This window comes from Homo sapiens, chromosome 10 (assembly GCF_000001405.40).
Source record: "Homo sapiens chromosome 10, GRCh38.p14 Primary Assembly".
Taxonomy (NCBI): Eukaryota; Metazoa; Chordata; class Mammalia; order Primates; family Hominidae; genus Homo; species Homo sapiens.
Window position 1 is genome coordinate 33,570,330 of NC_000010.11, and position 72,089 is coordinate 33,642,418.

The window sequence follows — 72,089 nt, forward strand, 5'->3', positions numbered from 1 at the left end:
GTTTAGACTTCTACACAGCACTTGAGAGCCTTGCTACAATGCAGATTCTCATGGCAGTGTGGGCAGTGGGGACCAGGATTCTACTTTGTAACAAGCCCTCTGGGGGACTCTGATTTAGACACTAATTAGCCAGGACAGTAAGAATTGGGTCAGCCAAAAGTAGGGATTAAAAGTCTTTGGGTCCTTAGAAACTTGTATTATATGGGTGGCTTAAAGGTCCGTGCCAATGGCTTAAAATCAAGAAAAGGAACTTCTCAGATCTCATTCAGGAGCCAAGAATCGGAGCTCAACTCATTCTGAGCAGGGTGGTGGCAACATGAGTACGTTGCACAGTAAAGAAGCAGAGTGGGTGACCAGGAGCTGTGTCTGCAGAAGAAATTAGGAACCAGGCACTAAGAGGAAGGGAAAGTTCACCAGAACAACTTCCACCAGCATGATGAGCTCAGCATTTAAGCCAGAGAAGTATGTTAGGGGAGAAGGCAAATATTCCTGCTGAGCCAATTTGTGATCAAATTGTATCTTACCTGAGATATAGAATATTTATTTCTACAAGTTAGCAGTCACTCTTTGGGAAAGTGTTACTTTATGTACATTAGATTCTTAACCAATTTCCTTAGGAAAATTCCCAACTTTGTTCTTCATTGTGTTCTAAAGAATGTATGTGAACTCTTATTTCTTTTTTGTGTGTTTGCTTATTTGAGACAGTGTCTTGTTCTGTCACCCAGGCTGGAGTGCAGTAGCACAATCTTGGCTCACTGCAGCCTCAACCTCCCAGGCCCAAGTGATCCTCTCACTTCATCCCCCTGAGTAGCTGGGACCACAGGCATGCGTCACCTCATCCAGCTAATTTTTTTAATTTTTTGTAGAGATGGGGTATCACTATGTTGCCCAGGCTGGTCTCCATCTCTTTGGGCTCAAGTGATCTTCCCACCTCTGCCTCCCAACGTGCTGGGATTACAGGTGTTAGCCACCAACCTGACCTAAACTCTTATTTTTTTTTCTTTTCTTTTTTTTTTATTATTATACTTTAAGTTTTAGGGTACATGTGCACAATGTGCAGGTTAGTTACATATGTATACATGTGCCATGCTGGTGCGCTGCACCCACTAACTCGTCATCTAGCATTAGGTATATCTCCCAATGCTATCCCTCCCCCCTCCCCCCACCCCACAACAGGCCCCAGAGTGTGATGTTCCCCTTCCTAAACTCTTATTTTTAAAGGGGAAAGGGATATGTCCAAATCTAGATAGAGCTAACTGTAGAGAAGAGTTCTAGAGGTCAGGTTCAGAGGGAGCTACAGTCCAAAAGGAGTGAGCAGGAACCTGTGATCATGGGCAGTCAGGAGAGAAACAGCTGCAGGAGAGAGTTGGGGCCACTGCTCCCCTCACCCCTGCTCTTTGCCTCTAAAGCTGAGCCACCTCCCTGCAAGAAAAGCTTGGAATTTCCCTCTGCTTGAGTCATAGCCTAAGACTGGGATTCCCAAATTGAACTTCAAACTGGTGCTCACATATGAGGTATGTCCTGCAGAGGTATGAGGTGTGGCTTGGGATTTCATCATCATGTCTCAGACCAAAGAGTAAGCGAAAGGTAGAACCATGGCAGAGTCAGTGCTCCAGCAAATGATGGGCAGTTGTTTTTTGCTCTGTTCTATTTGGTGTTTTATGTCCTGAGTTTTTAGGACAGATTTTAATTCATAAGTAGTGTCTAGGTAGAGCACGAGTTTTGAGGAGCATCTCATTCTCCACCTTTCCCTAGGTCTACCTCAAATAACATACTGTGGCTCCAGTTCTCCCTCTGGCCTCTCTGTGGGTTGTCTCTACCTCTCCTCAGAAAAGTGTCAGCACGTCCTGGCCAACCAGCATCCTGGATGATCTGCTGTAGTATCAGCAGCCCCAGTCTAAGGAGAGGGCTGCTTGAGGTGGACAGGCCACACAAAGCAGTGTAACCATGCCTAGCCCTTGAGCTACAAGGATCAGGGGCTTTCTTGCCTAGCCTTCATCTCTCTTCTTCATCCTCTCTCTAGGGCCCTTTATCTTCCTCACTCCCCATTCAACTATTTTACAAAAGACAGAACACTTATACACTGTTGGTGGAAATATAAATTAGTACAGCCTCTATGGAAAAGAGCATAGAGATCTTTCAAAGAACTAAAAGCAGATCTACCCTGCGATCCAGCAATCCCATTACTGGGTATCTACCCAAAGGAAAATAAGTCATTATATTAAAAAGACATCTGCACTTCTATGTTTCTCACAGCACAATTCACAATTGCAAAGATATAGAATCAACCTAAGTACCCATCAACCGATAAGTGGATTTTAAAAATGTGTTACACCATGGAATGTCTCTCTCTCTCTCTCTCTCTCTCTCCCTATATATATATATATATGTATATATATATACACACACACACACACACACACACAAACACACACACAATGGAATACCACTGAGCCATAAAAAAGAATGAAATAATGCCTTTTGCGGCAACATGGATAGAATGGGAGGCTATTATCCTAAGTGAAGTAAATCAGGAATAGAAAACTAAACACTGCATGTTCTCACTTATAAATGGAAGCTAAGCATAGGGCACACACAGGCATACAGAGTGGCATAATGAACACTGGAGACGCAGAAGTGGGGAAGGTGGGAGGAGTGTGAAGGATTAAAAAAATCACCTATTGGGTACAATGTACACTATTCAGGTGATGAGTACAATAGAAGCTGAGACTTCACACTATACAGTTCATCCATGTAAACAAAAACCACTTGTACCCTTAAAGCTACTGATTCTTTTTAAAAGAAAAGACAAGACAGGAGAGGGTAAATACAATTGCTCTGAGAGTATTTGTACAAAAAAAATTATATAGAGACCTACATACAAACAGGTTGTATAATCATCCTGACCCTGAAAGGCTCTGTTCAAATAATTTATAAAGATTTAAGTCAAAGAAGTTAACACCTAAGACCCAATAGGATATCCAGAATGAGAATATTCCATTATTAAACCCATATTTATCAAATTGCTAACAGGCACTGAATACTATAGTTTATAGGAAGACTAAACAGCTTACAGACATACAGGTATCCTCAAAGTTAGTTTCTTAATTGCTGTTTCTAGTTATGCTAAGGTTTTCTGCATTCTATGTACTTGGTTACTTAGAGAGACAAGGCCCTTAGTTATGATGAAGAATATGAATTAAAGCATAAATCAGACACCCCAAGGAGCTTGCCTGGTTTGCCAAATACAGATATCATGCATATAAAGGTTGAGCTATAGAATGTGTTTTATTGTGATTATTGTCAAAAAAAATCCTCATTAACCAGAATAGAATATATGTTTCCTAATAATCACAACACAATGCATAACATTTATTGAGCAATTACTAAGAGAAAGGCGGTGCTAATTGCTTTAGCTGCATGATATAATTCACTCCTCACAAGATACTTGCTGCAGAGGTGGAAACAGGACGGGAACTACTTGAATGTCTGTCAATTCCACTAGAAAGAATGAAGTAAAACCAATCAATTTCCAGTTTTGCATAACCCCATTGTTTCACCAGAATGAGATTCTGATTAGCCAAGCCTAGGGGTATATTCCTGTTCTTTGACTATGCTCTGATGGGGAGAAGGATCTGGTAGGAGCCTCCAGGGACACAGTTGTCTTCCTAGCAAGAGAGCCATGCTGCTGATCTGTTTCACAAAAGCTTCTCCCAGAGTAAAAAGGTAACTTCCTTGCAGCAACTCAGAGCACCATTGAAAAGGCAAAATGCTGGGTGCTTAGGAAAAATGCGAAACACACCCAGAGAGGTTAAATAAGTTATTATCCAAGTTCATATAACTACAAAATGTTCATCTGTAGACAAGAAGACAGGATGCCTCAAGCTCGGTGTATGTTCTGTTACAACTTGAACTACTGTGCAGAAACCAAAAGACACACACACAAGGTCAATGTGTTTTAAGATGTGAGCTGGGCTGGGCGCGGTGGCTCATGCCTGTAATCCCAGCGCTTTGGGAGGCTGAGGTGGGCGGATCACCTGAGCTCAGGAGTTCAAGACCAGCCTGATCAACATGATGAAACCCCGTCTCTACTAAAAATACAAAATTAGCCAGGCATGGTGGCGCACACCTGTAATCCCAGGGACTTGGGAGGCTGAGGCAGGAGAATCGCTTGAATCCAGGAGGTGGAGGTTGCAGTGAGCTGCGATTGCACCATTGCACTCCAGCCTGGGCAACAAGAACCAGACTCCATCTCAAAAAAAAAAAGAGACGTGAACTGATCAATTTCATCCTTCCTTCTCCCCATTAAGCCAGAAAGTACTTCAGAGAAGCCAGGGCTTCAAAATGACAAACTTGTGTCAAGAGAATATTAATTAAATAAATAACAAATGGTAAAGACTTTAACAGACTCATACAGGTCTGGTTTTAAACGCCCCCCTTCTGCTACATAGAACCTGTGAGGGCTGAATTATACTATGCAGCCAAAGCAACTAGCTTGGTGCTTTTCCCTTAGTAATTGCTCAATAAATGTTATGCATTATAATGTGATTATTAGGAAACATATTCTATTTTGATGGATGAGTTTTTCTTTTGAAAATATAGTAATTGAAGATAACATTTCAATTGAGGCAATTGAAGATAAAGACTCCAGAATAAGGAAATATTTCTTAAAATTTCTTAAACAGATGACATCAGCACTCACCATAAAACAAAACCATAATAAATTGAAATACATAAAAAAAGTAAGAACTTTTGTTTATTAAAGAAATCAAGAATGGGAAGGAAAGCCAAGAGTGGGGGAAGATATTTGCAATACATATAAATGCCAAAGGACTCTTATCCAGCATCTACAAAGAACACCTCATCTATTGCTTGCTGTAGGACAAGTTATCCCAACATTTAGGGGCTTAAACAACAAATATGTATTATCTCACAGTTTCTATGGGTCAGACACCTGAGCATGACTTAGTTGAGTACCTATGACTTAGAGTCTCCCATGAGATTGGAGTTGAGCTGTCAGCGGGGGCTCTGGTCATCTCAAGACCTCACTCGGAGAGGAGCTGCTGTGGGCAGGAACCAGGTGCTTTCTGGCTCTTGGCTGGAGACATCAGTTTCTTGCCATGTGGCCCACTCCATAGGTCAGCTCACAAGGCAGTTGGCTTCTCCTAGAGCAAAGGCTCCAAGATAGACAGACAGATAGATAGATAGATAGATAGATAGATAGATAGATAGATAGACAGACAGATAGGTGATAGATAATAGGTAGACAGATAATAGATGATAGACAGAGAGATGATAGATAATAGATAGATGATTGATAATAGATGATTGATTGATAAAGATAGCTAGACAGACAGAGAACCAGCAAGATGGAAGTCACCATCTTCTTGTAACTGGATGTCAGAAGTGATGTCTTTCTCATCTTTGCTGTATTCTACTCATCAGAAGTGAATCATAGTTGGGCATGGTGGCTCACCCCTATAATCCCAGCACTTTGGGAGGCCAAGGGCAGATTGCTTGAGGTCATGAGTTTGAGACCAGCCTGGCCAACATGGTGAAACCCCATCTCACTAAAAATACAAAAATTAGCTGCGTGTGGTGGTGGGCGCCTGTAATCCCAGCTAAGCGGGAGGCTGAGGCACGAGAATTGCTTAAACTGGACGTGGGTTGGGGCACAGAGGCTGCAGTGAGCTGAGCTCACACCACTCACTCGAGCCTGGGCAACACAGCAAGACTCCATCTCAAAAAAAAAAAAGAAAGAAAAGAAAAGAAAAGAAAGAAGTGAGTCATTAGATTTGGTCCACACTCAAGGGAGAGGTACACAAGGGTGGGAACACAGCAGGGGATGGTCCCTGGAGGACGTTTTAGAGGCTTCCTACCACATTCTCACAAATCAATGAGAAGAAACAAACAGCACAATAGAAAAACGGACAAATAATTCAGCCCACACTTTATGAAATAAAATATCGCAATTGTCAATAAACAGAGGAAATAGTACTCATTAGTCATGGCAGAAATAAAAATGAAAACCAAGATGAAATACTTCCACATAACCAACAGACTAGCTAACAATAAAAAGGCAGAACATACACCAAGTGTGGGCAAGGATGTGGGACAACTGGAAGTCTCATACACAGCTGGTGGGAGTATAAATTTGTATGATCACCTTATAAAACAATTTGGCAGTATTTATTAAAGCTAAACACATATATTTTATGACCCAGCACTTCCATACCTAGAAAAATGCCTAACAAAATTGCATGTTTGTGTACACTCAAAAGATGTGTGTAAGAAGATTCATAGCAGCTTTACTTATAATAACCAAAAACCTGAAAACCTCCCAAATGTCTGTCAACAATAGAATAGATGAATAAATTGCAAATAATCATGCAATCAATTACAATAAAGCAACAAAAAGCGATAAACTACTGCTATATGTTAATAATATGAATGGATCTCATGAAATAACATTAAATAAAGAAATGAGCCAGAAAAATACACATCCTGTACAATTGTATTTATATAAAACTCAGAAACTGGCCAAACGAATCCATGATGAGGGGAGTGTGGAAAGTGGTCTGTTTTTGTAGGACTCAATGACTGCGAGGGATCAAGGTGGAAGGGACTAGGGACCTGGTAATGTCCTGTTTTCTTGATACAGTGATACGGGCCATTAACTTTGTGAAAATTCAATGGCTATATACACTTATGATTAATGCACTCTTCTGTATGCATATATTTCAATAAAATTTTTCCTAAAAAAAACTTTTTGACAAACTTTCTGCTGTGCTATTCAGAATGGCACCTGTGAATAAACTTACTAATAAATAAATTTATTTAAAACTGAAAATATATCCATTGATGCTAGGTCCTAAGTTCTAGTTCTTAAGGCCCTAAGTATTAAGATTTATCTTTTAACTGAATTCTTGGAAAGAAAAAATTCACCGACTTTTTTTTTAACCTTTTGGTTTCTCTTCTCCCCCAAAGGAGCATTAGAAATGTTCTCCACTTTGGGCCAGGCACGGTGACTCACGTCTGTAATCCCAGCACTTTGGGAGGCTGAGGTTGGTGGATCACCTGAGGTCAGGAGTTCGAGACCAGCCTGGCCAGCATGGTGAAACCCTGTCTCTACTAAAAACACAAAAATTAGTTGGGTGTGGGTGTGCGTGCCTGTAGTCCTAGCACTCAGGAGGCTGAGGCAGGAGAATTGCTCAAACCCAGGAGACAGAGGTTGCAGTGAGCTGAGATTGCGCTCCAGCCTGGACAACAGAGTGAGACTCCATCTCAAAAAAAAAAAAAGTTCTCCACTTTGGAGGACACCAAAAGTTGATGTGTCGTTCCCATCTTCAATGAGCTCACAGATTCCTTTGCTAAAACATCTCAGTCTTAATATGAGAGAAAAGGTTTATAAAAGATTTAGATGTTTTATTTTCTCCATTGACATTTATTACGTACAAATTATTTGACACCCAATAGTTTGTAGCTCTTTATCCAGGACCCATGTTCTCAAATCTGCAGAATCAGGACACCGGTGTTTTGCATGGTGGTATCATGAGATATCACTGTGTGTGTATGCGTGTAGATGTGTGTGTATATATGTATGTGTACATGTGTGTATGTGTGAATACATGTGTGTATGTGCATGTGTGTGTGTGTGTGTGTGTGTGTTGATGGGGTTCAGAAGAAACTGGTGCTGGGAGGGTTTTATGGAAACAGGTACAGGTGGGGAATAAGACAAGGAGACCCAGAAAAGGAGAGATTTAGGAGAGAAGGAAGACTTGAGAGATTTCTTAGCCATATGTTGAAATTTCAAATACACTATCATGTTGATACTCACATGCAAAACACATGTCCTGATTCTGCAGGTTTGGGAATATGGGTCCTGGATAAGGAGCTACAAACTATTCGGTGTCACATAACTTGTAGGTAATAAATATTAATGTAGAAAATAAAACATCTACATATTTCATAAACCTTTTTTTTCTGTGAAAAAGTGAGAGGGGCATAAAAGGACTATGGCAGCAAGAAGTATAACCAAAATGTGGCCACAAGCATCATTTTTATGGCTTCATAGAACCTTGGGTTTGAAACAGATCTTTTTTTTTTTTTTTTTTTTTGAGTTGCAGTCTTGCTCTGTCGCCCAGACTGGAGTGCATTGGCACAATCTCGGCTCACTGCAACCTCCGCCTCCCAGGTTCAAGCGATTCTCCTGCCTCAGCCTCCTGAGTAGCTGAAATGATAGGCACGTGCCACCACGACCGGCTAATTTTTGTATTTTTGGTAGAGATGAGGTTTCACCATGTTGGTCAGGCTAGTCTCAAACGTGTGACCTCATGATCCACCCACCTCGGTCACCCAAAGTGCTGGGATTACAGGCATGAGCCACCGCACCCGGCCCTGAAATGGATCTTAAGAGTCATGTAATCTTACTCCAAAGTTGAATCTTAAATTCCTCTTTCATAAACTTCTGAAAGGGAGGTTTTAGTGAAGAAACAATGAGAGTAATTGACAGCATAGATTCATACATGTGTGATAGGACACTTGGTCCCTCAAGAGTACCTAATTTAACCATTTGCATCCACTCTCTTTTTTCTCTAACATGGTATTAGACTGGTTTTTCCATGAGATTTGAGGGTCCATATTGTTTTATAACCTCAGCACTGAAGAACTGTAAACAAATGTGCATGCATACTGAATAGCTGTATTCGGTACCTTTAGGAGCAGTAAATCTTGTGGTTTTAAGCACTTTAAGTTATAGCTACTGAACAGCAAACACCCCATTGGCCATGCCAGGGAAGCTAGTGCTCTTCAAGAAAGCAAACTTTGAAAAGGTCTTCTTACTCTATACCACCACCAACTCTCCGCTAACCTCCAAGCCTCCTTTTCATACTAAATGTGTATCCCTGTCTCTGAAGCCATGGTGACACACAAATGATGAGAGTTGCTAAGTGGATATCTTCACCTTTGTTCTTCTTTTTCCAACTTCACTGAAAACTCTGCTTCAATATGAAAGCTTTCTACATGCATCCAACATAGAAATCTGAAAAAAAAAAGAAAAAAGAAAAAACAAAAACCTACTCTTTCTTTGTGCATCACTTAAAGATCTATGTAAATGCCTCCTAGTGAGGAATACCTACTTTTGTTTAAGATTTGAAATCATTAGTTTTAAATTAGAATTAAAGTTTGACATCAAGCAGTAGGCATTGATGGTAGAAAATTGATCAGTCTCAGGAAACTACTAAATGGTGGATTAAATACATACATGGTACAGAGTATATCCTGTGTACTGTCTAGTACATTAAATGTATGTTTCTTGGGCATTGCACATAGATATTTAAAAACAATGATTTTCTCATAAACTCTCCTGTACCAAGGACTTGCTTTCTTCAAAGGCGAAAAACAGATGCATGAGTGCCGTATTTGAATGCAAACCTCATAGACTAGTAGACTGTGATGGAGTCACAGTGTCATATCCAGTTGGATGGACCTTTTCTAATAGTTTCCATTTTTATCAAAAGCAAAATGAAAGCTATTTTCAATGCAGAAGCAAATTCTAAACAACACCCACCAGAATTAGCGAAGCAACATTTCATCAGAAAATCACCTGCAGAATTTAGAATGCAATTTAGAATTACTAATTAGTGTGTTAAATGGATATATTCAGAAAGTGTGGAGGGGATGAGTCAACACTTCTGAAAGAACCTTAATTTCAGAATTTCCTGAGTGAGTGCCCCAAATTATAAGCCTACCCACACATTAGTACATGGGTTAGAGAAGTCGGCTCACCCAGACATTTGTTGTGTGCATAATTTTAAAAAGAATAAATACTACTTTGGAAACTGCTCTGGTTCATTTTGCCAAAAGTAACACCCTTTCTGGGCACAATGCCACTAGATACTCACCCTGCTTTCTTTGTGTCTGCGGGACCCTAAAACATTGTTTGCAATTTTATCAAAGGATTCATTGGATCAGAGGAAAATCAGAGAGAACGTATTGTCCATTAAAATGTAGAAAGGTGGGTCTAAGATGCCTTAGAAGAAAGTAAGCTTTTATCATAACACATTGTTTACCTTTTCGTTATTTTAAACTTGAATCCTATTATTTCACCATCTCTACTGTCACCCAGCCATCATTTCTTATCAACTCTTAACTGGGCTGTTGCAGTGTCTCCTTCCATGGCCTCCTGGTCTTCAACCTGGCTCAATACAGCCCAGTTTCCATTCAACAGCCAGCATGAGCTTTCTAGAGCTGCCTGGACAGCTGAGGCTCTGCAAGTGGGAGAGGTGATCGCATACCCAGAGGAGGTGCCCATCCCTATGAGGACAAACCTCCAGCCCCTCCAAGACGGGAAGAGCCAATAGAGTCAACTCACTGCTAAAGCATCTGTTGGTCCCCTGGGGAACCGTGCCATGGTAAGGGCTCAGTGCTGGTGTCTGTTGCTGACAAGCTGGGCATTCCCTCCAAAACAGCAGTAGTGAAACAGACCTTGGTGAGTGAAGCACATGCTGCTGGGCTCATTGGTAACCTCTGTCTTTGCCACCAAGGCCATGATGCTCATGGGCCTATCATGGCAGCTCTGGGTGGCTGGTGATAAAGCTGACAAATGTCAACCAGTCAAGTCGTTTTATCTACGTGGTTACTCAGTGCCATTTCCATGGTGGGTGGATGCTTTCTGGGCATTCATACACGATACCAACATCTTCATGCTTTGTGCCAACTCCCATTTTCTTATGCACATGTCCCTCCTCCAGAACCCCTTGTCCCAATCATTTAGCGCACTTCCTTCTATGCCACCATCCAGAGATCTGAATGTATTCTCACTTCTGGCAATTTCAGGTGTGCTGCTGAAAGGTTTGCCCATTGGGAGAACATTTTTTTTCCACCATCCAATCACCCATGAATGTGGCTATAATGCAACTCCTGTTCATTTTTGGCTTGCCCCCACATACTGAACCAAGTCATCTATAGACCAACTTTGAAACTTTCTCTTTTCTTTCTTTCTTACTTTTCTTTTTTTTTGATAGAGTCTCACTCTGTCGCCAGGCTGGAGTTCAGTGGCACGATCTCAGCTTACTGCAACCTCTGCCTACAGGGTTGAAGTGATTCTCCTGACTCAGCTTCCCAAGTAGCTGGGACTGCAGGTGCACGCCACCACACCCAGCTGATTTTTGTATTTTTAGTATTTTTGTATTTTAGTATTTTGTATTTTAGTATTTTAGTATTTTGTATTTTTACCACGTTGGCCAGGATGGTCTCCATCGCTTGACCTCGTGATCCGCCGGCCTCGGCCTCCCAAAGTCCTGGGATTACAAGCGTGAGCCACCGCGCCCAGCTGAAACTTTCTCTTTTCTTAAGAGACAGAGTCTCTCTCTGTGGCCCAGACTAAAGTGCAGAAGTGCAATCATAGCTCACTGCAGCCTCCAACTCCTGGGCTCAGGCAATCTTCCCTCCTCAGCCTCCTGAGTAGCTAGGACTGTAGATATGCACCACCATGCCCAGTTTATTAAAAAAAAATTTTTTTTGTAGAGATCGGGTCTTGCTATGTTGCTCAGGCTGGTCATCAACCTTGAACGTTTAAACATTTTCCTCCTCCTCGAGCTGGTCATAGGGAGTAAGTGCACTAGTGCAACTGCAGTGAGTGACATGGGGGTTTGGGCTACCTGCTCGTGCAACTGACATGTGCCTGCTGGCCTTGCTCTAATTTGATCCCAGATGCTCCATTTTCATCTTAGAGTGGACTTTCTGAGCTCATTGGCTTTAGGACTTGGAAGGTTTAACAGAACGCAGTTCATAAATGGAAGTTCTAAACACATGGTCACCCGCTGTCCCATAGCTAAGTGTTCCAATGCTATCAGGGCCCAGTGATGCACAGGGACTGATTCCCAAGGCATGTCACTCTCTGCTGAGGATGACCTGGCTTCACTTCAGAATCACAGGGGCCTGTGTTGTGAATCTTCTACTGGAGCTTGTCATAAGTTTCATACTGCATCATGCCTTCCCCACTGTCACTTCCCAAACCATAGGATCTGCCTGATCAGATGATCCCAACAGCAGGGCTGATTGCTTCATGGCCCGGACCTGAAGCAGTGCTCTTTCCCACTCTGAGTGCTGTGCAAACTGGCAGCCTTTTTTGTTACCTGGTACATGGGCTGGATCAGTTTTCCCAGGTTGGAATATGTGGCCACCAGATTCTAAAGTGGCTCACTAGGTACCACACTTCTTTTCCTGCGTGAAGAATTCAAGATGTCGAAATGTGCATTTTTTTTAAAGTATATCCCAGCATGACCCTGATCAGAGGACCCCCTAAAACCTTCACTGAATTGTCCAGTGATCTTCGTAGGGTTCTCTCCCACCCTCTAGAGCACAGGTGACTTTCCAAGGCCTCCAGGGCACTGCTGTTTCTTGCTCATCCTGTCCAAGCAGCATGATGTTGATAAGATGGTTGGTGTGACTGGGGAATGGTCCATACCTCTTCACACTGTGTTATGACAGAGCAGGAGGACTAATATAGCCCTCGGGAAAAACTATAAGTGAACATTGTCCTTTTCACATCAACATGAAGTGTTTCTCATTCTTTTTCTCTTCTTCTCTTCTCTTCTTCCTCTTCTTGTTTTTTTTTTTTGTTTTGTTTTTGATTTTTTTGTGACAGGGTGTCACTCTGGAGTGCAGTGGCTCAATCATACCTCACTGCAGCCTCAACCTCCTGGACTCAAGCAATCCTCTCACCTCAGCCTCCCCATTAGCTGGGACTACAGGTGGGTGCCACAACTCCCGGCTATTTTTTTTGTAAATTTTTTGTAGAGACAGGGTCCCACTATGTTGTCCAGGCTGGTCTCGAACTCCTGGGCTCCAGCAATCCTCCCAACTCAACCTCCCAAAGTGTTGGGATTACAGGCATGAACCACTGCACTCAGCCTCTGATACTTTTTCCTAATTGAAGTGAAGAAGAATACACTTTGCCAGCTGATGACTTTATCCCATGTAGCTGAGATTAATCTGCTTTTTCAGTAACACCAGAATTGGCAAGCAACTTCCAGGATGGCTATAGCTTGGTTAAGCCTGTGGTGCTCTTAAGTCATTCCCCAGGACCAATATGGTTTCTCCAGGGACCAGCCTGGCAAATTAAACTGAGAAATGACAGAAACCAATGCTCCTACATCTTTCAGGTCACTAATCTCTGTCATCTGCTCAGAGTATCAGTGAATTCCATTTGGCCTTCTTAATTATAAAAAAATCTTACTCTACAGACCAGGGACACAATGTGGGATTACTCCAATAGTCAAAGGCATCGATTCCACTTATATGCTTAGGAATTGGAAAATGGCAACAGGCAAGTCCGTGGACCTAGGGGCCCACTGTGAGCTGAACTTTAGCCAGGACCGTGGTTATTACTACCTAGTTCCTGCGGGCCCCATGCTGACCAAGAGCCACAATGATATCTTGGGTCTCTGAGTACCAATGTCGACTCAGACTCTGTAGCCAATTAGTTCTTGAAGTATCTGCTTTTTCCTCCCTTTCCACAGGGTATGGTCACCTAAATAAATGGCTATAGGTCACTTTGCAGAAGAACTAGAGAAGTGTCACAGGATCTACTTGTCATGATGTTACAGGATCCTGTAGGACCTGGCTACCTCTTAGTCAAAGGGCTCCAGGTCTGAAAATTGGCTCCGGCATGGGGACCAACCACCAAATGGTAACTTGTTACTGGGGCAACTGCTTTCAGACTTTGACTCCTCCATTCTAACTTTGTTCTTCTTTTTAAATTAGAGATATCAAGTGGCACCTTGGTTGGCTGCTGTCAGGGGCAGTGTTCAGCAAACTACAGTCAGATCCAGCCCATCGTGAGTTTTTGTAAATAATGTTTTATTGGAACACATTCATGCTTATTAGGCTCTTCATTCTTTCCCTTGCTGTCTATGAAGGAAGCTTAGACATCTCTCCTTTGCTGAGGCTTGCCCATCATTTTTTCCTGGCTTGTAGGAGCCACTCCCATCAAATTAGTTTGTCCTATCCCCTGGGGCTTTGCTAGGGTGATAAAAACTATATCCTGAGAAAATGCTCCCAAATCAATGAATTCTTGGTTATCCAGCTTAACATTCTAGCTTCCTCAACCAAAAACCCTCAAGTCTAACCCCAGGAGTATTTCCATGGTACTGCCAGTACATATCGGATAGTTGTCTCCTTTCTTTTTTCTTTTTCAACAGGGTGTCACTCTATCGCCCAGGCTGGAGTGCAGTGGCATGATCAGGACTCACTGCAGCCTCTACTTCCTGACAGAGCAGGAGTATTGCCATCTTGGACAAGCACTGTCATTTTTAAATTCACCTGAATCAAAAACCGCCTAAATCCAAAGGCATCAGCCTAATAGCTAAGGTCAGCATGACCATAAACCACAAACAACATCTCTGACCAGAAGCATTCCAAACTCCTCCCCAACCAGAAACATGCTAGCCCTAAGATAACTCACCTCTGGCTGGGAAGATGCCAGCCCTGAGATAACCCACTTCCTGCTGGAAAGATGTCAGCCCCAAGATAACCTTCCCTCCACCCAGAGACATTCCAACCCCGTCATAAACATCTTCCCCACACAGAAACATTCCAAGCTTGTAATAAGCCCCTCACCCTAAAACCAATATATACTCTTAGTCTGTAAGAGAAAGCGCTCCTGACCAAAATTGTCCAGAAGCCCCTCTCGGGTTTTTCTCTAAAAGAAACCTGTCTTTGACGGTTAAGCTGCATTCTGTGTTTCTTTCCTCTTTCTTTAACTCTTACACTTCCCAGGCTCAAATGATCCTCCTGCCTCAACCCCCAAGTAGCTGCACCATCATGCCCAGCTAATTTTTTTGAATTTCAGTAGAGATGAGATCTCCCTATGTTGCCCAGGATTATCTCAAACTCCTGAGCTCAAGGGATCCTCCTGCCTCAGCCTCTCAAATTGCTGCAATTACAGGCATGAGCCACCATGCCCCACCACGTCTTATTTCTTTCTGTGTAGATCTCTTTCTTGCCTTACAGGGCACACGCTGACTATATATGTGTTATCTTAGAATTTCACTCTATCAGTCTGGGAGCAGGAATGGAGATAGAGACAGGTCTCAAGGGCTGTGTCTGTGTCTTTTGGTGAGGAAGATTCTGCAGCATCTTTCAGTATGGTCAAAGTGCTAGCTCTTACTAGGGAAAGATGGGCCACCCATCCATGCCCAGAGGATGGGGGTGGGAATGTTGTAGATTCAGCATCACTAAGGACATCTCTCCAGATTTCCTGCTTAAAGGAGTGTTTAATATCTCTGGTGCTCTGAGATCCTCATAATTAGGTCTTGAGCTTGCCTTTTATTGTGCCTGCCCTTCAGCTATAGGTGGTAAAGAGTTCTTTATATGCAACCACCATTACCACTGCAGTCTCTATGTTTCCCACACTTAGCTATTAAGTGCATAATAATGGCTCTCAGTCTCTCATTCCCCACTAACATGCAGTCAATGCACTTAGCCTTAGCCAGCCAATTGTGCTATATACATATATATATATATATATATTTTTTTTTTTTTTTTTTTGAGACAGAGTCTTGCTCTGTTGCCAGTCTTGAGTACAGTGGTGCGAACTTGGCTCACTGCAATTTCCACCTCCCGGGCTCCAGCAATTCCCCTGCCTCAGCCTCCTGAGTAGCTGAGATTACAGGCGCACACCACCACACCAGCTAATTTTGTGTATTTTAGTAGGGACAGGGTTTCACCATGTTGGCCAGGATGGTCTCGATCTCCTGACCTTGTAATCCACCCACCTTGGCCTCCCAAAGTGCTGGGATTACAGGCGTGAGCCACTGTACCTGGCCCAATTGCACTATACTTATAAGAAGTTTCCCTCATATTTCCAAATGCAGATATCATCACACCCATCGCAGCATTTGCCCTGACAGGAACATTTTCAAGGCCCCCCTACCAGTGAAATATTAGCAGTTGGACTGCATCTTGTTACCAGGACCATACACGTGCTTCTGACCTGCCAAGTAGGTGAGTTAATTTTACAACTCCACCTTGCTGTCTGTTTTCTCAAACCACTCTTGGTACCACTTGTGTTAACCCAGATCCTCTGAGAAGCTGACATTGACAGGAGTAATATTCAAGGATTTTATTAAGGAAGATGCTTTTGAAAAGAAAATGAGGGTGAGAGCTGGAAAAGGCTGGGAAAGATGTCAGGCTAGGAGGCAAGTGTGAATCTAAGTGAAGATGAGAGGGAGAGAATGTTGGGTGGAACTGTCCTAGACTGTCATGCAGTCTAAGGAAGCTTCAACAAAGCCAGCAGGGATTCCTTGAGTTTACATTGCCAAAAGAGGAGTTTAATGTCTCCCAGAAATGAATCTGCTTTTGTAGCCCTGCCACGCTCAGTCCTTGACAAGGGAGCAGTCTTGACCAAGTAAGGTGTGGCCCCGGCCAAAATAAAGCAATGTATCTCAAAGCATAGCATCTGGGGCACTGGTTGCACTCCTTATAGTGGGAGCTCTGCAAGCCACAATTTTATGGCTACCATAGAAAGTCAATGTAAGTTCAATCAAAGTCCTATGTGAAATTTTTTTTTTAATTGACAAGCTAATTCTGAAATGTAAACAGAAAAGTAAAGGACCTAGCATACCTAAAATGATTCAGAAAAGGAACAAAGCTGAAGGACTTAGACAACCTAATTTCAAGACTACAGCAATCACATATAAGGTCATGCATTGCTTAACGATGAGGATATGTTCAGAAATATGTAGGTGATTTTGTTGTTGATTTTGTATGTGTGAACATCATAGAGTGCACTTATCAAACCTAGACAGTAGAGCCTCTTATATACCTGGGCTATAAGGTCTAGCTTATTGCTCTTAGACTACAAACCTGTTCATCATGTTACTGTACTGGATACTGTAGGCAATGGGAACACAATGGTAAGTATTTGTTTATCTACATATACCTAAACATAAAAGAAAGTATAGTAAAAACATGGTATTATAATCTTATGGGACCACCATCCAGTATGCAGTCTGTCATTGGCAAAAATGACATACAGTGCATAACTGTACACATAAATTAATGAAATCAGCCTAACAGTACAGAATCCAGGAATAGACCCCTGTCTACATGGCCTATCGCAGGGGTGTCCAAACTTTTGGCTTCCCTGGGCCACACTGGCAGAATGTGGCAGAATTGTCTTGGGTCCCACATAAAATACACTAATTCTAATGATAACTGATGAGCTAAAAAAAAAATTGCATAATGTTTATGAATTTTTATTGGGCTACATTCAAAGCCATCCTGGGCTGCATGCAGCCCATGGGCCATGGCTTGAACAAGTGTGATCTGTTGGTTTTCAAAACAGTGCAAAGATCACTCAATAGGGAGAGAGATTCTTTTCAACAAATGATGCTGGAACAATTGGATATCGAGGTGCAAAAAATGAACTTTGATTCTTACCTCACACTACATACAAAAATTAACTCAAAATGGATCATAGATCTAAATAACAAATCAAAACTATAAAATTTCCAGATGAGGATATGGAAATTTTGTTTTCTTGTTACCTTGGGTTAGGCAAAGATTTCTAAGAACATAAAAATCACGAAGGAAAATTTTGATAAATTAAACTTAACTGAAATTTAAGCAGCTGGGCTCAGTGGCTCATGCCTGTAATACCAACACTTTGGGAGGCTGAGGCGGACAGATCGCTTGAGCTCAAGAGATTAAGAGCAGCCTGGGCAACATGGTGAAACCTCCTCTCTAAAAAAAGTTAAAAAAAAAATTAGCTGGCACACACCTGTAGTCCCAGCTACTTGGGAGGCTGAGGTGGAAGGATCACTTGAGCCCAGGAGGCAGAGTTTTCAGTGAGCCGAGATTGCACCACTGCACTCCAGCCTGGGTGACAGAGCCAGACCCTGTCTGGGAAAAAAAAAAAAAAAAGAAAAAGAAAGAAATTTAAAACTTTTGCTTTTGAAAATACACTGCGAAGACAATGAAAAGAAAATTCACAGGCAGGGAGAAAATATTTGCAAAACATATATCCAGAATATATGCATAATAGATAAAGAACTCTTACGGATCAATAATATGAAGACCACAGCCCAATTTCATTTTTTTTAAAAAAAAAGAAGGGCAAAAATTTTGAACTGATATTTCACCAAAGAAAATATATGAATGGCAAATAACATGAAAATATGTTTGATATTGATAGCCATTGGGAAATACTAATTAGAACCACAATAAAATCCTACTACATATGCACTAGAATATCTAAAATTAAAAAGTCTAACAATACCAAGTATTGCCAAGGATGTGAAGCCACTGGAATGCTTGTGTATTGCTAGTAAATGCAAAATGGTGCAACCACTTTGGAAAACAATTTGGCTGTTTCATATAAAGTTAAACATACAGGTGCCATTTAATCCAGCAATCTCACACCTAGGCATTTACCCAAAATAAAGGAAAATATATATTCACACAGACTAGTGAATTCATGTTCATAGCAGCTTTATTTATAGTAGCCCCAAATTAGAATCAACCTAAATTTTGGCATATCTGCATAGTCACACAATGGAATTACTTCTCAGCAATAAAAAGGAATGAACTACCAATATACCCAACAACACAGATAAATCTCACAACAATTATTCTAACTGAAAGAGTTCGGACACAAAAGACTATATGATTTTATTGATGTGAAATTCTAGAAAGGACAAAACTAGAGTAGCAGATCAGTGGTTCCCAGGGCCTGGAGCTGGGGGAAGGAGACTGTCAACACATGAGCACTGGGAAATGGGGGGATGATGGAAATGTTCTGTATATCATGAGGGTGGTGGTATAGGTGTTAAAGAAAGAGGAAAGAACACAGAAAGCAGCTCAACAGTCAAAGACAGGTTTATTTTGGGGAATAAACCTGAGAGGGGCTTCTGGCCAATTTCCGTCAGGAGCACTATCTCTTACAGACTAACAGTATATATTGGTTTTAGGGTGACGGGGCTTATCACAAGCTTGGAATGTTTCTGTGTTGGGCAGAAGTTTTTGACAGGGTTGGAATGTCTCTGGGTGGAGGGAAGGTTATCTTGGGGCTGACATCTTTCCGGCCGGAAGGGAGGTTATCTCAGGGTTGGCATGTCTCTGGTAGGGGATGTTATTTGTGGTTTATGGTCATGCTGATCTTAGCCATTAGGCTGATGCCCTTTGGATTTAGGCAGTTTTTGATCAAGGTGAAGCTTAAAATGGCAGTGCTTGTCCAAAATGGTGATGCTCCTGCTCTGACAGGTAGTAGTTACCCAACTTTATGCATTTGTCAAAACTCATTGAATTTTATACTTCAAATTGGTGAATTTTGTTGTATATATATTATACACCAATAGACTAATTTTTTTAAGTAACAGAAAATAAAATAATGATGGAGACATAAAATGGAACTTGTAGTAATAATCTTAAGGTTATTAAATAATTTTATTTAAAATTGACTTGTATTTAATGGACTGTGCTTTTGTTTCTCAGGTTTCTAAGTGCTATCTTGAAAACAGAAGTCTAATAATTTACAAAATTGACTTCTCAGTTCCAGGATGAAGTAAGAATTTTCTTCTGTGCATAAAGTGGACATCATTTGAAACAGCAACAATATTGTCATAGTAGACCCAACAAAGACTTTCACTGGACTGTCTCTCATACTGACCCATTACACAGGTCCATAATTCAGTGAAGCTATTTGGGGATAGTCATTACAATTCTACATAAATCATCAGTTCTTTACCAAGCTGCCATAATCCATGGTTAGATTTTAGAGCATCTGAGAACATGGAATACTGTATGATCTCCAATTATTTTTTGCTAAATATGACTTCTCTCAATAAGGCTTTTGACAAACATTTTGGGAATTAGCTCGTGGTTGCCTTTCTTGGCACGGACAGTGCTAGAAACTACTCAATGGTGCACATGACCACAGACCCCTAAAATCTTGAACTGATCATTGAGCTGGAGGTAGAAATAACCTATTTGTGGAGGTCAAGGTCTCTAACAAGGGAGGAGTCGGCTACCTTTACCTTTTACCATTCGTTCTCCTTTCGTATTTTCAATAGGAGAAATACAGAGAAGTTAATGGCATTGAGCGGTTCCATTGTCTACTGCCTTTCAGAGATTGAGAAGCTTGAGCCAGTTGTATGTTTTTTTGAGATTCAAATGTATTAAATAAGAAAGATATGCCAAAACAAGTCTCTAAATATTGTGATAAATTTAAGTGTTAATAATTAATAACTTATTATGAATCAATAATTCATAAATCTACTGTATATTTACCTTCATTTGGAGATAAGTCAAAAGACTACATTTGAAGCCCCTTTTGTGCATGATGTCCTGGGGAAACGTCCCTCTTGCAGCCACTCACCCCACCCCAAATAGGTTCTATTCTTCTAGGGTAAACTATTTAATTGGGGTCCGCAAAGTCCTATGAAAAGAGAATGAATAATTATTTCTATATGCCAAGAACGCTTTTAAATGCATTACTTGTATTAACTCATTCACTTTTTACAAGCGTTGTGAGAATAGGATTAATACTATGAGATAAATCCTATTAGGTGAGGAAATGAAGATAGAATAGTTAGTAACTTGCCCACTATCATGGCTGGTAAGTGGCAGAGCTGACTCCAAAGTCTGTGCTCTTAACTGTCATGTTGGAGGTTGGATCATGTAAAAGTAGCCAATTGTCAATCATGTGTGACTAACAAAATTGGCAATTTCATATGGTTCAACTTGATGTAATGCTCAGATTGGCTGAAGCTATGTTTTTATGAGCATGAATATATGGGGCACATTTGTTTCTATTGCCAGTCGAGAATACATATCAACCTTTTATCTCAATTTGACAAATCCAGTATTTATTTCTGAATTCTTTTTGCTCCAGGGCAAAGACATTTTAAAATTCATGTCTGCTTTGAGAAGGGGTGGGGGGCACAGCTAGCTAATCAGAGCTTAACAAAAGGAGGGACTTTCTAATGACTAGAGCTGTCAAAGCTGGGCTGATGGTCACTATGGACAGTGGTGGGAGCTTCTGTCCTGGGAGGTGCCCTCAGAGATGGGATATGCTATTACTCAATAAGTCTACCAACGGTTCCTGCCTCATTAGAACTCAGCCAGTGCAGGAGTTAGACATCCATCAGACTCCTGCATGCCCAGAATGTGTCAAGCTTGCCCTGCTGGACTTTTTACTATGGGTACTCTGTTTTTCTTCCTAGATGTCAACATTTAGAAATCATAGTGTTACCAGATGGTCCTTGCTCCTGGAGCTCCCAAGATGGTGGTGGGCCGCTTCCACAATGGCGGTGGGCCGTTTCCAAGATGGTGGCAAGCCTCCTGATCTCTGACCTGGGGTTCTTGGCCTCACGGATTCCAAGGAATGGAATCTTGGTCCATGCAGTGAGTGTTATAGCTCTATTAGAAGCTGTGGGTCACAGAAGAGAACCGTGGAACCCAGTGACTGTGTTCAGCTCAATTAGGACGAACCTGCGCACTTAGCAGTGCAGGAACAATGGAAAGCTTTTAGCTCAATCAGGACCAGCAATGTGTGCCTCGCTGGATCAGGAGCACAGCGGACACCCTGCTGGATCCAGAGGGATGGAAGTCAGTGGCAGGTCTGCGATGGCGGCAGACAGCAGTGGTGGACGGTGAACGAAAGCTCAGTTCAAGCCGTAACAAACAGGGACCAGAAGAGTGGGCAGTTGCAAGATTTAATAGAGTGAAAACAGAGCTCCCATACAAAGGGAGGGGACCCAAAGAGGGTAGCTGTTGCTGGCTCCAATGCCTGGGTTTATATCCCAATCATTGTCCCTCCCACTGTGCTTTCAGGCAATAGATGATTGGCTATTTCTTTACCTCCTGTTTTTGTCTAATTAGCATTTTAGTGAGCTCTCTTTACTACCTGATTGGTCGAGTGTGAGCTAAGTTGCAAGCCCCGTGTTTAAAGGTGATGCGGTCACCTTCCCAGCTAGGCTTAGGGATTCTTAGTCGGCCTAGGAAATCCAGCTAGTCCTGTCTCTCAATAGTCAAGGGGATTGTATTGAAAAATGGGGAGGTTTCTTTTGCTCTGGTTGAATATTTTTGTAATTTCATGAAGGATTCAGAGCAAAATAGTGCTCTGTCTTTCAGAAGCACATTGAGGGTCCTTAAATTTCATAGTCTAATTTTACAAGGTCCCTTTCTTGTTTCCATAGGTTACTAGAAACTATTTGTTTCTTTCCTCTGGACAGAGCCCACAGAATTCATAAGATCTTCACCATTGGGATTTAGCAGCCTTGCATTTGCTGGAAATTGACTCTGGAATGGTAACCAGATCAAGACCACTCCCTTTATTTGCTTTTTTTTTTTTTTTTTTTTTTTGAGACAGAGTCACTCAGTTGCCCAGGCAAGAGATATGATCTTGGCTCACTGCAACCTCTGCCTCCTAGGTTCAAACAATTCTCCTGCCTCAGCACTCCCAAGTAGCTGGGATTACAGGTATGCACCACCTCACCTGGCTGAATTTTGCATTTTTGGTAGAGGTGGGGTTTCACCATGTTGGCCAGGCTGGTCTCGAACTCCTTTCCTCAAGTGATCCACCCGCCTCAGCCTCCCAAAGTGCTGGGATTACAGGCATTACCCACCATGCCCGGCACGTTACTTTCATTTTATTGATTTACATTGCTTATCTGTGTAAACCCTGATAACAGAGATATACCCAGACTGCCCCTCAGCAGCCAGCCAAATCTGCAGATCCCCGGCTTTAGCTGGAAGCCAAGGCTACTGCCAAGATTCCATAAATCAGTTCATTTGGCTCAGCCTGACTAGCAGGACCACGAAGATGAACAATGCCTCCAAAAACAAAATCAAACTGTCCTGGAGGCTACACAGAAAGAGATGGAGAATTGTCTCGGTCAATTCTGGGGCAGCATTTTTGCAGAGTAGAATTTTTTTTTTCTTTCAGGATAGCCAATGTCCCGTTTACTGTGAAATTTGGTATGCTGATTACAGCTTGTAATGATCATTCGGCTCAGTAGATCATATCTGACTTTTCCAAAAGCAATTTTATGTGGGTACTAATGTGTTTGTCCCATGCTTATTCTGGTCAGTGGGGCATGCAGTTATAAGGATCAGATGGAAGTAATTTCTTGGATTTCCCTTTGATGTTTCCAAAGGGAGGAAGATTCTCTGTATCCCTCTGGGTGCTCCCTGACAGTGTGGAGAGCCCTGTGACGGCTCGAGGCGGGAGATCCTATTTTCCACCCCCAGTCACTTGACCAGTCCACCAAGAAGCTCTGCATTCTCAGGTTTTTGAGACCTGTCCCAGCCACAAGTCACGAGGCTTACCTCTCAGGAAAGTCACCTCAAGAAGAACATCCAGAAGGCTGTTCTTGGATATCTGGGGCTGAGATAGGGATGCAGTGCCCATCACTGCTTCCCTAGTTCACTCCTATGGGAAGCTGATGCCCCTTCCACCTTTCACTCATCACCTTTTCTCACTGTGCTTATTGATCCTGAACAAAAGCGGCAGCTCAGAAGCTCTCATCCAGCAGAAGTGACTGAGAGCAGGACAGCAGGCCCGTCCACCCTGGCCTTCTCCCACCAGGCAGTCTGCTTGGTTCCTGCTGAGCAGACTTATCCCTAATGGCCGGAAGCGCTCCTCTCTTTGCCCACCAACCCCAGCTCCAAAGCAGATGCAAGTGTCTCCATTTCCCTGGTCTTACTTTACTCCTCTGCCTCCTGGGATCAGAATAATAATTTCTAGTTCTCTGGATTGGCTCTGCTTTGCAATATATGACTCACTCTCTTTTCCTTCAAGCTTTCCCTTAACGTGGTCCACACTCGAGGATGCTGGCTGGGTCTTTATCACAGGAGAATTTTCAGGTATTCAGCAACTGAAGAAAAAAAAAAGACCTATTGAACACTCCTTTCCCTGCTCTCAATCAGGTCACACAGAGTTCTTGAGAGAAGAAAAACAGCAAATGTGAAACTGATGCCAGTCATCTTCTTAGAACAAAGGCCAAGAAGTAGGAGTGATTTTTTTGTGTGTTGGTGCATGCATGTATTTTAGTGGAATGAAAGAAACAGCCATGCCCTCAAACACCTCACTCTTGTGTTTACGCAGCTGGCCCCCACTGGAAGACGCGTCTGAGATTGCATTCCGTGATATTTCACCAATACCTTCAATAACCACGTCTTCTTTTCACCTCCAGATCACATTGGAAACCCATTTACTTTATTCATAAAAGTGTAACATATTCAGCCCTGAGTCTCCAGTTATTATCAGCATTTGCACATGACCGAGCATAGTCACTGAAGCCTCTGCTCTTGCCGTCACACATTTCTGAGCATTTTGAACTGTGATTGTTACTCTTTAACCTGGGGGCTCTTCGACTTTCCTAAAGAGGGGAAATCCAGATGAGAGCACCAGATCTTACGCTGTCATATTAGCTAGATGGAGGAAGCAAGAATAAGTGCAATAACAAGAGCCAGGTGAGATAATTAAAACCATCTTAATCCCTTCACACCGAGAGGCGGATGTCAGCCCATTTCTTTTCCTTTCTCTTTCTTCTTTCTTTTTTTTTTAAACTGTGTAAGCTTTAGTTCTGATTTCATTTCAAACAGCCCTTCCCATCAGTGCTTGTTCTACCGATGTGAATCAGTAGAATGAATTAAGTTTTGCTCAAGGCATTTAGTAGAGTAATAATCTGCTTCTCAGAGGAGGGGAAATGAAGATGAAAAAATTTAGCAAAGAGCATCTACCCTACAATGCCAGGTCGGTAATAAAACATAAAGATGCTTAAAGAAAAGTACTCCCCGACCAAAGCGGGTCTATTAGAAGCAAGTTTTGCCATGATTGCCGAACCCTCCTGGAAAGGGTAAGGAAAAAAAAAATCACTGTCAAAAATCATTTGAGTATAAAAGTGAAATAAAAGTCGCCTTTTTAAAATGTGATATTCAATGTGGACATAGAGTGGAAGGATGCAGTACAGTCATTAAGGGAGACAAATAGAGGATGTGCCCAAGATCCCTGTCATGTGATGGTGTGGAAGACCTACTGTGAACAAAGACCCTGCGAAGCCCAGAAAGCCAGAAGGCAAATCATTCCTTTATCTTTCCTGGCCCTGTGCTGTGGCGGAACAACCAAAATGAGAGTCTATTGGGTTGAGCCCTGGCTTCACCCCCTTGGGGCATTCTGTTTCCCCATTCAGAGAATGAGTGAGAATAGTGAAACCTGCCTCAGCCATCAGAGGCTTGTCCCAACAGTCCAAAGAGATCAAGATTAGGAGTTGTCTTTGCAAAGAGTGAGGAGAGCCAGGTGCGGTGGCGTCTGCCTGGAGTCCCACCTATGGGAGGATCTACTGGGCCCAGGAGTTTGACACTGCAGTGTGTGATAATCACGCCTGTGAATAGCTACTGGGCTATATATAGCCTGGGCAATATAGAGAGACCTCATCTCTCTCTTTAAAAAAATTGCCTGGGTGCAGTGGCTCATGTCTGTGATCCCAGCATTTTGGAAGGGTGAGGTGGGAGGATTGCTCGAGGCAAGGACTTTGAGACCAGCCTGGGCACCATAGCGAGATCTCATCTCTACAAAAAAATTGTAAAAATTAGCCGGGTATAGTAGAGTGTGCCTGGAGTCTCAGCTACTCAAGAGGCTGAGGTGGGAGGATCATTTGAGCCCAGGAGTTTGAGGCTGCAGTGAGCTATGATCACACCCCTGCACTCCAGCCTGGGTGACAGAGAAAGAACTTGCCTCAAACAAACAAACAAACAAACAAACAAACAAAGGATGAACATAGCTCTAATCTAACCTGAAGTTGCACCCAAGCAACTATGATTTTTCAGTATTCTCATTAATTTTGGAAAATGTTTCTGGGCAAACTCTTTAAAAGTGGGAAATATTTAAAATATTTAAAAGTGGGAGATAAAGGAAGATAGAAAACTTCACTCTATTGGAGAGTAATGAGAGGGTGGGGAAAAGAGATTTTGTTCTTGTTTTTGTTCCCAGCAATTTCAGCACACTTTGATCAATTTAGTCTTATGAAAATGAAAATTTCAAAAAGAAGCAGCCAGAGTCATGTTCCTAAGAGCACACTGGTCATGCTATTCCTCTTTGTACAATCCCACAGTGGTGTCCTGATACCTTTAGGAAAAGATTCAATGTCCTTGGAATGGCATTCATGGCTCTCGATGGTGTGCCTTAGTGTGGCTTCCCCATGCCACTTCCCATGCCTGGAGCATCCTGCTCTGCCCCCGTATCCCCCACACCTGCCCACATCCCCTCTGTGGTCTCCACCACCAGGAAGCTGCCACGGACATTCATCAGCAAGAATGAGTGGCCTCCGGGGTGTTCATGCTGGACGGTGAATGTTGACCTTTTCCCCTCTATTTGTGAGCGCTTTCAGAATAGCAAATATATCTTTCTTCTGGCTGTCTTTGGTATCAGAAGCAATGCCTGGAAAATCAGGGGGCACAGAATAAATGTCCTTATAGCTAAAGAAGAAAGGAAAGAAATTAATGTTGATTCTATAACTTACCTACAGTTCTTCAATTTTAATTATATAAATGCCACTTTTATTATTTTTGTCATATTTGTGAACTACCTGTTGTAATAGCACTTGCTTAATTATTTTGCTTTAATTAACAGCTTACTTTTAAAAACTTAAATGTAATTTAAAAGAAAATGTTTTATCACTTTATCATACATTCCATGAAAGGAAGAGCTGTGTTTGTTAAGCACTGAATCCCTAGTACCTTGAACTGAGCCTAGCACAAAACGGGTATCCTACTCTGGTTAAATGACTAACAGGAAAATTAGTACCACTGGCTACTAATACATGGTAACATGAATAATAGATATAAAAAATGAAAGAATACTAACAATACAGTAATTGACCCCAAACCTAAGACTCACCCCTTCTTATGGTTTGGATCTTTGTCTCCGCCCAAATCTCATGTCAAATTGTAATCCCCAGTGTTGGAGGCGAGGCCTGGTGGGAGGTGATTGGATCATGGGGGTGGTCTTTCATAAATAGTTTAGCAACATCTCCTTGGTGCTGTTCTTATGGAAGTGAGTGAGTTCTCATGAGATCTGGTTGTTTAAGATTGTGTAGCACCTCCCCCATCTCTATCCTCCTCCTGCTCCCCCCATGTGAACTGCTTGCTCCCCCTTCACTTTCCACCATGATTGTAAGTTTCCTGGGGCCTCCCCAGAAGCAGAAGCTGCTATGCTTCCTGTACAGCCTGCAGAACCATGAGCCAATTAAATCTCTTTTCTTTATAAATTACCCAGTTTCAAGTATTTCTTTAGAATAGTGCGGGAACTGACTAATACACCTCTCTTTGTTTAAAGGGGATGCCAGGATTACAGCAATGTTAGGAACCTCAGAACTCAAGTGCAAATTTCTCCTTGATTAATTAAAAGGATTGAAAGATAATTGAAATGACTAGCTGCACACTGAGTAGTCTAGTGTCATTTCACACACAGTCATTCCATAATCATCAAGCACCTGTACCACGGGTCTTTCCCTCAGTTTGGGAAACATCATCTATGTTATTCCTTCAAGTTCCTACTCCTCTTCTACAAAAGCTGACCGATAAGGAGTTCTAACCCATCAGGAGACTAAAACTATCTGATACGCTCATTTAAATGGAAGTATAGACCCCAAGAGGATGGTAACTATTAAAAAAAATCCTGGAGCTTCTTATATGTTAGTTTTGTATCATTCCTGCCTCAATTTTTTTCCCCTGTGGTTAACAACACAAGAGCAAAAACCTTGCATATGAAAAATATGTGCTTCTATTCATAATGTATGTCACTTTTTTTTTTTAAAGACAGATAGGGTCTCACTCTGGTTCTCAGGCTGGAGTGCAGTGGTGTGACCTTGGCTCACTGCATCCTCGACCTCTTGGGCTCAAATGATCCTTCCATCTCAGCCTCCCTAGTAGTTGGGACCACAGGCATGTGCCACCATGCCTGTCTAATTTTTGTATTTTTTGTAGAGACAGGGTTTCACCATGTTGTTCAGGCTAGCCTTGAACTACTGGGCTCAAGCAATCCTCCTGTCTTGGCCTCCCAAAGTGCTGGGATTACAGGTGTGAGCCCCCACGCCCTGCTATGTCACCTCTTACCATATTAAAATACAGACACTTGGAGGAAGAATCACTAGATGGGGCGCAGTGGTGAGTGGCTTGTTAAGGAGCCCTGACTGTCCACAGAAATGTCACCTTCCCTTCAAGGTTATATCTTGCTCCTGTTGTTCCTTACGGTGTAATCTAGTGCCTTGAGCACAGGCACGAAAACTTTCTTTTGGCTTTCCTTTATGTAGTTGAAGATGGCAGGACTATGCTAAGTGAAGAAAATAAATATTTGTAATATAAGAATACCATATATGAAGCCTAAAAACATTCCAACACATAGAGCATGTAAAGTAGCTACCCAGGGAGACACAAACTTCTGGTAGAAGGAATCTACCAGAATATAGTAGGAAGTGGGGAGTATTATAGTTACACCAAATGCATATGTCTGTTTACAAAACAACAGAAACAAAAACTTTGGGAAACACTGCTCTATACCCAAAGGACTACCTTTACTTTCTTACACCAGGACAAGGAAAGAGCTCTTTTGCTAAAAAATAAAGCAAAGCAATAATAAGAAAAGCAAATTTAAAAATAGAAACAGAAATCCATTTGCAGTGAGATCTTAAAGCTTATTCTCCCACAGTAACCAGACATGAATTTGGGGTTGCCCTTCTCACATTCCCCCAAACTCCCTCTTGATCAATATTTGCTTTACTCTTCCTCAATGTTTCTCTGTTTATTTTTCCTTTCCAGACAACAGAACTTGTTACAAATGTTGTGTAGAAAGGAGCTACAGTGTGATCCGCACCAGACCTTCTCTAGTCAAGACTGAACCTATGGCTGGGTAGACAAAGTGGCTGCCTAGAAAGTGTATGACTTGAAGGCAGAATGAAAAGGTCCCAACCTGTATTAGTCTATTTTTATACTGGTATAAAGAACTGCCCAAGACTGGGTAATTTATTAAAAAAAAAAAAGATGTTTAATTGATTCACAGTTCAGCATGGCTAGGGAGGCCTCAGGAAACTTACAATCATAGCAGAAGGTGAAGGGAAAGTAAGGCACCTTCTTCACAAGCCGGCAGGAAGGAGAAGTGCTGAGCAAAGGGGGAACAGCCCCTTATAAGACCATCAGATCTTGTGAGAACTCACTCACTATCACGAGAAAAGCATGGGGGAACCACCCCATGATTCAGTGATCTCCACCTGGCCTCACCCTTGACATGTAGAGATTATTACAATTTAGGGTGAGATTTGGGTGGGGACACAGACAACCCATATCACTGCCATTCTCAGATGTATCTCTTCCTTGGTCTCCTTGGAAGCCCTAAATGATGGACTGAATTTCTTTAGACTGAAGTACTGGATGCCCTGTTGAAGTACAGGTAAAAGCTGAGAGAGTGGGTCACTGCCAGGGGATGGTCTGGGCTTTGGTTGTTAAATGCCAAAGCTGCATCTCACCTTAAGCCAACTGCCTGAACTCTCTTTTCATCTTTTCCATAGTTCCTAGGTAGTCACAATTCACTTTTATTCATTCATCCATTAATTCTTTCATTCAGCACATTTATATTGAGGATCATTTACTTAGCATTATGCCCCAAAAATGCATTGTTGAAAAAGACAGATGTTCCTGCCCTTATGGAGATAAAATGGACATTAAACAGCCAATTACACACTAATGCAATCACTATTGATTTACTGATTCAATAATTATATATTAAGCAACTACTCTGTAGTAAGTACTATGCTTGGTGCTGGAAATTTAATAGTTAACAAAAATGTCACATTCTGTGCTTTCATGAAACATGGAACTCATAGTCTAATCAAATATGACATAAGAGAATATAAAATTGTATACGAGGTAAGTGCTACAAAGGAGACACAGCTCTATGAGTATAACAATAAATATAACTACAATAACTTTTAATAGATGTGCAATATAAAAAGAGTAAATTATGACATCGATGACATAAAATGTAAGGGGGGAGTAAAATTGTAGTTTTTATATGTGATCAAAGTTAAGTGGTTATCAGCTTAAAACAAGCTTTTACAAGATTGTTATTTAAGACTCATGGTAATCAGAAAGCAAAAATCTCTAGTAGAAAAACAAAAGATAAAGAGAAAGGAATCTAAGCATACCACTATAAAAAAAAAATCAGGCCAGGCACTGTGACTCACGCCTGTAATCTCAGCACTTTGGGAGGCCAAGGCAGGTCGATCATGAAGTCAGGAAGTTTGAGACCAGCCTGGCCAAGATGGTGAAACCCCATGTCTACTAAAAATACAATAATTAGCCGGGCACAGTGGCAGGCACCTGTGTAAAAAGTAAAGTAGATGTTCCTCTTCAAAGAGACTTTCCTCCCCATCTAATTAGGAATAAATAGTAACTTCTCCTAGAAGCAAAATTTATTCAAAGATCTGTGCTAACATTCTTCAATATCTGCTAGCCGTAATAAAGAAATCAATGTACTTTATGTTCTTAGCTCCCACTATTTAGCCTAAATATTTGCCCTGACAGGCTTATACTGGTTCAAGAAAGCATTAGGTCACAGCCTGTTCTTCCTCATTGTTTGAAGGTGTTTTTACCTTTCTCAGCATTCCACAAGTTACTTGCTCCTTCCTTTGTTCTCCTCTGCCTTTGTCTCTTTTTAAAAATTCTAAGTTGCTAGCCAATCGGGACAAATACAGAATGTGAGGTCCCATTCCAGCCAATGGAAATCGGACACAGCAGTAGGGTGGACGTGTCAGGTTATAAATGACCCTGTCTCCTTTGTTTGGTGTACTCGTCATGGCAAAACCGCTGGCGAGTGTACACTTTCTGCAGAAAGACAAATGGCCTTGCTGAGGAAATTAAATTTATGTTCAAGTCCTATTTCTTTATGGCACCAGGGAACAAGCATTTCTAACAGCCTGTAATCCCAGCTACTCAGGAGGCTGAGGCAGGAGAATCGCTTGAACCGGGAAGGCAGAGGTTGCAGTGAACTGAGATTACACCACCGCACTCCAGCCTGGTGACAAAGTGAGATTCCGTCTCAAAGTAGCAAACAAACAAACAAACAAACAAAAAATTAAATCATAAAGGAGAACTACAGAGAAACAATGGAACAAACTACAAAACAAGCAGAAAACAATCAACAAAATGACAGTGATAAGGCCTTACCTATTGATAATTACTTTAAATATAAATAGATTAAATTATCCAATCATAAAACATAGAAAGACTGAAGAGATTTAAGAAACAAAATTCAGCAATATACTGACTACAGAAGATTCACTTTAGCTTTAAGAATACACATAGGCTGAAAGCTAAAGGAATAGAAAAATACATTCTATGCAAATTGTAACCAAAAGAGAGCAGAGGTGGCCATGCATATATCAGGCAAACTAGACTTTAAGTGAAAAACTGTAAAAGAGATAAAGTCATCATATAATGATCAAAGGGCCAGTTCATCAAGAGGATACAATGATGAATTGTAAATACATATGTACCCAACTTCAGAGCATCTAAATATATAAAACAAATATTAACAGAACTGAAGAGAGAAATAGACAGCAACACGGTAATAGTTGGGGACTTTAATACCACACTTTCAACAATGACTAGATCATTCAGAAAGAAAATCAATAAGGAAACAGTGGACTTGAACAACGCATTAGACCAAATGGATCTGAAAGACATATATAGAACATTCTATCCAACAACAGCAGAGCGCGCATTCTTCTAAACAGCACACAGAATATACTCCAAAATAGAACATATGTTAGGCCACAAAATGAGTCTTAACAAATCGAAGAAGATTGAAGTCATATCAAGTATCCTTTCCAACCACAATAGTATGAAAGTAGAAATCAATAACAGAATGAAGATTGAAAAATTCACAAATATGTGGAAAAGAAACAACACACTCTTGAACAACTAATTAATTAGTCAAAGAAAAAATCAAAAGGGAAATATGAAAATACCTTGAGGTAAACAAAAATGGAAATACAGCATACCAAGATTTATGGGATACAGTAAAAACAGTTCTAAGAGGGAAGCTTATAGCTATAAATGCCTCCATTAAGAGAAAAGAAATGTGGCAAATAAAAATCTTTACAAGGAAGTAGAAAAAGAACAATAAACTAAGTCCGAAGTTAACAGGAGGAAGGAAATAATAAAGATCAGAGCATAAATAAATAAAATGGGGACTAGAAAAACAATAGAAAAGATCAATAAAGTTAACAGTTGGTTTTTTGAAAAGATACATGGAATTGGCTCTCTTAGCTAAACTAACTTAAAGAGATAGAGAAGACTCAAATAAATAAAATTGTAAATGAAAAAGGAGGCATTACACCTGATATCACAAAATGCAAAGGATCATAAAAGACGACCACGAACGATTATATGACAACAAACTGAATAACCTAGAAGAAATGGAATTTCTAGAAACACACAACCGACTGTAGGGGCCAAGGGAAAACTTTCCCTTTGCCCTCTGAAGGTTCACTGAAAATGAACTGAAAAGGGCGGATTAATAAAAGAAAAAGCATACAAATTTATCTATGTGCAAAGAGAGGGAAATCACAAAGTGCAATGAAGTACAGATGGTTCTATACCCTTCTTAGAGGACGGGGAGATAGGGAAGTGTGTAGGAGTAGTAAACGATTTTTAGGGGAATTCAATGGGCTTGAAGAACGTATAATGGCCTAGAAAAAAAGTCTGTTGGGCCCACAGAGCAGACATAATGGTTTGTGAGAAAAGTCTCTCCAGGTGTGTTGACAGACTTCAGTCTTTCTTTCTGCCATATGAGTTCAGTTCATGAAAACTTAAGAAAGGGAGCAGAGGTGATTGTTTTTTTCTTGAATGGGTCCAAACTTCTGGCAGATAAGGGAACTTCACAGAACAACTTCATCCTTTGCTTTGAGAGAGACAAAGAAATGAGAGGCAGGAGAAGGAGGAAGGTCCGAGAGACCTTGAAGCTTCTTCAGTTCATCATGTCAAAGTGCCATATTTTGGGGTATCAGTTTCTGAGCCCCAACAGGGGTAAACATAAAGCTTGCTTTCTCAAACAAGCATTCCAACATCCAACAGCTCTGTTAATTTCCAAGAGTACTGTAAAATATATTTTTTCAACCAAATTATATGAATGATCTGGTTAAAAAAGACTTTACAATAAATACATAATATACTTTTAGTACTAATAAAACCAAGAAAGACTGCTTAAAATAAAGACATAATATGCTTATACTACTATTTTAAAAAAGAAAGACTGCTTACACAAAGGAATTAAATTATACCGAATTTAACAGGACACACACACCCTCACTTCTAAGGTAATATCTGAAAAATATTCTCTGATTAATGAAATTAAAAGGCATAAGCATGATCTGTAAAAAGTAACAGGATTTCAATCCTAATAATTAATATATTAACTAATTCCAGAAGCAGATCAAGTGATACTAAAAAGCTTCTGCATACCAAAGGGAACAAGCAACAAAGTTAAACGGAAGCCTATAGAATGGGAGAAAATGTTTGCAAACCTCACATCTAATAAGGGGTTAATATCCGAAGTATAGGCTGGGTGGGGTGGCTCATGCCTGTAATTCCAGCACTTTGGGAGGCCGAGGAGGGCGGATCACCTGAGGTCAGGAGTTTGAGACCAGCCTGGTGAACATGATGAAACCCTGTCTGTACTAAAAATACAAAAATTAGCTGGGCGTGGTGTTGTGTGCCTGTAATCCCAGCTACTTGGGAGGCTGAGCTAGGAGAATTGCTTGAACCCGGGAGGTGGAGGTTACAGTTAACCAAGACGGTGCCACTAGCCTGGGTGACAGAGTGAGGCTCTGTCTCAAAAAAAAAAAAAAAAAAAAAAAAAAAAAAAAAAATCCAAAGTATACAGGGAACTCCTGCTAGTCAATAGCAATAATCATCATCATCATCATCATATTTTTAAAATGGGCAAAGAGTGGAATAGATATTTCTCAAGAAAAGACATACAAATGGCCCACAGGTAACTGAAAAAGTGCTCAACATCACGAATTATTATACATAAATCAAAATCACAATGAGCTATCACCTCATACCTGTTAGGGTCCTAATTATTGAAAAAGCAAAATATAACAAGTGTTTGGGAGAATATGGGGAAAAGGAACCTTGGTACACTGTTGGTGGGAATGTAAATTGTTACACTCATTAAGGAATACCATAAAGGTTCCTAAAAAAATTGAAAGTAGAACCACCATGTGATCCAGCAATCCCACTTCTAGATATTTATCTAAAAGAATTGAAATCAGTATCTTGAAGTCATAGCTGCACCACCATGTTCACTGCAGCGTTATTCATAACAGCAAAGATTTGGAAACAACCTAGATGTCCACTAACATGCAAATGAATAAAGAAAGTATGATGTATATATGCATGGCACACTATTTAACCTTTGAAAAGAAGGAAATCTTGTCATTTTTAACAACATTGATGGACCTAGGGAACAATTTGCTAAGTGAAATAAGCCAGACACAGAAAGACAAATTCTGTATGATCTCATTTATTCATTTATATGTGGAATCTAAAATAGTCAAACTTTTAGAAGCAGAGAGCGAATGCTGGCTACCAGGAGGGTGGGGAAGGAGAAATCGGGAGGTTATGGCCAAAGGGTACAATGTTATACAGGATAAATAAGTTCTACAGATCTACTATGCAGTATAGTGCCTGTAACTAACAATACTGTATTTTGTACTTACATTTTACTGAAAGGGTAGATGTTACGTTAAGTGTTCATACCACACACATACACACACACACACACATAAAATAATAATAAAGGGAGTGGGCAGGAACTTCAGGAGTTAATGGATTGATGAATATATTTATGAACTTTATGGTGGTTATGGTTTCAGGAGTGTATACTTATCTCCAAACTTGTCAAGTCGTATACATTAAACAAGTATAACTTTCAACCTGTCAATCATATTTCAATAAGGTGATTTTTCTAAAAAGAAGATATTCTCTCATGTTTTCTTCCAGAAGATTCATTATTTAATCATTTATATATAAGTCTATAAATCCACCTCTAATTTGTTTTGGTGTATGTTATGGGTAGAGGTCAGATTTCATTTTTTTCTCCTGGACAGCTATCCAATGGACCTATCACTGCTTACTGGAAAAGACCATTCTTCCATTTAGAGAATTGTAGCAGTGTTAAATTAATCAGGTGACCATATAAAAAGTGGTATGTTTCTGGGCCTCCTTCCACTGATGTATTTATATACCTTTGGTCCATACCATGTGTGTTTTTTTGTTTGTTTGTTTAGACAGGGTCTCACTGTATCACCCAGACTGGAATGCAGTGGCATGGTCATGGCTCACGGCAGCCTCAAACTCCTGGGCTCAAGCAATCCTCCCACCTCAGCCTCCTGAGTTAGCTAGGACAACAGGCATGTGCCACCACATTCAATTAATTTTTTTATATTTTTTGTGGAGACGAGTTCTCACAATGTTGCCCAGGCTGGTCTCAAATTCCTGGGCTCAAGCAACCCTCCCACCTCAATTTCCGAGAATGTTGGGATTATAGGGATGAGCCACCACCCCTGGATCATACTATATCTTAATTACTATAGCTTTGTAGTAATTCATAAACTTGCTGGTGTAAATCCTCCAACTTTGTTTTTCTTCAAGACTCTCATGGCTATTCTAAGTGCTTTGCATTTCCAGATAAAGTTTAGAATATCTTGCCAATTACTAAAATTAAAAAGCTTCCTAGGGCTTTGATTTGGATATCATTGAATCTTTAGATCAAACTGGGAAGAAATAACATCTTTAAAACACTGAGTCTTCCAATTTGTAAAGATGGTAAACCTCTCTATTTAGGTCTTTAACGTCTCTCAGCAATGTTTTGTAGTAAAAACTAAAAAGTGTAGACGCTTTGTATCTTTTTTGGGAGAATTTATTTCTGGTTATTTGATGGGGTTTGTTAGTGCTATTTTAAGTGCTATCATTTACTTTCCATTTCAAATGGTTCATTGTTAATATATAGCAATAAAACAGATTTTTACATATTGACATTATATCCAGGGATATAATAAATTCAGTCTTTAAGTGGAATAAGGATCCTTTTGGATTTTTTACATGCACAAAACATGTCATCTTTATAAAAGATAATTTACTTCTTTCTTTATAATCTTTAAATTTTGTGTCTATTTTTCTGCCCTCCGGACTCACTAGAATATCTAGTGCAATGTTGAATTGAAATGATGATAGTAGACATCCTTACCATTAATGTAGTAAACAATGTTGTTTGATTTCTAATAGCAAATTGACTAAAATTCTAAAATATATATTGTATATTGATTTATTCTATTTACTATGTTTTTGTTTAAGATTTTTGCATCTATGGTCATGAGGGATATTGGCCTATAATCTCCCTCCCTCCCTCCCTACCTCCCTTCCTCCCTCCCTTCTTCCTTCCTTCCTTCCTTCCTTCCTTCTTTCCTTCTCTCATTCTCTCTTTGTTTTTTGCGTCTTGTTAGGTTTTAATATCGAGGCTATGCTGACCTAATATAAATGTTTGGTAGTTGTATTAGTCTGTTTTCATACTGTCATAAAGAAGTACCTTAGACTGAGTAATTTATGAAGAAAAGAGGTTTACTTGACTCACAATTCTGCAGGCTTAACAGGAAGCATGGCTAGGAGGCCTGAGGAAACTTATAATCACGGTGGAAGGGGAAGGGGAAGCAAGCACATCTTACCATGGTAGAGAAGGAGAGAGAGGGAGACCAAGGGAAGTGCTACACTTTTAAACCATGAGATCTTGTGAAAACTTGCTCGCTACCGTGAGAATAGCTTGCGGGAAATCTACCTCCATGATCCAATCACCTCCCAACAGTTCCCTCCCCTGACATGTGGGGATTACAATTCTACATGAGGTTTGGATAGAGACACAGCTCTAAACCATATCAGCAGTATTCGGTTTTTTTTTTCTATTCTCTGGATATGTTTGTTTAAATTTGGTATGGCTTCTTTTCTAAATATTTGTAAAATTTTATCAGTGAAACAACCTGACCTGGAGTTTTCTTTGTGTGAAGGTTTTTAATTACAGACTCGATATGAGACTATTCTGTTTTTTTACATTTCTTCTTCTGTCACTTTTGATGCATTTTCTTAGGAATAGTGTGTTCTACCTAATTTTTTAAAGCTTTGTCATAAAATTATTCATAATATCCCTATATTATTCCTAATGTCTCTAGAAAATGTATTTTTGTCCCTCTTTTCTGTCTTAATATTACTAATTTGTGGGGTTTTCCAGCCATCTTCTAAATTGGCCTTACTAGCAATTTGTTATTTTATTAATGTTTTCAAAGAACTATTTTTAAGGCTTCTACTCATATCTATTTTCTTTGGGTATAATACACGAGTCTTTTTCTAGCTTGTTGGTATAGAAGTTTAGATTTTTAAGCTTTCTTTATTTCCAACAAGTGAATTTAGAACTCAAAAATCTTCTCTGAGCACCTCTTTAGCTGCATCCTGCAAGTTTTCATGTTTTATTAGCTCATTAGCATTCAGTTCAAAATACTCTCTAATTTCCATCATGATTTCTTCATTGCCCATGAGTTATTTAGAAATGTTTTACTTATTTTCTAAACATTTGATGATCTTTACCATATCTCTTATTTATTTTTAATTCATTTTTTCTGAGGTCTAAGACATATAATCTGTATGATATCAATTCTGAGATATTTCAAAGAGCTTTCTTTGTGGCCAAGCATATGATCTCTGCTTGTTTGATCAGTTACAGAAAAAAAAATAGAGTGTTAAAATCTTCAACACCATGATTGAGAATTGGTCTACTTAAAAAATAATTCTATCACTATTAGCTTTATATGTTTTGGAATTTTGTTTTTGGGGAGAAAAGAATTGTTCTATTTTCCTCTTGAATTATCTTTTAATCAGTACCTCAAATAAAATATCTTGTCTTATGCCTTATCGATATGAGTATAGGTACAAGGTTCTGATATGAATATAGGTATAGGTTCTTTTGGTTGATATCAGTACAGTATATTTTTTACCCATCTTTTTTTACTTTTAACCTTTCTATGTCTTTATATTTATACATGCCCTTCAACTTACAATGGGGTTACCTCTCAATAAATTCATCATAGGTTGAAAATATTCCATGTTGAAAATGCAATGAGTACATCTAACCTAACAAACATCATAGTTTAACTTAGCCTATCTTAGATGGGCTCCAAACACTTACTTTGGTCTAGAGTAGGTAAATGTAAAATGGGGCAAAATTGTGTAACACACAGCCTACTGTGGTGAATACTATACACAGATGGGCATTTTGTAGACATGAAGGTGTCAGAGGTATGTGAACCAGAGCAACTCCATCTTAAATAGGAGCTGGGTAAAATAAGGCTGAGACCTACTGGACTGCAATTCCAGACAGTTAAGGCATTGTAAGTCACAGGATAAGACAGGAGGTCAGCACAAGATACAGGTCATAAAGACCTTGCTGATAAAACAGTTTGCAGTAAAGAAGCTGGCTAAAACCCATCAAAACCAAGATGGCCACGAGAGTGACCTCTGGTCAGGCTCACTGCTACACTTCCACCAGTGCCACAAGTGTTTACAAATCACATGGCAATATCAGGAAGTTATGGTCTAAAAAGGGGAGGCATAAAAAAATCCAAGCCTTGTATAGCCTGTTATCAAGAAATAACCATAAAAATGGGCAACCAGCAGCCCTCAGCACTGCTCTGTCTATGGAGTAGCCATTCTTTTATTCCTTTACTTTCTTAATAAACTTGCTTTCACTTTACTCTATAGACTCGCTCTGAATTCTTTCTTCCATGAGATCCAAGAACCCTCTCTTGCAGTCTGGATCGGGACCTCTTTCTTGTAACAAAGGGATGCAAAAATATAAAACACAATATCAAAAAAAAATCCTGGAAACACAGTACACTGTAAAGTATTCATTATTTACCCTTTGTGATTGCACGGCTAACTGGGAGCTGTGGCTTGCTACCTGCCCAGCATCGCAAGAGAGCATCTTATCACCTACTGCTAGCCCAGAAAAAAATTGAAATTCTAAATTGAAGTAAGGTTTCTACCAAATGTACCTCACTTTTGCACCATCCTGAAGTCAAAAAGTCGTAAAGCAAACCAGTGGAAGTAGAGGGACTGTCTGTAAAGTGTTGTGTTACAAAGAGCACATAGTTGCTTTTCTTATTCTGTTTGGCAATCTTTAATATAATTACTGATATAGTTGGACTTCAGTTTACCTTTTTAAAAAGAGTTTGTGTTGTGATATCACTCTGACTGCATGCTGGGTGTGCTCCTCCCTCCCCCTTTTAAGGTGTTAAATGTCAATACATACCATACCAAAGAGAGCAGTCATGGTAATCTAAATGTCTATTATTTACTTAGGTCTATGCAAAGCAAAGGTGTTTCCTTGAGAAAAGAATGGAGTCCAGCAGCAACAGAGGTCTCTGAAGACTGATTGAGGGAAAGACAGAGAGAGCATACAGTCTGGGGGACAAATATTTCTAGAAAAAGACCCTCAGAGTGGGATTTTTAAAAGATGCTAGAGGAGGTCTATTTCAGGCAGTCTTGGGAGATCCAACTAGGCAGGGTAGGGTGCTGTGCATGCAGCTTATTGAGGTGCAGCTAAAGTCAGTGCAGTTCATATTTCCTGGTCCTCACCCAGTAAATTCAAATGAGCATCTACCAGTTTTCACCCTGTGGGTACAACTGAGTAGACCACCAAGTTCATTTGACAGGTATTCAATGGTTTAATCGAAGGGTTTGATTTAATGGCTTAAGTGTGAATTTTCTGGGGATGAATCAATTGTATTTCTCCACAATTTGTACCCTCTGTTTTAATTCTTTTATTCATTCTTTTGTTCATTCTTTTAGGTTAATCAAATATATTTTTAAAGTTTTCCCCTTTCTTTTTAATTATTTAGTGTAATATTATTGTATAATCTGCAGCCTTAACTAATTACAATCCACCTTATTAAAAATTAATATTTGTGTTATGTCTCAAATAATGCAAGAATTGTACAATTCATCTCCATTTACTTTACTTGTCATTAACCAACAAGATATTCTTAATTTTCTTATAAACCATCAATATTATTTGCTATTTACTCCCATATTCACAGTTTCTAGTGTTTTTCATTCTTCTTCCAGTTCTGTGCTTCTATCTTAAATTATTTTCCTTCAGCTCAAAGATCTTTTGAAAATGTTCCTTATAGTTTTAGTCGTCTGGAGAAAAAGGTTCTCAGCCTTTGATTGTCTGAATATGCCTTTGTTTTTGCCTTCAATTTTGATCTTTATTTTATCTCATTTTCTCATAGAATTTTAACTGTGTTTTTGGTTTGTTTGTTTGTTTTGTTTACTTTCAGCACTTTCAATGTGCCATTCTATTGTCTTCTGGCTTTTACAGTTTCTGTTGAAGTCAACCATCAGTCTTATTTTAAGCTCCTACTTTGAAAATAATATTTCTTCTTTCTCAGGCTAATCTCTAAAGATTTTTTGTTTGTTTTTTTTGTTGGTTTTGTTTTTTTTTTTTGTATTTAGAAGTTTTAGTGTGATGTGCCCAGGGGTGGTTTCTTTGTATTTATTCTATCAAGGGCCCACTGAGTTTTGTGACTCTGTTGGTTTGTGTCTTTAATCATCCTAGACAATCTCAGCAATTATCACTTCAAATATTTTTTGAACCTGTTCTCTATCTCCTCCTGGAATTCCATTCAGACATGTTAGATCTTTGTCTGTCTTTCATTTTATTTTATACTTTATCTGTTTTCTTCATTCTTTTTCCTTTTTCTCTGTGCTTCACTTTATTTCTTATTGATCTATCTTTGAGTTCATTAATTTTGCCTTTAAATGTTTCTGGTCTGATTTTAAGGCCATAAATGATATGTTAATTTTGAACACTGTGTTTAATATCTCTAGACCATTCATCTGATTCTCTTTTATGGATTACAGTTCTCTGTTGAAATACTTTATTTTTACCCATTTTTGCACATCTTTCCTATGTTCTCTTTAACATAATAACCAAAATGACTTTGAAGCTCTTGTCTCTATGCCCATGTCTTATTTTCTGTGGGTCTGCTTCTATTGCTTTATATTTTTGCCTGAATATAGATTGCATATTCTTGCATATTCAGTAGTCTGGTAAGTTTTGATAATATGCTAGACAGTGTCCAAAAAAAAGTCATAAAATGTCCAGATGATATTTTTCACCAGTAACAATTTTCTCTTGCTTTCCTGTTAGGTAGGTAAGGCAATTGTCTAATCACCTCAACCGATTCATAGATTGAGCCAAAACAAGACTTGTTAGGAGTCTTGGTATGACAAACTTCATCCTTTGTACAACCCTTATTTTGGGGGATAGGGTGAGTGGCCCTTCTGGGCATTTTTCTCAATTGCCTGATGGATTTTTGTCTTCTCATCCTTGGGACACTGCAGGGAATTCAATTCTGTACTTCAGAAGTTTTGGACTTAGCTCTTTTGCCTCTTGCTACCCCCTGCAATAACCCACCTCTTCAACTCTCCCCACCAGCTCTGAAATCTAGGAAATTTCTTGAAGTGGAGGCAAGTTGGATGTTTGAATCAGGCTAACTCCCTCTGGTAGAACTCTTTTTCCTGAGCCTCCTAAGATTATGGAAGATTTTACTGAGCCTTTGAGAAGAATTTGACATTTTTAAAGTCTTCTATGCTTTTCAGTTATCTAGTGCTGTCTAACAAACCACCCTGAAACTCAGTTGCTTAAAGCAATAATAGCCATTTATTTTGATCACGAATCTGCAATTTGGGAAAGGTTTGATGTGGATGCTTCACTTCTTTGCTGTGGAGCTTTGGCTGGAGTGGTAAGAATCCAGTTCTATGATGGCTTACTCACATGTCTGGCAAGTTGGTACTGGCTGTTGGCTGGGAGCTTAGCTGAAGTTATTGGCTAAGTTTCCTCTCCACATGGGCAGGTCCATGTAGCTGTTTGGATATTCTCACAGCATGACTTTTGGGTTCTAAGAGGCAGGAAATGGAAGATGCCAATCTTTTAAAGCCTAGGCTTAGAATTTGTTTCAGCATCACTTCTGTAGTATTTTATTTGTCAAAGCAGTCACTGAGCCTGCCTAGATTCAAGGGTGAGGGACATAAATCCCAACTCTCAATAGAAGAAATGTGAAAGAATTTATGACCATCTTTAATTCACCACACACACGCCATCCCAAAGTTCAATAAATATTCTATGAGAAAAACAGGCCGCACTTTTGGGTCTCCTTAAGACTCCGACATGTCATTTCAGCCTTTCACAATCATTGAAAGCCTTGTTAGTTTCACTTTCCTTTAGTAGCATGCCTCTGAGTTAGTTACTCAATATAACCCTCAGTTCAGGCCCAGAGTCTGAAAATGTTCCCAGTGATGAAACCACAGGGGATGATTATTCACCTCTGAATGGCATCCCCTGTCTGGAATTCAAATTTATCCATGTTGTTTCTATAGCTCTTCAACAATTTGAAGCCATGGTAATTATTGAGACTTCTCAGTAAGGATGCAAAAAGTAAGAAGAGAAGAGTGCCCAAGAGAGAATCTCAAGAACCTCTAAAGTTAAAGAAACAGAGATGAAGTTTAGATCAACAAACAACAGGCAAAGGGGTAGGAAGAAAACCAACAGAGTGCAGTGTAACGGAAGCTAAGTTTAAGTGTTGACTAGCTGGGAGTGCTCTACAATGTCAGTTGTTACAGAGAGGATATAAGATAAAGAAGAAAGCTTGCATTGGATTTCGTGACAGGTAGACAAGGTTAGAGAGGTGGTTAGGTGCAAAGATGGGTACAGCAGCTAGCAGGCCATGGATTAAGGAGCGAGTGGGAGGTGATTGATTAAGTGAACACAATGTGAGTGAAAAACTCTTTCAGTGAATATGTTACAGGAAAGAGGCCCCAGTCCGGACCCCAAGAGAGGGTTCTTGGACCTCACGCAAGAAAGAATTCAGAGTGAGTCCCGAAATTCTTGTCTTCTATTTAATCAGGAAGCAAGAATGAATGCCTGTGTAGCTGTTTTAGGGAGCAGACAATGAAGGTGGTTTCTTTCTTTCTTTTTTTTTTTTTTTTGAGTCAAAGTCTCTCTCTGTCACCCAGGCTGGAGTGCAGTGGTGCGCTCTCAGCTCACTGCAACCTCCACCTACCAGGTTCAAGCAATTCTCCTGCCTCAGCCTCCTGAGTAGCTGGGATTATAGGCATGCGCCACCATGCCCAGCTATTTTGTATTTTTTTAGTAGAGACGGGGTTTCATCATGTTGGTCAGGCTGGTCTTGAACTCCTGATCTCAGGTGATCCGCCCGCCTCGGCCTCCCAAAGTGCTGGGATTACAATGGAGGTGGTTTCTATAGAATGGACTTCATTTATAAATAGAAATTTAGTTCCCTGCTAAACACATTAGAAAGCATGCAGGGTTAGAAGATTTGAGAATAAATGATGTTTGAAGTTAACCTCTGTGGGGAATAAAAAAGACAAATACAAAATAATTACAGAGCAACTTTGAGTCCAATCTCAGTCTCACCAGTCAGAGATGCTTGCAATGTAAGAAAACACAGAAATCAAACAGCTGATCTGGAGTTAGGTTTTTACGGGGCACGTGTAACAGAAGGACAACAGATCAAAGGAACTGAGGAGTTTGGCAAATGAGCCGATAAAGCAATAGATGATGAAGTCTAGGCTGTAAGGATGTAAAGTTAGGATACAGTGATAGGATGGAATAAATTAGAGCAGTCAGAGATATTTGGATGAGGTCAAAGAACAGTGATGAGATGAAAGGGGGAAATGTGTGGCCAGAGAGTAAGATGTGAAAGTTAAGCTTTCAGAGGTGGAAGAGTTCTAAGTGATGGCAAGGTGAACGTAGCAGCCACCTGAGTAGAGGGCTGAAGTGAAGAGCTAGTGAAAAGCCATCGATGCTGGGGAAGTCAGTCAAAGAACAGCAAAGTCCAGAGGCTGAACTTGCAACTCAAAGAAATCAGAAAAAATGTCAACAGGATTAGAGGTGTCAATGAGGACAATGAAGCTGATTTCCAAGTGTATGAATGAGAGACCCTGACCAGGGTATGGGTGAGTGACAGCAATAGAGAGAGCAAGTGAATGTTGGCCAAAATGGGGCATGACCTTCCAAAGAGCAGGAGCAAGGACTGGTATAGATTTGGAAGTGGCATTGGGCCTCCAGAAGGATGAGGACTACTCCATCTCTCAAGGCTCAGGTCTATGAAGCATGGGCCAATGAGCGCCATCTTTTTAAGAAGGTCACAGACAACAGGAATTCTCAGAAGGGAAGCCTGGTGTCTTCTGCTGTAAAGAGAAGCTGCTCCTGATACTGTCATCTACCTCCTGCTCTCACGGGGCATAGACCAACCTCTGTCGAGATAATGGGCTGGTTTTAGGTGTGTGCTGGTAACCGTTCACCTGACCAAGAGGAAGCATGTCTGCCACCACACTCTCTATCCACACAACTCCTTCTGAAGATGGTGAGACTGTCTTTGCAAAACTTATAACAGTGAGAAAATTATGGCAGTGAAAGACATCTGATCTAATGAATCCCCTTCTTGCCTTTAGCCTTCAAACTGTCCTTAATCATTCCTGGGCCTGGGCCAGGCTAACTTTGGGGGACATTTAGTTAATAGTTTAAATGATAATAGCCCTTTCCCCAAACTAAGCTGCCTTTGTAAAGCTAGTAAGAGGCCACCAGGCTAGGAGGATGAAAGGAGTCTAAATTCTGTTAAGGTGTACACATAAACAATTGCCAACCATTATTCCAGAGGTTACAAAATGTTGATGAAAAGAGTCAAACTCTGTACAATATTTTAAGAGATTTATTCTGAACCATATATGAGTGACCATGGCCCCTGACACAGACCTCAGGAGGTCCTGAGAATGTGTGCCCAAGTTGGTTGAGGCGCAGCTTGGTTTTGTACATTTTAGGGAAGCATGAGACATCAATCAAATACCTTTAAGGAATACATTGGTTTGTTTCAGAAAGGCGGGACTACTTGATGTTGTGGGGGCGGATGCTTCCACGCTACAGGTAAATTTAAACATTTTCTGGTTGACAATTGGTTGAGTTTGTCTAAAGACCTGGGATTGATAGAAAGGAAATGATCAGGTTAAGATAAAAGACTGGAGACCAAGGTTCCTTTGAAGTCTTATAGTGGCTGCCCTTAGAGACAATAGATGACAAATGTTTCCTATTCAGGTCTATAAAAGGTGTTAGATTCTTAGGTAATCTTTTTGGGATTGGGAGGGCCTGGAAGAAAAAGATCTAGCTACGTTAATAGAGATTCTGTACAAATGCAAATTTTCCCCCAGAAAGGATGGCTTGCAGGGCCATTTCAAGATATGGCAAATAAACATGTTTTGGGGTAAAAATAGTTTGATTTTCTTCCTTGCCTTGTAATGTTATGCCAGAGACCATTTGGAAAATAAGTCATGATACATAGGGTTAAGTAAAACCCATCTCATGAGGATTTATGTTTTGTAGGGCATGACTCCCCAGATCCCTTAGACAGGAATTTGGGCAAGATAAAAACATCAGAGCTTAGTCCTCAAAGATATGCAATTTCCCCCAATTTCTCCTGCAGATAACATCACTATTGTAGAACCCAAATTTGGCCTTTTGCGATGTCTTTTTAGGTTTTTTGCATGTCTGACAATGATGACTTCACCTGGACCCACCAACTGCCCCTGTGGCCCCACGCAGAAGTGATCCGGCACATATGAGGACCATTTCCTGCACCCTTATGACTGCACCCCAACCAATCAGCAGCAAGTGCCCATTGCCTAGCCACCCCTCCTCTTCCCCCAAACTATCTTTGAAAAAACCCTAACCTCTGAATTTTCAGGGAGGCTGATTTGAGTGCAAATAAAATTCTGATCTCCTGTTTAGCCGGCTCTACATGTATAAAACTCTTTACTGCAATTCTCTCCCTTGATAAACCAGCTTCATCTAGGCAGGGGCCAAGAAGAACCCATTGGATGGTTACAATGGCACAGAACCCCCAGACTCTGGAACCTAGAGCTCATTCACAAAGGCAGGGCTACTATCTGGGCATGGTCCCCTTGCCTGTGCAACCGACAGCTTCTCCCACTACTGTTCTCTCTTTCCCCAGCTCCCTCTCTCCCAAAGCATCATGACATTAACTGCCACAGGTTAGTGCAAGAAAACAAAGGCAGATCTTATACACAAATGGACACTGACGTTCTGAAAGACCAATGGCTCACTGTGCTATAGACCTAAAAATTCACTTTGATTCTGACACAGAAAAGTGAGGCAAGAACTGAGCCACCGCATGCTCCTCTGTTAGCCAAGATAGGGCCGACTGACCAGAACACGTGTGGCAGTGGCCCTTACCAATGCATAGGTGAGTTTCTGCAAAACAAAATCAGGCATCTCTTTAAATTAATGGTACTAATTTGAATGTAACTGGCTTTATAGGCTTGTTTCCATGTTATTTGTGAATGCATTTAGTTTTTTTGAAGCTATAGGTGTTTTTATGTTTGTATAAATTTAAGTAACATTGTAATTCAGCACTGTAATCTGTGGATTATTTCCTGGGAAGAGGTTATATCTATACATTATTCTATTTTGAGAAACCCTGATACAAAAGAAGCTGAATAGCAGAGAAGTCTCAGCTGAAGTCGGATGACAGCAATTGCACTGGGCCAAGCCTTGCAGTTCCTCTAGGATGCCTGTGAGGTTTGAGGATGAGATCATAGGTCTTTAGAGTGTTTGCTCCAAATGCCCATGAAGGAAGAGTTCAGCTTTGCAAACACTGTGTTGTTCAGCCTCTGCTTTAGCTCACTAAAGAAGGGGGTTGGGGAGGGAGGGAAGAGATACTTTCTTCTGTGTCTGGGGGTACCCTAGGGAACATGTGTATGGAATTACACTGTCTCTTACAAGCACTTTTAGTTTGCTATGCCTGCAATTCAAGGATGGCAGAATGCAAGATAGCCTATACTATCAAGATGGCCCTGACTCAGAGCCGCTTGGAAATGCCACCTGTAATCTTAAAACAAAACCCACCTTCCCTCTTCAAGAACAGTCAGTAGTTTAATTATGCTAAGTACTTTTCAACGTAGGAAGCTTTGGGTTGCTGAATTAAGCAACAGAACAGCACTCTTTTAAGGCTTAAGACTATACATTTAGAAAGCTGATAACATGTCTCATGCCAGAAAGCCTGAAGTCTATTAGGCAATTTCCAAGGATTACATTTCACAGACTCACTTTCCAATCCAAGTACAGATATACTCAAACACCCTCACTCTTACAAGTGACCCTTGGCCTTGCTAAGGCTTCCTAGATAAATGTAGATGGAGACTTTTAGAACCAACAAAGACAAACATTTGGTTGAACATGTAAATGCAATTGTTCAAGCTGTAAATTAAATTCAATTACGTACAGAGAGTAGTATCTTAAGCCTCCTGCTAATTATACTTGTGAGTTTCAACTCATTAAACTCGGATAATGCCCAGAAAGACAGAATCTGGCAGCAGCAAGCCATGCATCCCGCCGCCCTGTCCCCTCTGTGGCTTTCATCACTGTGGTTTTGTATGTTGGCAAAGCCAATTCACATCCAAAGAGTCTTTAAGAAAAAAGGGGAGAGAGGCATCCGGGGTGTGACCATAGAAAATGTCGCCAAGAGCAGAGGCCCAATGTGCACCCTCTGAAGTTATCTACAAAATGCTGGTTTGGGGGTACAGGGGAGAACATAAGGCTTTCCAAGAGAAATGCTAATACTTGGAGGTGAAGAATCTTACCCTACACCCACCCACATACGCCCCCAAGGCAAGAATCCACAGAGCAGGCAGATTCCATTTCTCCTCTCCTTCGAGTGGGCAATTCAGCCTTTAGGTGGGCTCTTGGGAAGCAGAGCTGATTCAGCAACCCTGGGAAGCATGTTCAGCACCCTGTGTGGTCGCAGGGGCCCTTTTCACCCCTTTCAGCATTACTTCTCCTTTTTGCTGTTTCTCTTACCCCAACTTTGACCCCTTGGTGACCAGGACATCTGATAAGTCCATTGGCAGGAAAGGGATGACAGTGTGCTAACTAAGCCAGGAAGGTTTGCATTTTTTAAAAGGCCCCATGAGAAACACAACTTCAGTACAGAAAACAAATTGCTGATGTGGAAATTTTAAGTATTAATCAAGGGGATGTGTGGAGAGAGGAAGCTTTCCCTACAACCTTCAAGTCACAGTCAGCGGGCCATTCCAGCCACAAGGCCAACACTGATCACAGGTTAATTAGATTGGTTCAAAAGATGGTGATTGAGAGGCTCCTATAAACCAGGCCTTGTACTAGTTTCCTGCTCTGGAAACACTTTTAAGAGGGCATGGGGGCAAGCCTTAAAGAACACGTGAGTTCAAATTCACCTTGAGTGAATGGATTTTGTTATACCATAACCATTTGTGATGGATGTTAGATAACCTTACACATTCTTCACAATATTTTGGAGACCAGAATTTATGTCACTGTATTGGTTATCTACAGCTGTGTAACAAATCACCCCAAAATATGGTCATTCAAAGCAACAACCACTCGTTTAGCTCATTATTCTCCTGGGCAGTTCTTGCATGGGCCCTCAGGGTCTCTGCTGGGCTTGGTCCTGTGTCTGTGCTGATCTGGTAAACTGGCAGGATGCTGGCTGGTCCCAATGGCCACACTCACATGGCTGGTGCTTAGCTGGCTGTTGGCTGGTGCAAGTGGGTGACTGGGCCATGCTCTTCTCATCATCTATCAGGCCGGCCAGGGCTCCTTGGCATGACAGAGGCAGTGTTCCAGGAATACTTGGAGAGTAATATGGTTTGGCTCTGTGTCCCCACCCAAATCTCATCTCAAATTGTAGTCCCCATAACCCCCACATGTTGAGGGAGAAGCCCGGTGGGAGATGATTGGATCACGGGGACAGTTTTCCCCATGCTGTTCTCATGATATTGAGTGAGTTCTCATGAGATCTGACGGTTTTTTAAGGAGCTCTTCTCCGTTTGCTTCTCACTCTTCCCTCTCCTGCTGCCTTGTGAAGAGGGTGTCTGCTTCCCTTTCTGCCATGATTGTAAGTTTCCTGAGGCCTCCCCAGCCATGCAGAACTGTGAGTCAATTAAACCTCTTTCCCTTATAAATTACCTGAGTCTCAAGTGGTATCTTCATAGCAGTGTGAAAGTGGGCTGACACAGAGGGCAAACCCAACCTGCAAGCTCTTTTCAGATATCTGCTTGTGTCAGATTTGTTGCTGTCCCATTCGTTCAAGCAAATCACATGGCCCAGCCCAGACTCACTATCCAGAGGGGTTCACCCAAAAGTGTAGATGCTTGTGGATTTCTTCTTGTAAAGTTCAGCTAATGCTCAGAAGGAAGAAATCAGGCAGCAGCAATGTGGACCATTACTGAAAAAATCAACCCAAGTTACCTATTATAATACATGGCTTTAAAAACACAAACAAAAACCAAGAGTCCTGCCCTCTGAAGTGACAATTCCTAGACTTCTGAGTTATTTGGATGTATTAGTCTGTTCTCACGCTGCTGAGACAGTGTGAGACATACCTGAGACTGGGTAATTTATAAAGGAAAGAGGTTTAATTGACTCACAGCTCCACATGGCTAGGGAGGCCTCACAATCATGGCAGAAGGTGAATGAGGAGCATAGTCTTGTCTTACATGGCAGCAGACAAGAGGGCTTGTGCAGGGGAACTCCCGTTTATAAAGCCATCAGATCTCATGAGACTTATTCACTATCATGAGCCCAGTATGGGAGAAATTGCCCCCACGATTCAATTATCTCCACCTGGCTTCACACTTGGCACGTGGGGATTATGATAATTCAAAGTGAGATTTGGATGGGGACATAGCCAAACGGTTTCAGTGGACTAATAATATTTAAGAAGAAATAAGGAAGGTAGGAGTGAAACATAGGCTTGCTAAAATGTTTATGTTGTCAACTAAGAATATTAAAATAACAAACAGGTAATTACCATCTACTGCCTTGAGTATTTTAATTTAGGAAAAGGCCATCTCAATACCGAAGTCGAAGCAAGACCTGAGTTTAGAATAAACATTAGTTCTTTAATTTGAATAAATTTGGTATTATGAAAAGCTATCTTCATTGTCCTTATTTTTCTCATTTCACTGAAGATCAGTGGAAAGTCTGATTTAAATGGCCCTATTCTGGAGGCTGACATCTTAGAACAACTGGCCTAGAGAAAGATAACAGGGTAAGGCAGGCTTTGCTGATTAAGTAATTAAGTTAACTACTACTAAGTTAGTTGTTATTTAAGCCTGTATTGCATGTGCTTGCTAGCAGTGCCCTACTTTATTTAAGGTGTGATAGAAGGTAAAAGAGCAATCTTCCTCAAGCCTTCCATAGGCTAGCCTGGAAGTAAAGACTGGGCATTAATATAGATAGTCAAAAATCTAGAAAACAGAAGTCCCAAAGCAGAGCTCAGAAGGGAATTGCAAAAACAATAGAGGTGAGGCTGAAATAGGACTGTGAAACCAGCTCACAAGCAAGAAAGAACAAGGTTGCTAATTCATTTTACATTTAGCGCATTAATCCTGGCTTGAAAAGAAGCTCCCTGGAGCCACATGGAAGACTATTTTCTTACATATCTCTGGGATTCTGTCTTGTCAGCTTAGATCATAACTCTACCAGGCAAGAATAGTGTCTACTTCTGAGCTGTGAACAACATTAGCCTAGACTACACTGGTTGCATGAGTATGACATCCCTCCAAACGTGTCGCTTTTACATATTTGAATTTACTGATCACACTGAAAAGAGAAGTGAGAAAATGGAGTTTCCAAGTCCATTGCTTTCTAAGATTCTTGGAAACTTTTTGCAGAAGAGGTGCCAGTTGAAGTGACACACATGCCAGGAACTTGCCATTCTTCCTCTTTTTGGAACTCTGTAGCTACATTCTCCATAGATATAGAGGGTAGGTGAGCCCATAGTAGTTTTGCCTACGTGGGGAGGTTTTTACTAGTTTCTTGCCTGTGTTCCTGTTACTCAGCACAGCAGATGGGGGTGGCTCTCACTTGAATATCAGCCCGCCAGAAGCTGAAGAGGAACTGCTGCCAAATTTTGATCACTAAATTGTTATCCAGTGTCATCCCACATTCAAATAAGATGCCTTCTTTAAGAAACCACCTTTTGAGAGAAAGCTAATTTTAGAATGACTAGAATACAAAAACGCTCAACACAGAAATAAAGCCCCAGATCCCATGGTGTTGTTCCTTTTCCCAAGTATCCTTCTCTTTCAAGGCTTGTTTCAGCCAAAATAAAAGACTCAGCCACTCTCTCCCTTCAATATTTCTAAGCAAGAGATTCTTCGTGGATTGGGTAGTTCAGAAAGATCGAGCAAATTTCAAAGCATGCCTCCTTCATTCTCATCAATGATAGAAAAGTCTATCTATCTATCTATCTATCTATCTATCTATCTATCTATCTATCTATTTGAACTGTAACAATCTAATTCAAGTTTGACATTTTTTGATTGGGAAACTGAGTACCTCATATCTAATGCAAGGATTAGAACCCAGTACTTCAAACCATCAGTGCATTATTCATTGAAATCTCCTCCCTATACTAGGAGGACAAGGCCCTGGCAGAGGTTACATAATATGTTTCAATGTGTTCTGAAAGCCTCAGAAAACATGCCCCAAACACGGAACCATTTTTCTCCTTCAACTGCCATTTTTTGTTTGCCTCTTTTAGTCCATTGACAGAGAAATGAGTTTTTCCCACAATCAGAGATGATGAAACACTGACTCCTAGTAGCACCATTTCCAATGCATAAACTCAAGGTGCTATTAGGAAGAGAGTCATGAATTTAACCAAGATATGGCCTCAGTCGTTTGAAAACCTAAGCAAAGGGATATCCCTTTCAAAGCACCCTACTCCAAGTTTTTCATGTTTGGCCTGATATGTATGTCACCACCCATGGGTGAAGTCACTCACCCAAGTGACTGCTTTAGACCACTGCCATACAACGTTTTCAGATATGCAGAGAATACTCACTGGTACAAGTTTGAATTAGACATCCAAAGATACTTATCCCCTGTCTGACTTTAGCAAGGACAGAGTAGACATGAAAAGATGGCCTTCAGAAGTGTCTAACTTTCCATCGAGGTCACCATGATCAGAAGGTACAAAAACAGTCTCCATCACATGATTACGGGCCTTCGCCCCTTTGCTGGACTCCTATAGTACTCAAATCACATTTCAATTTTAACCCTTTGCAAACTATACATTGTGTCTTTGCATGAGCACTTTTTTGAATGAAGATGGATCAGAATCCAAATTTCTCATTACATACAATTTTCAAAACAGTAACCAAGTTTTTAAAAAATTACCCTCAATTCTGGAACAACTGTCTGGTTTTTCCATATTTGCCTATAATTATTACATCAAAAAGTGGGTGCATGTCAAGCCACGTACAGATGAGTAGAACCCAAGCACTGCACAAAGCATCACTGTGCATTGAAAGAAAGTGATAACGTGAGTTGTCTTTTTAATACTTGTAAGAAACATTAGCCACTGCTTTCTGTGAGTCTATTACCACTCTATCTTGTGTGAGATCTGGCAATGGTTCAAGGAAACTTCAAACTCTCATGGGGGATTTGCCTATCAGTTTAAAACCCAGAATAATCCTAAGACTCCTCTTTGAAAATGAATCCAAATTCACTACATTCTGATGTAAAACAAGTCTTACTATAAAATTGCATTTTAAACCAATCTTGCTGATATTCAGGTCACATGACTCACCTGCAATGGGTGCCACGGGTCTTCCACGTGGTTGGGGAAGATGGAAGGCAGAGAACCATTTCACCCCGTTATTAGGTTCCTGCTAGGTTGCCAGTTGTCTCCCCGACCCCTTCACCATGTCTGCTCCCAAGATGAACTGCCTTAGGTAGATTACAGAGGAGACACATTTCACCTCTTAATAAAATGCCCCATTGGCCATTGTGAACAGATATCTTCAATTGTTCTGTGTCTGGAAATCCAGAGATGATTTCTTAGCATTTTAAGAGATCACTCAATAACAGTGAGAAAACACACGGACATTGTAACTCTGGGTGAGAGTATGAACCCACCATTTGCAATGATGGCAACTGTTGAGAAGAGGGAAGAATGTAGATAAAACACTGAAGTGAGCTTTTTCATAAACAGATAAGAAGTACATAAAGGCACAGGTGGTGTGGTATGCGGGGATGAGACTGTTAATCTGAAGATCTGAAGGAAAATTTTCCAAAGTAGGGAAATACAATTGGTAAAATAATATGAATGGAAAGTGTGCCTTAAAGAGATTCTGTCTGTGTCCTTAGAGTTCCGTTTGTGGTTCACGTGCTTTGCTAGTAGAAATAGAATGTATTGAATAAGTAAAATTAGGCAAACATATTTCTGTCAGCAAAAAATACATGTCTCAGTCAGCAAGACACTCAGAGATACAGGAATAGTAAAGAGGAAGAAACCATAGGGTTTTGATGCTTTTGTAGCCACAAGGAGTGGAACTGGGGTGAGGTTTGCTAGTGAATTTGTACACTGGACATAAAATGAATTTATGGGAGGACAGTGTGAACAGTGGACAAAAGGGATAGACAGAGTCTGCCTCCTAGAAGATGTCTACTACCTGCCGAGTGGTCCTAAATGGTATGTTTGCCACCATCACAAATTAACCTGTGAATTTAATAAACTCAATGTCTGAAGACCCTCATTGGCTCAACTGTCCACCCAGTGTGTCCCATGAGTGAGGGATTGGGGAGCTCATTTCCAGGAAGCTTCCAGAGTTGGCCTGAGCTGCTGAAGAGCCAGAGAGAGCAGCTTGCTCACTTTACTCACTGCTTTTCCTTCCCCTCTCTTCATGCAGAGGTTTGGAGCCTGCCTTACATGAAAGGGAATCAGCAGCTTGGTGTATCCTTGGTTTTTGCCAAAGACCCAGTGCTCTCTCTACCCATATCTCATACCAAACTATGTAAAGACACAAAATAACAAACCCAGCCACTCCAAGGAATGAATACCTGACAAGTGATTAATTCTCAGATATATTTCTGATATTCTAAGGGCCTGTTGGTGGCTCAGTCATGTTCTTGGCTAGCTCGGAGTCTGTATTTGAGGCAACAAATCAGACTGAGAAACTCCATTGTCAGCCCCCTGCAGTTGCTAAGCTTGGAGATGAAGAAGACACCCGGCCCCAGATCTGGAGGGTTGTGTGGCTGAGCCCCTGCCTTTGCTCTTTACAGTGGCTACACCTCTATTTTAAGGAAGCCCTCCTGTTTTCTGGATTATGAATTTCAGGTTAAGGCCTTGTCTTGGTCCTTTTGTGTTGCTGTAAAGGAATACCTGAGGCTGGGTCATTTATAAGAAACAGAGGCTTATTTGGCTCATGGTTCTACAGGCCACACAAGAAGCATGGTGCCAGCGTCTGCTTCTGGTGAAAGCTTTAGGAAGCTCCACCCATGGTAGAAGGTGAAGGGGAGCAGGTGTGTAGATATCACATGGTGGGAAGTAAGAGAGAGGGGAGGAAGGTGCCCATCTTGTTCACAATCACTTCTTGTAGGAACTAATAGAGCAAGAGCTCACTCATTACTGTCGGGATGGCACTAAGCCATTCATGAGGGTTCTAGCCCCATGACAAAAACACCTCCCACCAGGGCCCACCTCCAACACGGGATCAAATTTCAACATGATATTTGGAGGAGACAAACATCCAAACCATATTATGACTTTTCCCCTTTTTGTTTCCCTTAAGTCAAATGCTTGCCTTAAGCATGGCAGAGAGAGAGTGCTTGCAGGTGGGGCTTTCTAGAGAGGTTAGAAAGGTTGCATGTGAAGCAGTCTTCTCCTCAAGTCTATATTGGTGCCTACAATGCCTCCACTAGAGTCATCCACTGGGCATTTATTTACCTTGAAAAGATACTGCCAGGAGGCAGATATGTCACTCAGGAGGAATAAACACTGATCCACAACTATGAGCTATTTGTGCTGGCCTAGAACTCTCAAATTGGTTGGCAAGGCTGAAGGGGACTATGCAAAATAATTTTTTATGTTTGGTTTCTTTCTTAGTTTACATACATTTTCACAAATATTATTTTAGCCAATCTCCACAACAACCTATGAGACAAGCACATTTGATTCCTTTTTGCTGATGAAAAATCTAATACTCAAAAAAGTAAAAAAAAGAAGGCAGCCCAGGCTGCCTCAACAAAATTCTGTAGCTTCTGTGGCTTAAACAACAGAAACTTATTTTCTTGCAGTTCTGAAGACTGGAAGTCCCAGATCAATGCGCCAGCAGGGTTAGTGTCAGATGAGGGCTCTCTCTTTGGGCTGCAGAAAGCCACCTTCCTGTTATGACTTTTCTTCTATTTGTGTACATTGAGAAAGAAAGATGGAGAGAGAGATCTCTGGTGTCTCTTCCTCTTTTTATAAATTCACCAGTTCTATAAATTAGGGTCTCACCCTTATGGAAGGTAATTTAACCATAATTACCTTCCTAAATGGCCTATACCCAAATAAAGTCACATTGGGGGTTTAGGCTTCAACATACAGAGTTTGCGGAGGGACACAGTTTAGTCCATAGCAGCTAGTATGTGTCAGAGTCAGGATCAGAACCCAGTCTCCTAACTCCATATGCCCTTCCTTATATGTCATTTACAGCTAAGTGTGGATAGAGGTAGAAGGAAACAGAGAGGAGCAAGAGGGTGTGAGGAGGAGAGGAAATCTCGGTGGGACACTGAGGAGGTGGTGGGATCAGAAGGAGGAATCCTGGGTGCTGAATCTGCAGGTGATGGGAGGGTGGGGAGGAGAGAGGGAAGTGAAACCAGATGATGGAAGGAATAAACTAGAGATGAAGGAGGGAGTCGAGGTCCATGCTAGGATCCACATGAAAGACTACCACAGACTGAAATGTAAGTCACCAAGAGAATTTGGAAAAAACCTGTTGTATTTGGGACTTGAAGGAATATGGTATAGGAAAGAGAACATGGCACTGGGGATAAGAGAACCAGCCCTGGCCTGGCTTTGGATGTGTGACTCAACATCTCTGATCTCAGTGTCTTCACTGGACTCTCTCAAGACAAAGGCCCAGACTCAGATCATCTTGAATGTCCTGGGAGGGTCTCAAAGAGCTCCTCTGAATCGTGTGCATGTATGAGGTGGTGATGAGAAGGGTGGCGGAATAACATGGAAACCCAAACAAATCTTCACCAGTTACCTATTTCATGATTTGCTTTAAGCCAAGCTGGGTAGAACTGACCTCTGAGCTGTAGGACCTGAGGACAAGATCCCAATCATAGTACTGGAATGACATCAGTGATGGGAAGAGACACTGACCAAATGGGACTAAATTAAACCATTTTCTCAAAGTGTAGTGTCTTTATTGGCCTCTTCCGGATGCTTTAAGGAGCAAGACAAGGATAAAGGGAATTCTGAGAACATGAATTAGGAGCAGCCTTGAAGCCCTGGGGAATTTGTCCGTCTGGGCCTGTGCTGTGGGGCACACTTCAACATTTATCCACCCTTCCATCAGCCACCTTTGACCAACACTAAAAGCCCGTTACCAAGAAGACAGAGAGAATAATTTCTCTCCTATTAGTCCTTTCTCCTTCCCAAATGTAGTGTTAGCCACTGGGAGCTGTAATTGCAGGCATCACCCAAGGACTATGGATATAAATTTCACAAAGGGCAAGACCTTCCATTATGAGTGGGAAGATGGCTTTAATTAAAAAAAAAAAAATCAATATATTGTTTCCAATCATTAGAATCCCATGTCAGTGGCAAAATCAATCCTTTTCATATTAAAATGCTTACATTCACACTAAGATGTTATATTACACATGAGTCATTGAAGGAGGTGGGGAAGGGGGCTGCCTGAGGACCAGCAGGGGCCCCAGCCATGCTGGGCCATCCTTCCAGTCATGGGTTTCTTGAAGGCCAGTCTTCAGCAATGCTGTGAGGTGAGAAATTCTACACGCACCAGATAGATTTGAAATTCTGTGCACTAGAGAAAGTGTCTCATCTTGACAGATTCTTTCCTCATTCTTCCCAATCCTCAAATGAAAGCAAGAAGAAAAAGAAAAGCTGAAATCACATTTTAAAGAACGGGAGTGGTTTTCACTCTACAGCAGTTGCTCCCTATGCTGTGATGGTGAATTTTTTCTACAGGGTTCAACCAAGAAGCACCAGGGGATTCCGATGTTAAAAAGGGGCTGTGTTTTTAAGAGATAATTTATTTATTCATGTAAGAAAATGCCTTTGATTTTAATCAGTGGCAAGGGGTTGATTCTCCCCTCCAGTTTCCTGAGAAGCATCAGAGAACAGAGACAGTGTGGATCTTGCTGGAGAACCTCACGTATTACTGAAATCGACTCTTGACAGCATTAAATTCCCAGAGGTGCTATTCCATTTCCCACACAACATAATAGTAATGATCTTATGAAGAAATTTTGCTTTTATGGAAACTGTTTATTTCTAAGAACATTCTAACGTCAGGCTAAGTGTGAAGCTTCCCTAATAAAGAAGTAAAATAAAACGAGTCCTAATTAAAAACATTGTTTAAAGAGACACTTGTGAGATAAAAGAAAATCACACTTTACACGGAAAACTTAATCATGTATATTGCTAGAAAGCACTGCAGATTATTCAAGCCAATTTCCCAGAATCCATGCCTTGTCATTCTTTATACTCTTCAACCCCAATTCTTCTGGGTACCGTTTTCCTTAACTCCAGTTCAGCAGACACTCCCTTTGAAGTTAGTGTGAACCTCCTGCCCAAAGGGGAGAGAGATGCTTGAGGAATATCCGCTGATTTTTTTTTTCTCGTTTCACTGGGTTTTGAAAAGGATAAAACAGTCTTGCTGTCTGTCAAATGCTGCCCAGTTTGATTTCCTGCCTGTGTGGACAGAGCAGATATGTCTGGTTGATGCTCAGGCACTCAACAAATAGGACTGTGAAAATGATTTTATTAGCATATTGAAGAAATCGTGGGGCTGGCTTTATACGCTCACATATTTACTATGCCGTGGTGTTTTTCCTGCCTTTGGGAAGCAGACTCTACTAAGTTATTCCTTTGTGCTGATGTGAGCCTGGAGTAAGCCGGGAAAGACTTGAATGCTGGCTTTGTCCTGTTCTGTGACTTTGGGAAGTGACTTTACCTCCAAGTGCATTATCGCCTCTTCTATATAACTTGGGGAAAATACTACTGCCTTTCTTTTTTTGTTTGTTTTTTTTTTTGAGACAGAGTCTCGCTCTGTCACCCAGGCTGGAGCACAGTAGCACAATCTCAACTCACTGCAACCTCCACCTCCTGGGTTCAAGCAATTCTCCTGCCCCAGCCTCCTGAGTAGCTGGGATTACAGGGGATTACAGGCGTGCACCACCACATCTGGCTAATTTCTGTATTTTTAGTAGAGATGGGGTTTCACTATGTTGCCCAGGCTGGTCTGGAACTCCTGACCTCAAGTGATCCGCCCAGCATGGCCTCCCAAAGTGCTGGGATTACAGGCGTGAGCCACAGTGCCTGGCCATACTAGTACCTTTCTGACAGGGTTTTTTGTATTGAGTTATCAAATTCATTAAAAAAAAAAAGCCTTTATCAGCTAGGTACTAGTGTTATTCCCATGTTATAGAGGAGGAAACTGAGGCTCAGAGAGATACATGCCGAACACACTGCCTATATAAGGCTTATGCATAAACTTGGCATATAGTATAATGCCTGTTACCTAGAAAGAGTGCAATACATATTAACTATCATAATAATAGCTTCAGATCATTCCAGTGATCCTTTAAAATAGTGAGCAGAAGAGTGGCTACAGGTAGAAACTTGGGGAGCATCAACAATTAGGAGATGGGTGGAAGAGAGGAGAGAATCAACAATGATGAGGACACAACCAATCAATAATGACATTGCCCAGCATTTATGGCTTCTATACTGTGTGCCAGGCACTATTCTAAGGGCATCCCATGTTTTAACCCAGGAGTGTCCAATCTTTTGGCTTCCCTGGGGCACATTGGGAGAAGAAGAATTGTCTTGAGCCTCACATAAAATACATTAGCACTGACAATAGCTGATGAGCAAAAAACAAAAAGGAATATCTCTAAAAAATCTCATAATGTTTTAAGAAAGTTTATGAATTTGTGATGGGCTGCATTCAAAGCCATCCTGGGACACATGTGGCCCACAAGCCGGGGGTTGGACAGGCTTGCTTTAATCCATTTCATCTTCATCACAACACTCTGAGATAGGGAAGCATTGTATCCGTTATTTATAGATGAAGAGACTGAGGTATAGAGAGGTTTGGTGAATGCCTCAAGGTTGCGTAGCTGGTCAGTGGCAGAGCCATCCCTGCAGCCTGACTCTGGAGCGCACTTCTTTAAGCTCTCACTTTACCGCTGTCCCAGAGCACTGACAGGCAGAACTGGAGAATTAGGAGAACAAGAGACTGTATCATAAGACCAGGGAGAGATTGAGAGGCTGGCAGTGTTAAATTACCTTCCATAGGTTATGGTCCCAGCAGGAAAGAGATGGCATCCCCAAAATTGAGAAATTTGAAGACAGTTTAGTAAAGGGACTATTTACAAAGGTATGGTCAGGTGTAGGCTATTTGACTCCTGCAATCCAGAGTGTTAAAGATAATAATGGGCTACATGGTGGCAGGTAACAGTGGAGGGTAGAGAGTGAGGTTAGCACCTGTTGGCCTGGATGGCTGAGAGGAGAAAGTATATGCTGGGGCCGGAAGCAGTGGTTCACTCCTGTAATTCCAGCACTTTGGTAGGCCAAGGCAGGAGGATCACCTGAGGTCAGAAGTTCAAGACCAGCCTGGGCAACATGGTGAAACCCCATCTTTACTGGAAACAGAAAAATTAGCTGACTGTGGTGCTGCACGCTTGTAATCCCAGCTACTTGGGAGGCTGATGTGGGAGGATCGCTTGAACCCAGGAAGTGGAGGCTACAGTGAGATCCTGCCACTGCACTCCAGCCTGGGCAACAGAGTAAGCCCTGTCTGAAAGAAAGAAAGAAAAAAAGAAAGAAAGAAAAAAAGAAAGAAAGAAAGAAAGAAAGAAAGAGAGAGAGAAAGAAGAAAGAAAGAAAGAAAGAAAGAAAGAAAGAAAGAAAGAAAGAAAGAAAGAAAGAAAGAAAGAAAGAAAGAAAGAAGGAAGGGAAGGAAATACTGGAACCCTGAGAAAATGAGGGATGGTGGGAAGGAGAGGGAGGAAGAGAGAGAGAGAGTGAGAGAGAGATAACTGATTAGAAAGGACAGCCTAACAGGAGCTGTGACTTCTGACAAGAGTAGCAGGCAGCCTACCCTTAGTATGTCCATTGGAAGGAAAATAACTGCCCATCTCTGATGCTTCTTTCTCTTCCTATCATCTCTAGGACTTTCCATTGGCCAAACTCACTGGCAGCCAGAGGACAAAGACACCACTGATGCAACTGGTGGAGTTCAGCTTCCCTGCACACAAAGCATGGTGCAGAAGACAGAATAGATTTAAAAGAGCACAGGAGACATCCAGTCATGACTTAAAGACATTACATAAAATACTACTGTGTTTAGCAACTCAAATATTACTGATGACTTTGTTGAGAACATATTTCAGTGGAGTCATGGGGTGCTGGAAAAGCCGGAGGGCCAGTTAGCTGAATATTGAATGGTCAGTGACAGCGTGGAGGCAGTGAACAGAGACTGTTTTCAAGAACTGTGGTTAGTCAGGGAAGGAAAGAGAAAGCAATGAGGGCAATGGAGAAAATATTTATCAACACAGAGAAGAAAAAAGAAGTGGTTGAAATATAGACAATGGAATGAAATTCTTGGGAAGCTGAAGGAGCCAAGATCAAGATGCCTATTCCAGTGAAGCAGGAAGAAAGGAAGGAAAGAAGGGAAAGAGCAAAGGGTTCATTGTATAAGAAAATAACCTGTGGCATGGCAACAGTGATGCCATCTTGGAGGGAAACCATCTCCATGATGACCAATGTTTGACTCCTGCAAACCAGTGTGTTCTCCAGCAAGGTCTTTAAACATCACCCACAGCCTAGATAAGCCGTCATAAAGAAACAATGCCTGTAGCATGGAAAACCCCTCTCAAAGATGCTTATCTAACCTCCCCAGTGGTCATGAGTTTCATAGGAAATCCTGAGACATGGCCAGCTGCACCTCTTTTACCCTAAAAGCTTGCTTCTAGAGGTTGGATGTGGCGATCCACCTTCTCATGGCTGCCCAAGACATCACTTCTGTTTTTGAGTTCCTATTTAACATGTCTTCCCTAGAAACTGCAACCTCTGCTTCCCGAGTTCCATCATGTTTATTTTAATCTAGGTTCATCAGCTGATTCACACTGTAGATGAAGACTGAGTGAAGAACGGCACCACGAAGATCAAGGTGGGGAGGAGGAGAAGGTCCCAGTGTGATCCTCCCAGGGCACTGCAGTCTGGGGAAGGCATCGGGTTCACACCACTTAGAGATCCTTCACTGAGTCCACAAAGAATTTCACAGTGGCTGAGAGTAGTGGTCACCGCTGGAGTGAGGGAGCCAACTGCTCAGGAGAGGAACTCAGACAAGGGGAGACAGGCAGCCCGGGGGCATAGATGCACTGAGGTGTGTTGGGGAGGCACTAACTCTGCTGCAATACCTTCCAGATGATGGAATTTCAGCCAGAGGCTGTGCACTATGGCAGCTCCCCGTAACATGCCCTCAGGGGAGGCAACGCTGCACCATCAGATCCCTAAGAGTGGATGCTGTAGAGACCCAGGCAAGACAAGAAGACCTCCTGGCCCACTGCCTGGGCTTGCATGTGTAGTGTGTGGACTCTGGGCAGCAGAACTGTACTTGGAAGCAGGGTCTGAACATTCTTGGAAGCTGCTTAACCACTTCAATCTGGATTTTCATCCCTAAAAAAAAGAAAGAAAGACAAAGACTTTTGCATGACACCAAGGATAGGATTTGACCATCTCTCAACTCTGAACTTGCAAAGAAGAATTTACGCTCAAGTATCTGGGACATCACCACTTAGCTGAAAGTTTCTTTCTCTTTTGAAGGATTAGTGGAGGAAGTCATCAAAACATTTGTGTAGTTAGAAGCAGCCTAAAATAAAGGAGGAGGATTAAGGTTTAATTGCCATATTTTTTGTTTTGCAAAATGTGTACCCAATTAAATGCAGTTGGGCAGTTCTGGGAAGAAATTAATAAACAGAGGGTGGGGGAGATGTGGCTGCAGAGAGAAGAGACTGTTCCCAAGCTGAAATTTTGTTTGCCAAGTTTCAACAAAGAGCAAAGCTTAACTCTGAAGGAGAAACCCTTGAGAGACAGGGCTTAGAATAGTAAAGCAAAAAGAAGCCCCAAATGGGGTGGGTTGAGGAGACATTTTTCTAATGCAGTTTATCCTCAGCAGGTGCTGGCAACATCTGTAATGAGACTATCCATGATAAAAAGCTCTCCATACCTTAATCCACACTATATTACATTCATAAACACATTCCCTTCTATTCTCCTCCCCCTGAGGTGCAGGAATAAATAATGTGCTATTAAACTCACATCTCTGCTTTCTGCCTAACATTAAAAGTAAAATGAAAAAAATAGCTTCCACCATTAGAGTATTCCCAGGGGGATGAAAATGGGAAATACCAAGAAACATTTGGGGTGAGCCAATAGAGGAAGCTCTCATATCACCATCAGCACCATCAATTAAGAAACCCCGGGCCTGTTGGTGGGTGCCTGTAGTCCCAGCTACTCAGGAGGCTGAGGCAGGAGAATGGCGTGACCCCGGGAGGCGGAGCTTGCAGTGAGCCGAGATTGTGCCGCTGCGCTCCAGCCTGGGCATCAGAGCAAGACTCTGTCTCAAAACACAAACAAAAAAAAGGAACCCGAAGACTATACATTGAGTAGGTCCTTTGAAAGATACAAATAAATGAGGAATCTTAATTTAATTCAAATGTTATCAAAATAATGAGTGCCCAAGTTTTAAAAATGGAATCAATTCTTTTTATGTATTCATTTATTTATTCATTTGTCCTACAACAATATGTACTAAGCATTTACTACGTGCAAAACACAACGGTACAGAAATTCAAAATATAGAAAAACCGTAGGAAGTACTGTATGGCACTTGGCTTTATAGTCTGTGGCAAAGGTGGCTAGTAGTTTGATATGGTCCTGTCTTCCCACCTTAATTTGGCTACCTTTAATAGGAGCCTACTGTGCAATCCCACTAGGCCAGTACACAGTGTAACTGAAGGTAGAGCTTTCTATCCTGGTACACAATCGATGTTCATAAAAAATAATCCAAGATGATTAAATTGCATGATGTTTTTCCTTCTGGTCTGTAGGAGACATACATGACCTTGCATACATATACCTCACCTCCAATTCATTCATTCATGTATTCATCAAATGTATAGCCCTCATCTATTAAGCACCAGAAAATGCTTGGTGCTGGAGATAAAAAGATGACTCCAATTGTCTTTTCTTTTTTTGTTGTTGTTTTTTGTTTGTTTGTTTGTTTTTTGTTTTTTAGATGGAGTTTCACTCTTGTCCCCCAGGCTGGATTACAATGGCGTCATCTCAGCTGACTTCAACCTCCACCTACAGGGTTCAAGCGATTCTCCCCCCTCAGCCTCCTGAGTAGCTGGGATTACAGGTGCCCACCACCGTGACCAGCTAACTTTTGTATTTTTAGTAGAGATGGGGTTTCACCACTTTAGCGAGGCTGGTCTCAAATTCCTGACCTCAGGTGATCCACCAGCCTCCGCCTCCCAAAGTGCTGAGATTATGGGCATGAGCCACCGCGCCTGGCCCCAGTCATCTTTTCTTTAAAGGGACTTATGATCTAGTGGGATGCCAAGATAAGAGATGCATCTCTGTACAAACTGTCACAGTTGCTGGGACAGTCTGGGCAGAGTGAGACCCAGGAAAAAAAGACCATAGCAAGGCTTGATGATAGCTTTGTCAAGTTCATGACTTTTGCACCATATTTGAATGACAAGTCAGCATGTGAGGTGAGAAAGGAGGAAGATATTTAGGTGAAGGGAGTCATGAACCATGGCTAGAAATGTGAAGAAGCACCCAGGAGTGTTTGGGGAATGGTAAGTGCCTGTTCAGCCAAGGAGATGGGTCCAGAGTTGGTGGAGGCCTGGAAAAACATGGGACAGGAAGATCTTCCGTGGTGAAGGATTCCTTTCCCCACAGTGGTGATGTTGTGTGCATCATGGAAGAAAGACCCACGAGATGAGTGTGGCAGTAGGAGGCAATTCTTGTTCACTCAAAGCTCCTCTCTGCTACAATAGCTAGGGCTTTCTTTACTTATGACATAATCCAAGCTTACCTTTCTTGGAGGCTTTAAAAAAAATAGTCTAGATTCAGAGAAGTAAGGAGGACCTGAGAGATAATTCTAAGATTGATAGTTAAAGTGATTCTACAGTTTATTGATTGAATGCATTGGAACATTTCAAGAAATTGCAAAAATAAGAAATAAAAAAACAGTTTCTAACTGATCAACTGAACAATTTTATTCTGCAAAATAGAATTTATTGTAATTTACCGAGTCAACTTGGATTTTTCAAAAAGTTAGGGGTTGATTGCTGTGTAACACATCATGTAGAAAACATTTTTGAATGCTGAAGTAGTGGATTCTAATAAATGTATACAGAAGAATAAACAAAACAATATCAATCTCATATATCTCCATGAAAGAGACTTAGATATTTGGTGTATATACATATTGACCAGGCTACTTTTTATACTCACTGGTTCTCTTTTAAAACTAATAATGCTACTCAAACCAACAAAACAAGCAAGCTTTAGAATATAATCTCTGTTTACAGAAAAAAAATATATTCAACATGAATTAAGCAAGGCTTGTTTATGATACACAGAAAGAACAGGCAAGGCCCCTATCCCCAGCCCACAAACACACATTTAATGATACATCTACACGCTAGCATCACTTTGGATGTTTTCACATTCAAATTTGCTGGAAACGTTTAGTCTGGGTATGTACAGTAAGTACAGTGGTCCCCCCTTATTCGAGGTTTTGCTTTCTGTAGTTTCAGTTACTTATAGTCAACTACCATTCAAAAATTGGTGAGTCCAGTAGAGTAAGATAATTAGAGAGAGGGAGGGGGGGGCCACATTCATTAACTGTTATTACAGTATATTGTTATAATTGTTTTATTTTATTACTAGTTATTATTACTAATCTCTTACTGCACCTAATTTATAAATTAAACTTTGCCACAGGTATGCATGCTTAGAAAAAAGCACAGTCTATGTAGGTTTGGTACTCTCTGTGGTTTCAGGCCTCCAGTGGGGGTCTTGGAATTATCCCCTGCGGATAAGGGGGGACCACTGTATGCATGCCACAGTAGTGCCAACAAGAATAACTCAGATTTGATCTGCCATTTTGTTCCATTATGGCTTTCCACGTGAGTCTCTGCTGAAGGAAAGTCAGGAGTGTTTCAGACCAAAATCTGTTTGTACGTTTTGTGGGACATGCACTCTTTTGCATTTACATTTTTTTTTGAAATGTCCCTTATGCCTTTTTCAAATATGCATCTCCTATGTCACCAGCCAGACTGCAAGCTGCAAGCATAGCATCTGGAGCTACGACTATCCATGGCTATCATCAACTAGCCAGCTGACATGTTGTCAGGTCTAAGCCTAAATCTTTATGCTTAGTGAATTGAGGACAAAGGATAACCTAATGTTGTTTCTGTTAAACCGAAATTGCTGTTTATGGCAGACTTTTTCCAAAGTACTAAACAACTCCATCTAGCAGATCAATTTGCTTAGGCGACCTGAGGGAACATTTTGTAGTTAATTCATTTGAACAGACCTGCTGGTAGGCAGTGCTGATCAAAATCAGATGTACAATAGGATAAATGCTCTAGTTCTTCATCAGAAAGACGGAAGACTGGAGATCTCTGCCAAAAAACTCCCCAAGCTCCAGTCACGTTTGCTTAGTTTTAGCAACATCTCTGGGATCATTTGTATTAGATTTACTTGGAAATTGGTTGAAAAAGTATGCAAATTCCCGAGCACAAACCTGGACTCCCTCAATAGAATCTCTATGGGTGGAGTCTCAGAATCTAGATTTATAGAAAGTTTTCCAGAAAATTTATTTGCACACTAAAGTTTGAGGATGATTGTTGTATGGAATCCAGAGAATGTCACTCTAGACATAAGGACAGACTGATTTTCTAGGGGGAAAAATGGCATCTCTGCTCTGGAAACTACTGTAGCTCATTTTACTGGAAGTGGGTGTTCCCACGTTAGAGCACAGACAAACCCGCCAATCACTCTGCTTAATCAGATGTCTTATACCATGTCAGCAGTGGTCCCTGGTGAAGAATTAAGTTCTCCCAAATATTTTAGCATCTAAGCTTTTATATCAAAAAGCGGAACATTTCACTTCTCTAACCACATTGAAAATACATTGCATTATTGATCTCATTCCACCCAAATGAACCATCCTCAACTTTTCAATAATCACAAACGACTCACTAAAATGAGGGTGGTGCATTGACCAAGGTGCTATGGTCTGAGTGTTTGTGTCCCCCAGCCCATTTCATATGTTGAAACCTAACACCCCATGGGATAGTGATACAGAATGGCTGGGCTGCCGGCTAAACCCCACCCTTAAGCCTGGAACTGCAGCCCTAGATGAAAACAGCTGACCCCGTTTTTCTGCCCAAATGTTGCTTTTTTGACCTGCCCTGCCCCTATCCTATGCCCATAAAAAGACTTCAGCTGGCAGAGCAATACAAGCAGTTGAACACTGGGGATACAAGCAGCTGAGTGGCAAGCAGAGAAGCAACTGACCATTGGAGACTACAGAAAGATGTGATTAACTTCAGATGGGGCAGTTTCAGGGAAAAATCACCTTCTTCCTGCACCATCCCCTTTCCAACTCCCCATTCCACTGAGAGCCGTTTCCACTTCCATTGCCCAATAAAATCCTCCATGTACACTACCCTTCAATTTGTTCATGTGACCTGATTCTTCCTGGACACAGGACAAGAACCTGGGTGGCTCACACCTGTAATCCCAGCACTTTGGGACGCTGAGGCAGGTGAATCACCTGAGGTCAGGAGTTCAAGACCAGCCTGGCCAACATGGTGAAACCCCATCTCTACAAAAAAATGCAAAAAATTAGCCAGGCATGGTTGTGCATGCCTGTAATCCCAGCTACTCAGGAGGCTGAGGCAGGAGAATTGCTTGAACCGGGAGGCAGAGGTTGCTGTGAGCCAAGATCATGCCATTGCACTCCAGCCTGGACAACAAGAGCAAAAAGAAATAAAAAATAAAACAAAAATACAAAACAAAACCTGAGTGCTGAGAGGGCAGGAGCTTGGACATTGCTGTGGGGCCTGCACAGAGCGTGCTCCAGCCAGAGAGGAGTGACCAGCTGGTTCCAACGTTCATTTGCTCCAGTTCCTGCACTTGCTTGCTCACGCACTCCCTCTCTCAAGGAGTGGCCAGCAGTGGGCTGAGTGAAATGAGCCACTCCAGTTCCCACCCATGAAAGGGGTCAAGGTCATGGGAATAATCCAGTCTCAATAGTATTAAAAGGCGGGCTCTGTCTGGAGGTGATTGAATCATGAGGGTGGAACCCTCCTGGATGTGATTGGAGTCCTTATAATAGAGACCCAAGGGAGTTTGTCCCTTCCACCACTTGAGGACACAGGCAGAAGACATCATCTATAAGGAACATACCCTCACCCAACACTAAATCTGCTGGTGTTCTGATCTTGTACTTCTCAGCCTCCAAAACTTCAGGAAATAAATATCTGTTGTTTATACATCACCCAGTTGATGTATTTTGTTATAGCAGCCCAAATGGACTAAGACACAAGGTGACAGAGGGGTTGTGTGATCTAATTAATTAAGGCTTGGAGAGTGACTGGAGAAGGGTTTGGTATTAGCATTCAGTATTATTTATTTGTAATGCAATTTGAGAACTTTCTCCATAATGAGGAAAAATTACACACAGCCATTTAATTCCTCAGGGTACTTGAGAATAAAAAGCTGGCTTCAGGAGAGCAGAGAATTACTGCAGCCTTTACTATAATAACCACCAGCATGGAAATGAAATAAGAATCTGCTAGCTCCAGGTGGAAAGTTATCTGAGGAACCTAAATGGGCCTGTTGCTGATATACTCATGGTTGGCACAAGCAGAAAACCAGACATTCAAGCCCCTCCACTGAACCCCTCGCAGTCAGCAGCACTAAAGCCCAGAAGCACAAAATGAGTGAAGATATTGGTGGCGATAAATTTTTTTTTTGAGTTAATGGACTTCATGAATACATGTATTTTTTAAGTTCGAGCTATTATCTAATTTCAAATCACCCCTTGCTAACATACTAATTTATTAACTTACAGAAATGATGATCCTACGTGATACTGGCCTCCCGACAACAGAACTGGGTTTTGGCAGGGTTTTATTTTCAGCAACACTGGGGAGAAAAAGCATGAGAAACTTTTGAAGAATAATAAAAAATGGATTAAAGGGAATAGAAATAATTTATCATGTGCAGATGTGCAGAAAGAAAAGATGGTGGCTTTGCAGCTTGGTTTTCTAAAAACCAAATTGTAGTGAAGGTATCTTGCCCAATCACCAATTTGTGAAAACAGGGACCTAGATGTCTCATGAGCTATCAGGTGTACTAGCTTTCATAAAAATCACATGATCAAATGAATAGTCAGGAAATTCCCCTTCTTCTGACTAACCAAACCCAGACCTTGCAACCTTAATGAGAAGAGAAGGCCAGGAAAATCTGGCAGGTTGTTTGTTGAAAGCCAAACGCTGTGTGCATGTCAGCGGCTCTCTAAGGAGGTTCAAGGCTGCCGAATGACTTGAAAGTCCTCTGCAACTTTCTGTAGGAAAGGATAAAAAGGTAAACTTAGGAAAGGAAGGAAACGTGGATTAAAGTATGACTTGCAGCTTCTAGAATCTTCCAAGGAGGAAAGCACTTCCAAAAAATGCTTAGAGGTTTCTTTTGTGTCTGAAAAGTAAATGAATTGCTCAATGAGTTCCCCTTTCATAGAAGGCTACTTTAAAAAAATTATACTTTATTACTTTATATTATGCTTCTATATTTTTACTTTTTTATTTTAAAAAAACAGGAAAATGTGTCATGGATTCTAGGAAGATTTACAATTAAAATAGTTAAAGTTTTTTTCCATTTTGTGACTTTGCTTTTCACACTCTAAGTTATCCTTTGATGAATACACTACTAATTTTAGCATAGTCCAATTTGTTCATCTTTTTATTTATAGTTAGTCCTTCTTCTCTCCTTTTCAAAAAATAGTTCCATACCTCATGGTCATGAAAATTTCCTCCCATATTATCTTCTGAAAACTCTACCATTTTGGCATTTAAACTTAGATCAAGAATCCACTTGGAACTGATTTTTTCCAATATATACATCGATTTTTTCCAACTCTGTTTATTAAGATGATGGTTCTTTCTTTATAGTTCTACTGGGTCACATTGAGTCTCCCTGTGGGTCTGTTTTGGATTTGCAGTTTTGCCCCACTGATCTGTTTATCCCTGCACTGACACCACCATGCCTTATTGCAATAGTTTCCAATGAGTTTTGATATCCGGTAGGGCAAATCCTCTGTTCTCTATCTCCTCCTTTTCTTCCTGGTCCTCCTCTTGCCTCTTCAAGAGTATCTTAGCTACTTTTTGCCTTCTACTTCTCCACATACATTTTATAATCACTTTGCCAAATTCTATTAGAAAGAAAACTATTGATATTTTAGCTGGGATTGTATTGCATCTATAGAACAATTTGGGAAAGAATTTACGTCTTTGCAGTGTTACTTTTCCAACACATGAATGCCTCGTATCTCTCTTATTTAGGACTTCTTTAATTCTTTCCAATTCTGCATTATGGTTTTTTACACAGAAGCACTGTACATTTTTTGTCAGACAGATTCCTGTGTTTTGGATAATTTTTGATACTATTGTGAAAGAAACATATATAAGCAACAAAATATATCTTATATAGTCAGAATATATATTTTTAAACATCAAAAGTTAAAATCAAAGAGACAAAAGCCCAATAGAAAAGTAGCCAAGCTGAGTGTGGTGACTCGCGCCTGTGATCCCAGCACTTTAGGAGGCCAAGGCAGGAGCACTGCTTGAGCCCAAGAGTTTGAGACCAGCCTGGACAACATGGTAAAACCCCATTGCTACAAAAAATACAAAAATTAGCCAGAAGTGGTGGCACAAGCCTGTGGTCACAGCTGCTCCAAAGGATGACATGGGAGGATCGCTTGAGCCCCAGAGGTTGAAGCTGTAGTGAGCCGAGATCATGCTACTTACACTCCAGCCTGGGTAACAGAGCGACATCCTGTCTCAAGAAAAAAAAAAAAGGAAGAAAAAACGTAGCCAAGACTACCTGAAGAATACTTCATCAGAAAGGATACTCAAATGGTGAATAAAATGATAGAAGGCACTCCAATCTCATTAGTCACCAGGGAAATGCAAACTAAAATTACAGTCTTCCCTTGGTATCCAAAGGGGATTTGTTCTAGGACCTCCCATGGATACCAAAATCTGCACATGCTCAAGACCCAGATATAAAATAATGTATAATAGATGGCCAGGCACAGTGACTCACACCTGTAATCCCAGCACTTTGGGAGGCCAAGGTGGATGGATCACTTGTGTCTAGGAGTTGGAGACCAGCCTGGCCAACATAGTGAGACCCCAAAAAATTAGCCGGGCTCGATGCCTGTGGTCCCAGCTACTCGGTAGGCTGATGTGCAAGAATCACTTGAACCTGAGAGGCAGAGGTCACGGTAAGCCAAGATCGCACCACTGCACTCCAGCCTGGGCGACAGAGTGAAACTCTGTCTCAAAAATAAACAAAATAAAATAAATAAAATAAAATAGTGTAGTGTTTACCTATAACCTACAAACATCCACCATATACTTTAAATCATCTGTAGATTGCTTATAATATCTAATGCAATGTAAATGCTATGTGAATACTTGATATGCTGTATTGTTTAGGGAATAATGACAAGAAAAAACAGTCTGTATATGTTCAAAACAGATTCAACTTTATCTTTGAACATTTTTCATCTGCAGTTAGTTGAATCCAGGGTTACAGAATCCACAGGTACAGAGGGCTGACTGTACAATGAAATAACACCTCTCACCCCCAAGTGGCTAAAATTAAGACTGACAATAGCAAATGTTGATGAGGATATGAAGCAAAGGAGAACTTTTATATACTGCCGGTAGGGGTGTAAAATTACTTTGGAAAACAGTTTGGTATTGTTTACTAAAGTTGATGATACACCCTGTGACCAAGCCATTCTACCCTCAAGAATATCCTAGAGAAATGTATTTGTCCTCCTGACTATGTATATAGAAATATTCACAGGAACATTCTTTATTATAACCAAATACTGGAAAAAGCTCAAAAGTCTAGACAGGTGAATGGATAAATAATGGCGGTAAATTAATACAATGAAATATTATACAAGAATTAAAATGAACAGTATACAAGTACACATAAAAGCCCAGATAGATCTCACAAATGTAATGTCGAGTTTGGGAGCCACAAAGAAAGGAATAAATGTTGTATAATTCCATTTATAGCAAATTTTAAGACAGGTGAAAACTAAACTATGATGTTTAGTGATACATACTCTGATTGTAACAGCATAAAGGAAGTGAAGGAGATAATTACCATAGAAGCAGGAGAGAACTGTGACTAGAAGGAGGACCTGGGGGCATCCAGGGATATCGGCAACATTTTCTTTTTTGAACTGGGTGCTAGTTACAAGGGTGTTTACTTTATAATTATTGATTAAGCTAGGAATCATCTGGATAGAAATTATTTTATTTCTTCAATGGCTAAAATAAGACTTCTTCTGGCCTTCATAAATAACCAAAAAAATGATTAAACAGAGTGGGTCTTCGTTAGAAATACATGATGCTCTTTATGTCATTTTCTATATGTATATTATACAATATTGATGACAAATAAGATTTTTACAATTTCAGTTGT

The 72,089-nt window shown here is 40.9% G+C and overlaps 1 long non-coding RNA gene across 1 annotated transcript; it reads right to left on the reverse strand.

The window, feature by feature from the left end:
• Nucleotides 1–8,682: 8,682 nt before the first annotated feature.
• Nucleotides 8,683–30,701, reverse strand: LINC02628 (long intergenic non-protein coding RNA 2628). The gene is made up of 4 exons (NR_187516.1): nucleotides 30,654–30,701; nucleotides 23,791–23,882; nucleotides 20,293–20,440; nucleotides 8,683–9,040 (listed from the first exon to the last, which is right to left on the reverse strand). It is a non-coding gene; the product is annotated as a long intergenic non-protein coding RNA 2628 (long non-coding RNA).
• Nucleotides 30,702–72,089: the final 41,388 nt, after the last annotated feature.